General features: G+C 27.5%; 4 protein-coding genes and 1 long non-coding RNA gene across 11 annotated transcripts; 4 read left to right on the top strand and 1 right to left on the bottom strand.

Moving 5' to 3' along the window:
• Positions 1 to 5,186: 5,186 nt before the first annotated feature.
• LOC114388965 lies at positions 5,187 to 5,885 on the bottom strand. The gene is made up of 2 exons (XR_003661659.1): positions 5,462 to 5,885; positions 5,187 to 5,364 (listed from the first exon to the last, which is right to left on the bottom strand). It is a non-coding gene; the product is annotated as an uncharacterized LOC114388965 (long non-coding RNA).
• Positions 5,886 to 26,729: 20,844 nt separating this feature from the next.
• Positions 26,730 to 34,874, top strand: LOC114390365 (sister chromatid cohesion 1 protein 2-like). The gene is made up of 13 exons (XM_028351085.1): positions 26,730 to 27,045; positions 28,217 to 28,469; positions 28,718 to 28,761; positions 28,847 to 28,893; positions 31,396 to 31,454; positions 31,576 to 31,811; positions 31,931 to 32,042; positions 32,651 to 32,808; positions 32,885 to 33,126; positions 33,345 to 33,381; positions 33,470 to 33,494; positions 33,627 to 33,756; positions 34,473 to 34,874. The coding sequence occupies exons 1-13, from the start codon at positions 26,931 to 26,933 to the stop codon at positions 34,590 to 34,592; spliced, it is 1,578 nt and encodes a 525-aa protein (XP_028206886.1). The 5' UTR covers positions 26,730 to 26,930; the 3' UTR covers positions 34,593 to 34,874.
• Positions 34,875 to 42,590: 7,716 nt separating this feature from the next.
• LOC114390259 (mitochondrial pyruvate carrier 1-like) lies at positions 42,591 to 46,931 on the top strand. 2 transcript variants are annotated; one of them, XM_028350972.1, is made up of 5 exons: positions 42,591 to 42,749; positions 44,723 to 44,847; positions 45,159 to 45,213; positions 45,363 to 45,498; positions 46,764 to 46,931. In XM_028350972.1, the coding sequence occupies exons 2-5, from the start codon at positions 44,755 to 44,757 to the stop codon at positions 46,801 to 46,803; spliced, it is 324 nt and encodes a 107-aa protein (XP_028206773.1). In that variant the 5' UTR covers positions 42,591 to 42,749; positions 44,723 to 44,754; the 3' UTR covers positions 46,804 to 46,931. The 2 variants fall into 2 exon arrangements, with proteins under 2 accessions (XP_028206773.1, XP_028206771.1); XM_028350970.1 differs by having other exon boundaries at positions 44,669 to 44,847.
• A 3,881-nt stretch (positions 46,932 to 50,812) lies between these two features.
• On the top strand, positions 50,813 to 53,748 carry LOC114390155 (mitochondrial pyruvate carrier 1-like). 2 transcript variants are annotated; one of them, XM_028350841.1, is made up of 5 exons: positions 50,813 to 50,962; positions 51,565 to 51,859; positions 52,411 to 52,465; positions 52,598 to 52,738; positions 53,547 to 53,748. In XM_028350841.1, exons 2-5 carry the CDS (start codon positions 51,718 to 51,720, stop codon positions 53,590 to 53,592), a joined length of 384 nt encoding a protein of 127 aa, XP_028206642.1. In that variant the 5' UTR covers positions 50,813 to 50,962; positions 51,565 to 51,717; the 3' UTR covers positions 53,593 to 53,748. The 2 variants fall into 2 exon arrangements, with proteins under 2 accessions (XP_028206642.1, XP_028206643.1); XM_028350842.1 differs by having other exon boundaries at positions 50,821 to 50,962; positions 51,735 to 51,859; positions 52,603 to 52,738.
• Positions 53,749 to 64,049: 10,301 nt separating this feature from the next.
• On the top strand, positions 64,050 to 69,423 carry LOC114389118 (probable inactive leucine-rich repeat receptor-like protein kinase At3g03770). 5 transcript variants are annotated; one of them, XM_028349717.1, is made up of 8 exons: positions 64,050 to 64,207; positions 64,848 to 66,276; positions 66,404 to 66,537; positions 66,953 to 67,196; positions 67,751 to 67,962; positions 68,056 to 68,081; positions 68,413 to 68,524; positions 68,904 to 69,423. In XM_028349717.1, the coding sequence occupies exons 2-8, from the start codon at positions 64,917 to 64,919 to the stop codon at positions 69,126 to 69,128; spliced, it is 2,313 nt and encodes a 770-aa protein (XP_028205518.1). In that variant the 5' UTR covers positions 64,050 to 64,207; positions 64,848 to 64,916; the 3' UTR covers positions 69,129 to 69,423. The 5 variants fall into 5 exon arrangements, with proteins under 5 accessions (XP_028205518.1, XP_028205517.1, XP_028205516.1 ...); XM_028349716.1 differs by having other exon boundaries at positions 64,050 to 64,419; XM_028349715.1 differs by having other exon boundaries at positions 64,050 to 64,473.
• The last annotated feature ends 2,666 nt before the right edge of the window (positions 69,424 to 72,089 follow it).

Genomic DNA, 72,089 nt, shown 5'->3' with positions numbered 1-72,089 from the left:
AAGTTCAAACAATGAGTGTCAATAAAACGTATTAGAACAAACTTTATTATAGTTGACCTCTAAAGATGGTTATCAAACTCTCGAGTTAACTCGTTAACTCTTACGAGTTTACAAGTTTATTTGTCCTCTACGAGTTAACTCTTGAGTAAACTCTTTTTTTAGTAGACTCTGGGTAAACTCTATAAACTCTAAGTAAACTTGGTAGATTCTCAAGTTTACCACCGAGTCAACAAGTTAACAAGTTAAAAAAATTAGATCAAAATGTAAGTCATTTTTTATTGTTTTCTATCTATTTAGCATTCAATATGCCTACATTTAGCGTGTTATTCTCAAATACAAAATTCTCACCTTTAATAATATCAAACATTTGTTCTCTAATAACATCAAACTCTTGATGAGAATGATGTACCACTATTATAACATCTACAAATTATTGTCTAATGGTGATGTATTATTACTAGACTTGGTTATTTAAATATTTTGAACTTTATGATTTACTGTTTTGTTTTATTATATAATTAAAATATTTAATTACTATGTTATTTATATATATTTTATTATTATTTTATCAAGTAGACTCTTATGAGTCTATGAATCGAGTCTATGAAATTTTCACGATTCTATGTAAACTGTTGAGTTTGATAACCTTGCCTCTAAAGATATTAGAACATATTGTGATAACACTAAGGCTTTGTTTGACAAAAGTAATGGGAAGTTAAAAACTATTTTATTAAATTACAAGTGTTTGGTAAAGTTATATGTTGAAATAATTTAAAAATATAAAGTTATATAAAAGCTAAAACTAGTGCTTTAAAAATGCAACTTCAAGTAGAGTATGAAAAAATGTTAAAAACTAGAAAAAAAAACTTATTTATCCAATACTCAAATAAGTTTTTCATTAATAAAAATTAAAAGTTAACTAAAATATTTTTCTAAACACACTCTTAATATTGTGTATTAAAAAAACACTTAATATTTTTTGTTGAATATTCTTAATGTGATGCATTAAATATTTAATATAAAAGAAAATTTTAAAATATAAAAAATTAATTTAAATATTAAATAAAAAACTATTCCTTGAATTTAATAATAGGTATTAAATATCTAATAAACTATTTCATATTCATACTCCATTAGTCCCGATTATAAATATAAAAAATATTTCATATTTATTATTAAAGAAATTAGTTACCTTCATTGAATTGTATCTTTTTTAATTAAAAATTATTTTTTAGACAAAACTTAATATCAAGATAAAAATGTTTTGTCCTTATTAAATGAAATTTTTTTAAAGGATAGTCTCATTGAATAAGATAAAATTAATTAAAATTTGATTATATTTAAAATCAAGATAAGATATTTTTGTTGCTTATATTCAAGACTGCAAGCAATAATATTTAATAATTAGTATGATATTTAATAAAATACTTCATTCAATTTTTTATTAATCTTTTAAGATTTTTATATAAAAACCAACAAATATAATAATTTTTTTCTATTCTTGTAAAATAATGATTAAGTTTCTATGCTACCCTTGAAAAGAATTATGTTATCCTTTTTATTTTTACTTCCAAATCAATGCATATGAATTAATTAATGAATAAGTGAAAAGTAAAGGTATTAGTGACAAACAGCTAACTCATGTTATCTTAAATTTGAGAATGACAGATAAAATGAAATAATTTTTTCCCTAAAATCTGACCATTAAAATTTAACGGGTAGTATTTGTTACTTTTATCATAACATTTAATGTGGTGTATTAAATATTTAATATTTTAACATTGAATGCTGCGCATTAAATATTTAATATTTTAACATTTAATGTAATGCATAGAATATTTAATATAAAAATTGAAAAAAAACATTATTTAAATATTAAAATATTCCTTATATTTCGTATGGGACAATAATATTTTGACATTTAATATTTTTTTAAAAATATTCAACTAGAATGAATATTTACAATATAAAATTTTATTTAATACTATTCAAAATAATAATAAAAATATAATATGGTGTATTAGATATTTTATAACTTACATAATTAACAACATTCATAATTTAAAAATTCCTCCATTTTATTTTTTTACTTTGAAAACTTCTATATCTAAGGATGAGTTTGTTTGCAAATAAAGATAATGAAAAAAAGAAAAATGAATACTAAAATAATGTTCAACTCATATTTTTACACTCTAATTTAACTCAAAATTTTAATCTCAAATCACTTATTTTTAGTCCTTTAACATATTATATTGATAATGTGTATAAAAATGTCTAATAAATTATTTCATATTCATACTCCATTTGGTCCGATTATAAATACAAAAAATATTTCATATTTATTATTAAAGAAATTAGTTATCTTTAGTAAATTGTGTCATTTTTAATTAAATTTTTTTTAGACAAAACTTAATATCAAGCATAAAAATGTTTTGTCCTTATTAAATGGAGGATATTTTAAAGGATAATTTGATTGAATAAGATAAAGTTACTTAAAATTTGATTATATTTAAGATAAAGTAAGATATTTTTGTTGCTTATATTCAAGGTCGGAATTCAAGGTCGGAATGAATAGTATTAAATAATTTGTATGACATTTAATAAAATATTGCATTCATTTTTTATTAATCTTTTAAGATTTTTACATAAAAACCAACAAGTATAATAATTTTTTTCTATTATTGTAAATTAATGATTAGGTTTCTATGCTACACTTTAAAAGAATTATGTTATCCTTTTTATTTTTACTTCCAAATCAATGCATATCTGAATTAGTTAATGAATAAGTGAAAAGTAAAGGTATTAGTGACAAACAGCTAACTCACGTTATCTTAAATTTGAAAATGCCAGGTAAAATGAAACAATTTTTTTCCCTAAAATCTGACCATTAAAATGGAACGGGGTAGTATTTAATTATTACTTTTATCATAACATTTAATGTGGTGTATTAAATATTTAATATTTTAACATTTAATTCTTCGTATTAAATATTTATTAAAGATTTAACATTTTAAAATTTAATGTACTGTATTGAATATTTAATATAAAAATTGAAAAAAACAGTATTTAAATATTAAACTGTTCCTTATATTTAATATGGGACATTAAATATTTAATATTTTAAAATTAATATGAAGTATTGAATATTTAATATTTTAAAATTTAATGTGTTTTATTAAATATTCAACTAGAATGAATATTTAAAATATAAAATGTTATTTAATACTTTTCAAAATAATAAAAAATATATAATATGGTGTATTAGATATTTTATAACTTATATAATTAAAAATATTCATAATTTAAAAATTCCTCCATTTTATTTTTTTTACTTTGAAAACTTCTATATATAAGAATGAGTTTGTTTGCAAAGAAAGATAATGAAAAAAATAAAAATGAATACTAAAATAATGTACAGCTCATATTTTTACACTCTAATTTAATTAAAAATTTTAATCTCAAATCACTTATTTTTAGCCCTTTTCAAATTACATTGATAACCAGTATAAAATTATCTAATAAACTAATTCATATTCATATTACATCTCGTCCCGATTATAAATATAAAAAAAATATTTCATATTTATTATTAAAGAAATTAGTTTCCTTCATTAAATTGTATTATTTTTAATTAAAAAATATTTTTTTAGACAAAATTTAATATTAAGCATAAAAATGTTTGGTCCTTATCAAAATGAAGGATATTTTAAAGGATAGTCTCAATGAATAAGATAAAGTTAGTTAAAATTTAATTATATTTAAAATAAAGATAAGATATTTTTGTTGATTATAATTAAGGCCGGAAGAAATAATATTTAATAATTTGTATGACATTTAATAAAATACTTCATTCATTTTTTATTAATCTTTTAAGATTTTTACATAAAAACCAACAAATATAATAAATTTTTTCTATTCTTATAAAATAACGATTAGGTTTCTATGCTACCCTTTAAAAGAATTATGTTATCCTTTTTATTTTTATTTCCAAATGAATGCATTAGCTAACTCATGTTACCCCCCCCCCCCCCCCCCCCCTAAAATCTGACTATTAAAATGGAACGAGGTATTATTTATTACTTTTATGATAATATTTAATGTGGTGTATTAAATATTTAATATTTTAACATTGAATGCTGCGTACTAAATATTTAATAAAGATTTAATATTTTAACATTTAATGTACTGCATTGAATATTTAATATAAAAATTGAAAAAAAAAACAGTATTTAAATATTAAACTATTCCTTATATTTAATATGGGACATTAAATATTTAACAAAATATTTAATATTTTTAAATTTAATATGAAGTATTTAATATTTAATATTTTAACATTTAATGTGTTTTATTAAATATTCAACTAGAATGAATATTTAAAATATAAAATGTTATTTAATACTTTTCAAAATAATAAAAAATATATAATATGGTGTATTAGATATTTTTTAAATTATATAATTAACAACATTCATAATTTAAAAATTCCTCCATTTTATTTTTTTACTTTGAAAACTTCTATATCCAAGGATAAATTTGTTTGCAAAGAAAGATAATGAAAAAGAAGAAAAATGAATACTAGTACAACATATATTTTTACACTCTAATTTAATTCAAAATTTGAATCTCAAATCACTTATTTTTAATACTTTAACACATTACATTGATAATCGGTATAAAAATGTCTACTTATTTACAAAGTTACCATCACATTTTTATGTTGGTTCTGGTGGAATAGATGCAAATGGAGAAATCCTGTAAAAGAAATTATAAAAATTCGTTTTTGTAGTATTGTATACAAAATTTGCCTAAAATTATTGGTTGGCAACAAAAATTATTTTCACAATACCACTTACAAGTATTGTGTGCCGTTTTGATAGTAGGAATAAAAAGATAATTTGTTTAGTTCACAAAAATAAAAATTTTAAACATAATTTTGTACGAAAGTGAATTTTTTTTATAAAAATAAGTACAATTAGATTTATTTTGTGAAGCGTGTTGTGAATCTTATACAGAAATTTCTCAAACTTTTAATATATTGGTCATCAATATTTTTTGTGCATACATTTTCCATTTGGATATAATAAAATTATTAGTGTCATTATTAATTTAATTTAGAAGCATGATTATTTGCTCAGGTATGACAGGAACATCAGACAAATCAAGAAAAATAATTGGACAAAAGATTTACGGAAAATAAAGATGAGATATTACATATTTATTAAGAATTATTTATTACAAACATGGATACATATTATTTCTCCAACTAATATTTTTTTCTGAGCATTTTTGCAACAAACTCTTACTTGTTCTTGCACTCTTGCACACAAGAATCCATTGCATGAACGGTAAGAACACGAGCATCTGACATGTAAAGTCAATAATAAAAAAACATGTGAAAACATAATTAACTTAATTATAAAAATAAAACTTAATAAAAGTTTTGCAAAAGGATAAATACCAATGTTGTCATCAATGGACTTGGTTAAGCGGCAACCAGTAATGCAATCATAGACAACATCAATGGACATTTCATGATGACATTTTCGAATACAAGGGAGACAACATTCGTCAAATTTTTTTTTACTATAGAAATATGCTATGCATTTGAAACCACATTTAACTTCACACCCAGTCAAGTCAGGGCTGTTGTTATCAGCTTGTGTAGAGCCCACTATAATCATCATCAGAATCACTACTCCAATGAATTTCATCTCACTTTTAGCCATAACTCTTCTCTAAGCCTTTGCAACCTATCTCAAAGTTTTGTATAAATGATAAATTCTTGTTGCAATGTTTCAAGAAAAATAATCATCAATTTATAGATACAAAATAATGCATGTAAACCAGCTCCGACTTCTCAACAAAATTGTGCATTAAAATCCAAGAGTTTGTTATACAACTAGTTGACTTGTTTTCTTTTAGCAATAAAATATATACACATATTATAAATGTGAAATCATTATTCAAAATATGTATCAAGTCATAATATATTGTAACATAATTAACTGGAAAAAATTAATAAAAAATTAAAAATATTTTAAAAATATATAAAAAAGTAAACTACATAATTCAATAAGTCAAAGATATAAATTGTAATTCTTTTGAACATTAATAATGTAGGAAATATTCAAACTAAATTAATGAATAAGTCAAAAGGAGCGGTGAAGATTGAAGAAGTAATGTGAAAAAATAAGGCAAAATTAACTTCTCATTTATTCCTGATAAAATAATCTTATAAAAAATTGAAACTAAATAATAAATTTATTATTATGATTTTAAATTTTAGGTACAGATCATAAGTATCTTCTATGAGACACATGTTGACTCCATATTTCTAGTTTTAACTATGACAAAACATTAGTAATAAAAATAATAAGAATGATAAGTTTATTGTGATGACTAACCGTCTACTCAAGTGTTTCAGTGGTGACCTTATTAAGAAGCATACATGTTCATGAAGTGATAGAAATACCAAAAAAATGGGGGGTTGAATTAGGGTTTTAAAACTTTTTATACTCCCTTTTAAAATAAAATGTACTCTAATGATAGTTAAGGATGAACTAGTTTAGAATGAAGAATTGTTCTCAGCTTAGAATGAAAATTCAAGTTGCTTAGAATGAAAATGCAAACAATTCAAGAAAATAGTTTTTTTTTTCCGTTTAAACTTCAAAGATAGTTGTTTACTTAAAACCTTTTAATAAAAACAAGTTTAGTTAAAGTGTTAATTTGAAATTTTAATTGATTTAATGTTTAGAAAAAAAACAATTATCATATCTATGAAAAGTAAAGTAAAGAGAGAAAGAAAAAAGTGCACAAAGGTTTTTATATTACTTCACACCAACCTTGGGCTAATCCCTATCCTCATCCTTCAAGGTGAGATTTTTGTAACATAACCAGGTTACAACTAGATCAACAACCATTAGATTTCAACAATCTATCAGTTCCCAATTGGACTTCAGATCTAGCCTCAACTAGACCAGCAACACCATTGAATTTCAGCTTTGCTAGCCACTCCTAGGCTTACAAAAAAAAAAGAGGATTTGTGATTTACTTCACAAAATATAGATCTTTACCTTGAAAAAGGGACTCCAACTAGGAATTAAATGTCACACTTATATATAAAGAATATTATAGATTTCTATGTACAATACAAAAGTCGGTTATTCTCACAAAGAGGGTCGATTATTCTCATAGAGAAGGTTGAAGCATAAATGCATATTTCTCACCCAGATATTTTGCTTGAGGTGTTTCTATTTTGGAATGCTTAAACTTGTTCTTCATGCCTTTCTAAAAGGCCTTATAAAGCTCCCAAGAAGATTGTTGTAGTGGGATCCACACAACTGACAAGCTTCTGGAACAAGTAGTTACACTTTACCATTGTCATGAAATGACAACATGCAAAACCATTTTGAGGTATTTCTAAGGTTCCCATTTTGAGGAACCTTTTTATGACTAACTGAAGTACCATGAGAATATTCATTTTGGTGTTTGATGAGAATGAATCTATACTTGATAGATTTTGTTGATGAAGTTCAAACTGATATCTTATTCTGAGGTAGTCAGCTTCACCATTCTTAACACTCATTCATAACTTCGAGCATTTTGAAGTTGATTACTTCAGAAAGACTTAGTGAAAGTTCACTTGTTGGTGTGTTAGTGTTCTATCTAAGGTTAGACTAAGTGATATAGTTCATTATTCTCTGTTGATGCTTCTTATGGACAGTTTTAGCTTTCAACATACTTGCATCTTCTTATGCAGTTAGTTCTCAATTTCTGATGTGCCCTCAGTGTGTGGCAACATACGGAAAGGAAAAAACTATCAACTTTAGCTTTCTGATGTTGTCCAAGTGATGCTTTCTTAGATATTCTCAACCATTTTGATGTTAAGATATTCATAGTAAAGGTCTTCATTATTCTGATATAGGTTTTTCCATAGTTTCATTATGATATTGGATGTATGGCACCCTCTACCTTAACATGTATATAAATGGGAAAAATGTACAAAATTCGGAATCTAATTAAATTAATTTTATTCAATAAAATCGTAAGTAAATCTATGTGGGTAAAAGGTCCACATTTGTTTCATTGTTACCAAATAAAATTTCTCAAAAACATTTTTAGCTTAAAACAAGGTCGTTCAAGGTTACAAAAGAACTCAAGTTAAATACAAAAATTGAATAAAGTAAAATAATATGTTTGAAACATCATGCAATCAAAATAGAAACATGTGCCTCAATGCACATCTTATCAAAGCATTGTGTCCCAACGTCCTCCAACACGAGGTTCCTTAAAACAACTCACTTAGTCATCTGCTCCCACGAACACAAGGTTCGAGATCATCACAGGATTCAAATACAAACAACATAGGAAAGTGAATTATTACATTTCTAAATAAAATATAGATAAACAAAATACATTATGGAAATATTTATCACATAACTCAACTAAGTGAAATCATAAGATGATCATTCAAGGCCACTTTCTTTTACAAGAATGCTCCAATCATATGGGGATCAACATAGGCTTAAATGAGCACTCAGATCGAGTGTATTATGCCCATGGCCTAGACTTCGAAGAATCCATTAGGACTCACCTTTCTGGTTCAAGTCTAACCCCTAAAACAACTTTTGCATGCAGACATTGCTCATGAATTATACAATACCCATGACCTCACACTTATTTTCAAACACGTTCAACACATTGCAATACAATTTAACACCTCAAGTTCCTAACTTGGAACCCTACACTTTCCTTTTAACACCTCGCGCATAAACACTTTTCTCAAGGTAAACACTAGTAGGATTATTGTATAATTCACAATTTACAACACTAGTAATATCATATCAAGGATTGACCAAACACTTATTAATAACCATATCTCATGTCCACAATTTAACATTTCATGTCATAATCCACTGTCACATGTTCACGTGTATCTCACAAATTAACGCATGCTTAACTTATCACTTATACTCAATCTCAATCACAATTTCATAATCCTAAAACGACATGTCATTATGCCTCAAGAATCATACACACATCACACAATAATAATATTTGCATGGCACAGAACATATATATATATATATACATACATATATATATATATGTGTGTGTGTGTGTGTGTGTATGTATATTATACATTTTTGTGTGGTTGCTATTAACTGAATGAATAAGTGAATGATTATATGCCTTAAATGTTGGAAGATTATTGTTATATAACCCTTGCATTTCCTCCCAAGTTACTACGACCTTTGTAGAGTAAAATTACAAGTACAGGGAATGTACTAATCCTATTAAGTACATACTTATCTTGTTTCAAAGCTAAGACAATTATCTACAACTCTTATATTGATCACAAAAACCAGTTTGACCATTAACTATGTTTAAACCTAAGGTAAACATTGGATCATTGCTTAATCCTGACAGCTCAAACTTTGCTCAATAATTTGACTTTTTAGGGGGCTATACAATTCCTAATTTGGTGAAAACAATGACATTTGTTAGCTAGCATCCAGGGATACAACTTTCATGAAGAATACAAAACCTAACTCAATCATTTTTTAGTCAACTTTAGGCTACATACATAATCCTTTCATGAGGCAAAAGAGGCACAATTAAGACCTCAAAATACACCCAAATTCAAAATGAATGTGATCACATCCTGGGGGAACAAAACCCTTCAATCAATTTCAAAAAACATGTAATAATTAAGAATTCCCAAATTTCTAAACACTCAATTAATCCATCCAAATCATATTAGGACATCAATTGACCCATCAAACATGAGTAATTTGTAGTTATCATTTTATAAGAAAAATTAAAACGCATAAAACACCCCAAAATTAACCTCAATTTGATCCTCTAAGGATCCCTACACATGTTTACTCTAACCCCAATTGCAATAAACTAATCCGTTACCTTTAAGCGGATTCATGTGTATAGTCCGACAGTGATAGAGGCATGTCTAGTGGTTTCTTAAGATTCCTCAAGCATTTCCTCTGGTTGCTTTGCTAGGGTTTTCAAGCGTTAGAAAGAATGAGAAGGAATTGAAACCTCAATTTCACTATTTTCATGATAGGGGCATTTCTCTCTATAAAGAAATTATTTCACAAAATCCAAACGGTGAAAATATGAGAAATTGAGTTTCGAAGGTGGTATTTAAATTTCAGGATGATCCTATGGTTAACGAGTCTGAGATCATAGTTTTACTAGGACAAACTTGGGTGTATGGGATAAAGAGAAGGTTTTGAAAGAGGGAGAAGAGAGAATTGATTTGGGAGAAAGAAAGAGCGTAGAGATATATCATAATTGTAAAAATTAATCTAGTATATCTCTATTTATAGCTTAGGTACTCTGAGCTTATTATTTACTCTATTTTCTTTATTTTATTATTTTATAAAAAGGAATTATATTTTACTCTTTCAAGAAATAAATAACAAATTAAAAAATCTCTTTATTTTCTAAAATATCATTTTACTATATTTATTTTCTAATACTATGAAATCATTATTTTAATTAACAATTTTTTTCTCTCATTTATTTAATTTCTAAAAACTCTATTAATTTTAAATAAAACACTTTTTATTTTTTATTTTTAAATAAAACAAGGCGTTATAGGATGTTCTTCATGTAGCCTTTGATTAGTCTTCTATGTAAGGCATTGTTCTTCATTGTCTTGCCAAGAATCAAGTACTTGGAGGGAAGCAAACTTCATCATTCTGATGAGCTTCATGGATTCTCTTGGGTTCTCAACTTTGACAATTGTTATGAAACTTTTGAGCACTTTAGAAAGAATGAACATGTTTGCTTATTAAAGTAATAAACATTGAAATATTTAAGCAAAATGTTAATCATCACTTAAATCCATCATTCTTTCAATTTGCATTATTAATGGTTTGACATAATTAAAATCAGGGATGTGAATTCAATAATTCGTTCATTCTAAAGTGCTCAAAATGATGCTTATAAAGGTTGTCTCAACTTTTTTCAAAAAGTTGAGGATTCAAAAGATTCCTTTAAGCCTATATGCATGATGAAGAATGTTTCCCTCTTAGTACTTGGAATTGGCAAAGTACTTAACAACAATGCCTTATATAAAAGACTCGTAAAAGGCTACAAAGAAAACATCTAGCATCAAATGAAGTTCTATCAAAGTCTACATCATAATGATGGAGACCCTACATTTTGCAACGAGACATATTGGAAAGTATCTCAAACGTGTACAATGAGTTGTTTAGTGAATTGTGCAACAAGACATATTGGTCATAGTGTGATGATCCACCAATGTGCCTTGGCCCAAAAAAGCTAAGAAACAAAAATAGTCATCCAAGATTCTCTTGTATAGACATTGAAATGAATACGAGGGACCTGGTCAGCCAGAAAGATGTTTCATGTGTCAAAATCCAGGTCATTTAGAAACCATATGTCGTAATGATAGTCTAAACCCAAGCTCAAGACAATAATGTTAAATTCAACAGCAAAAAATATTGTTTGTAATTTTCATCGTAATACTTTTGAGTTATTTTAATTAAAGTTAATCTTAACATAATGTTGTGTTGTTTATTAATTTTTAGTGTATTATTTGTTATTTAGTTTATTTTTCCTTTTTAAAAAAAAATTAACAACAAATACATAAATTTAATTTAATTAATCATCTTTAATGAAAATTAGTTAACATGTTAATAAAAAATAGTCAACAAACTATTTCAATAAATAAACTGTTTAAAAAATTAAAATGAAAAAAAGAAAACCAAAATTATGAAAAAAATAAGGGGGGTGCATGTTGACAACCGATTTCACTGCATGTATGCTAAAAACAAAAAGAATGAAGAAGAGAATTAGATAAGGGTGCCTCGATTTTTCAACGTCAATAGTGTTTTGGGTTAGTTGGGTAAATAATTTGAAGGATGAGTTAATTAGGCATTTATTTTTTGTTTTTGTTATATTGAGGTAAGAAAAAGTCAACATCATTACAATAAGCTAATTTTAGCATCATTAATTTTTTTCACATATAAAATTGTAGATTGTCTTTTTTTTCAATTGATGATATTTGACTTATCCTTGAATAGTGTAGTTCATATTTACTCACAATAAATTTATAAAGACTTAAAACTAAAGATAAAGTTAATGTAGGTAAAACAAATGAAAATTGCTAAATATGAACACATATGGTATGAATTATGTATGTTTACTAACTTATTCAACATTGTCTTTTTTTGGGTAATTATTAGAGTAAGCATAAACAAGATCCACATAACAATTTATCTATATTATAAACATTAATGGTGAGTGACACCTAATGTGATAGAGGATTATCCAAAAAGGAAGACTTTGGTTTTGATGGACTCAACATGGATGAACCAATCACTTGAATAAGAAGTAAGAGATTTCAAGAAGAGTTTGACAAGAGACTAAATTCTTTTATAGAGAAAGAGAAGAAGAAGTGAAACTCATAAATTTTATCCAACTTTTAGAATAAGATTTATTTTCACTTCTAATTGTATTTTGGACCTATCATTGGACTTGTAATGGGTTGCTACCTTTTATTATTATTTTTAAGTCTTTTAATTATTAGACTAGTTATTAGGCCTTGTGCCTAATTTAGGGTTATTAGTAGAAGTTATAAAAAGACTTCTCAAATACTTTATTTGCAATTTTTGATGAAATTTCATATTAGACACCGTTAAGAGAACATATTCTTGTGTGAAACCTTAAGTTCTTATCAAAGAATTCTTTTCTTTATGACAAATCATCCTCAACATATGCTATGAATTATGTATGTTTACTAACTTATTCAACATTGTTTTTTTTTGTAATTACTAGAGTAAGCATAAACAAGATCCACACAATAAATTATCTATATTATAAACATTAATTGAGAATGACACCCAATGTTGCCTAAAAAATACAAGATGTTGTCACCAAATTTATATGCAACTAATAATCAAAATAACACATATAGTCACTTAGTATAGAAATAAAGTCTCATTTTTTATCGTAAGACTTAAGAACTAACATTCTTGACATCATTTTCCACCAACAAACAAACTATAGTTACTTTTCCCTATTGTTTATACATGTTAGTCACATGGAGAAAAAAAGGGAAAAATATATATTTGTAAATGCTTCTGAGAACTCAATCTATTTGGCAAGTACCTTACACGTCAAAATATAATAATGAATTGGTAAAAACATAAATAAGATATTAATTTAAGTAAAAAAATTACCTAAATTTATATATTTAAGCACATAACATAAACACAAAACCTAAAGGTACCAATCATCTCATGCCAAAGACTTCATTAATTTAATATACACAAATCATCTCCACAATAACAATGTTGAATATTTCTTTATCCATTTCTACTACCAAATTATCCTTATCATTCATCTCCGCAATAACATTGTTGAATATCTCTTTATCCATTTCTACTACCAAATTATCCTTTAACATTCATACACATTTAGATGTGTATGTTAAGGTATTTACAAACTAGAGGTTAATTGCCAAGAAAACAGGCCTACAATACCTCCTTTTTTCAACTCTTAATTGGCTTGTCTCCTTTGTTTGGTCAATGTTATTTCACTACTAAAAAATTTGTTTTTTACGACGCGTATTCTAAGACGATTATAAGTAACCGCCTTAAAATGTCAAGCAATGATAGTTTTGTAATTAAGAAGAATAATTATTTTTATGACACACATTCTAAGACAGTTTTTGGAATCGCCTTAGAATGTACTAGAAGGAACATAAACAACAATGAACTTATACATAAAAATGTCATTATTTTTCTTCCCTTAATTACATAATTGTCACTCTGCGTGTACTTCAATTTGAAATCCCTAGAGCCCCTTCAGCCTCTTGCATTTCCTTTGACTCTTGCCTTGGCCACTAGCATCATCCACTTTCGCGACGAGCTCCACGTTGTCCTTGGTTGTCGCTACTCCAACGATGACAATTCTTCTTCTTTTATTTCAGGATCTCTGCCCACTGCTCCAATAATGATTTTTTTCTAAACTCTTAGAGACGCTGCTTTTAGAAAATTCCTCGTCCTTCTTCTAGAACCTTTAAGAATCGATGACGAACTCAAGTTGCGGAGGCGCAGAGTTGGAGCTATGCCGAGATGATTTGGCCGCATTTTTTCTCAAGTTCGTCGCCATCTTGCTCATCAAAAAACACCTCTGCACCGACGGCAACCTCTTTGTCGCCACCAAGGTCTTCGCCCTAGGCGTCATTCTTGCCACCGAGGCGCTCCAGCACCCGTGCTTGCCTTCATTCTCGTGGTCCACGTTTCCCTTCACGGGATTCTTCGCCATGCTAGAATCTGTTTCAGCCACGCTATTTAGAGAAGGAAAATGAGAGAGTGAGGGTTTTTGTTTTCTTTCGTGAAAAGAGGCAGTTTCTAATTCCTTCTAGACGCTTCCATTGATTGGCGATTTGTGAGACATGGCGGAGCATCACGAACATGAGGAAGTGAAGGGTCAGTCCTTGTCGGAGAAGATTTATGGGAAGATCCACGACCATGATTCCTCGTCTTCGTTGGTTTCCGACAATGACAAAACCAATGCCACTGATTCCCTCAAGTCAAATGTTTTTAGGCTTTTCGGCATACAAAAGCCCATTCATCATGTTCTTGGCGGTGGAAAACGTATGTGATTGCCTTCTTTTTTATCATCATTTTTATGTATTCATAATTTCTATAAATTATTTTGCATTTGTAATCTATGCTGAGTTCGTTTGCTTTTTTCTCTATGCTTACTTTTAATCCTGAATCTAGAAACTTGTTATTGTTATACATTGTTATTGGAATGCTTCATTTTTAGGATGTAGAGAAGTATAAGTTGGGAAAGCCAAGCCACTTCCACTTTTTGAATCAAAGTAAAGTCTATGAATTAGATGGCATAAGCAGTGCTGAAGAGTAAATGAAGACGAGGAGAGCAATGGATATTATTGGCATAAGTCACGAGGATCAGGTATAATGATGCTACCCATTAGTGTATCTTTTGCTTTATTGTATGTTGTTTTGGTTAATTTTTGTTGATTTGCTATCCTTTACTCATAGTTATACTTTCTTTTATTATCCAGAAGCCATATTTTCCACCTTAGTTGCAATTTTACATTTGGGAAACATTGAATTTTCTCCTGGAAAAGAGCATGACTCGTTAGTAATAAAAGATGAGAAATCAATATTTCATTTGTAGATGGCTGCTAATCTTTTCAGGAAGGTGATTTATGTTTGGAACATTATTTAACTTACATGGTTTATATTTTTACTTGATGAAATCAATTTCCTTTTTCTCATTTTCATTTGCTTTCAAATTAATTTTTTTTTAAATGTTCATGATATTTCTATAAAAGATTTTGATGACTAAGTAGGGTGCATGAATAGTGTATAAAACTAAAACATGTCAAGAAAGTCTAGGGATAATAAAATTTGTGTACAATACAATGGTGCAAAAATGACTAGGAAATGCTAAGGTGTGTACCAAATAGAGTTTTCAACTACTATTGGGTATTGACTTTGCATAGGTAGTATTAAGACTTCATAATTGATATGTCCAAGAAAGAGACTAAGCTTTAGAATAATTATCATTGGTTTCTTTAGTCTGTGAGAGATTGGATTTTTGTGTGAACAGGTAGCGCATCTAGCACATATTTTTGTATCTTTGAGAAAATGATAAAAATACCAAAATGAGATGGATGGTTGGTTACTTGTAATGACGACATGATTTTTATGTATTATTTTTTTAATGGATTAGCTTCTTTAAAATTTTGAGGTCATTCTAACGTATGGCTGGTGTATGCAAAGTGCAAACTATTGCGCCATTACCAAAAAAAAACTATTGTGTCATAGTGTTGTTGTCATATTCGGTAAAAGGTATATGAAATTTCAAATAATAAAAAATTGATATAAGGTATATATCAAATAAATTTTAACAATTTTTTTATCAGTACAAATAAATTTTAATTAGTTAATTGATATGAAGCTTTGAAAAATTACATGATATATGCCAAAAACCCATTTTCATTGTAGGTCATTTATCATAGAAACATCTTAGACAAAAATCGTGATTATGTAGTCGTAGAACATTGTAATCTATTATCCTCTTCAAAATGCCCCTTTGTGTCGGCTCTTTTTCCTTTGCTAGTAGAGGAATCTACCAGGTCATCGTACAAGTTTTCTTTTGTGGCTTCTAGATTTAAGGTTTGAATATATATATCACATTATACTTTTTCTAACAAGGCAAGTAGACTTGGAAGAGAACACCATGATGATTTAGCACAATTTATGCTAGGAATGGGCTATGCTAATGAAGGTATGATTAATATTATTATTTCTTATGAAATTTAGTGACTATGAAGAGTCATAAGTTTGTGTGGAGCTATCTTTCTATGTTAAATAATAGAAGGGAAGAAGAACAAGAGAGACACAATTACACAAAAAAAAATTATTCTACATCGGTTCTGGAAAGACCGTCATAGAATGATATTCATTCTAAGACGGTCACGTGTGAAAGACCGTCTTAGAATGAGTATCATTCTACATCAGTTCTTGGAAAACCGTCGTAGAATATAATACATTCTACATCGGTTTTAGGATAATCATCGTAGAATGCATACCATTATAAGGCGGTTCTTCACACGTGACCATCTTAGAATGATTTTCTTAGAATGAAAACCATTTTACGATGGTCTTTTCAGAACCGATGTAGAATAACCTACCCCTTTTACGACGTCATCGTAAACGTAGAATGACCCAATTAACCGATGTAGAATGCAGTTTTTCTAGTAGTGTTTGTACCTTTATTTTTTAATTTATCAAGAAACTCAAAAAATTATATTAAATAAATCAGAGTACAAAAAATATATAAAAAGACTATAAACATAAAACAACATCCCAAATTATGAGGTTGATTGATTATGCCAAAAAAAGTACATATTGCATCTATGAGTTTCATCATTTCATTATTAGTATGTATCAATAGTCTGGCTCAAATGCAACCTTAACATCCTAAGGCTTGCTATCTAACAAAAGACATGAATACTCATTAGGATCAATCGAATAGAAAGTGAGATCTAAAATAAATAAATAAAAATGAGAAACCTTTTATGTTTTAAGAACAAAAGACCTTTTAGCTAACATGGCGGGAGTTTTTTGCTTTAAAAAATTAATATCATATTTTTTTATTGATAGGCCTAAAACTTGAACTTTAGTTGTTTTACTCTTTAACAGACCCTGATACTCATCACCCTCTAATGAGGTGTAGTTGAAGGTTCATCGTCCTCACGAGTTGCATCTCTACCTTCACGACCACTAACACGACCTCTTTCACGTAAAGCTCTTAATAGACGACGATAACTATGGGTGGTCACTCTTCCTTGTGGATTGGAGGGAGTGTATCCTACAATCCTCTCTACCTCAGGAAGGTGTGCGTGAAAATCAATCGGTTGAGTCACAATAATAGGTTCGTCTGGAACATAATGTATAATCAAAAGGCCATTATAATGAAATGCCAACAAATTTATTGCTAAAGTCCATCTCTGCTCAGATCTTGGAATGGTCACACGTAATTCAATGAAGAAAAAATCATTTGGTTGAGGATCTGCCATTTGCTCCTACAATAACAAATACCATAATAATCATAGTCACACACATACATGATGACAGAAAAGCAATGATAAGCTAACTAAGATAAAACTAAATCATATATGTAGGTCAGATTGTTTAAATTTATTTATTGAAATAACTGTTTATTTTAATAAAATAAACAATTTTTTTTAGTGTGTTTGTGTAAACTGCTTATACTTAAAAAAACAATTTTCTGTTTATTTTAAAAAATAAATCTTATTTATTTCTTAAAAAAAGTTTATATAAAAAACATTTATTATTAAATTAAAGAAATAATATATATATATATATATATATATTCACAACACAATTTTACGATTCCAACATCAATAACACCCATATTGTCACCCATCAATGTCTATGAGGATGATGCATGTCATGTTACAATGCAAGCACTGATGATATGAGACGCTTCTCCAGACTTCGAAGGTGAGGGGCCATACATACTATCCCATAATTATGGTAAATATCAACAACCAAAACCCACAATGACTTGCTTAGACCATTCAGGGGAGATATCCAGCAAGGTATGATCCTCAACTACACTAGTTAACATACTTACACGTGTCTTCTTTCAACCAATCACATTGTCACATTAATAGTCTTATTCATGAATGTATGTCAATGACATGTTTATTATATGTTTAAATATATTTTTTCCTAATAAGTTAGTATTTTTTAATATAATTTAGGTTTTCATAAAAAAATTTATTATTAGTCGTTATAAGTTCATGCTTTTTTTTAATTGTAATCTCTTGTTCATGTTTTTATTAATTGTAATCTCTTCAACTTTGCCCCTTTCAAATCTTTCAAGGATTAAAAATAAATAAAAAAATTGAAATCTTAAAAGAATTAAAATTAATAAAAGTATAAATTTATAGGGACTAAAATAAAGTTACAGTGCGTATCTTTATTCTTTAAGTTCTATACCGTTCTTTTATTCTAAAAAAAATATTATAGGTTGTACACTATGTTTATAATAATATTAGAAAATGTTTAACTTTTCTAATTATGACTTATATGCATGAATTTATCCAAAAATATGAATTTTATATAAGAATAATTAAGATATATTATTTTAATTAAAATTCTCTTCTAGAGTATCATTATAAATTTTAATAATAAATTTGAAATTTATTTCATTGGTGATAAAAAAGGTAAAGGGTACAAATGACCATTGGTTTAACTTCAATTATATAGGAAACAAAGTGGAAAAAAAAATAAGAGTAGAGAATGACTTCTAGAAATTATAAATGACCATTCTATGGAAATCTTTGAAAGTCTATTTTTCAAAACAAGTTTGACCTTTTTGCTTAAAAAATTACAAAAGTGATGATAAAAATAATAAGAAAGCTAGGTTAATTATAAGCTTCTCTATGAAAACATACATTTGTTTTTTAATAAAAAGTTTACTAAATGAGGTTAAAAATGGGTCTTTTCCTAGCTATAGTGATTTGACCAAGGATTTCAGAATAATAAAGTATATTTTCCAAATCTAAATATAAATTTTTTTTTATAATTTTTCTTTTCAAGTTAGTCTTTAGTATAATCGTCAATGTCAATCAATATAGTATCTTCGCCTTTTAGGATTTTTAACAATAGTAAATGTTATTTAAAAATTCCATGTAATATACTATCTTAAATCTAGAAATGTCTATTTTCAGTTCATGAAGAAACAGAAAATAGATTATTTTCATAAATGCATAGGAAGCTACAATGCTTATTCACATTTTAAGAAGGTCAAACTTGTTTAGCCTCATCTCAATCATTTCTTCATCTTTTTAAGTGATTCTTAATTTAGTTTCATTAGTGATCTTTTCTCAAAAAGATAATCACAACTCAAGATATCAACAAAACAAGAGTTATATTCACCCAAAAAAAGTTCAAACAACAATCATAACCAACATTCAAAAGTTCATATTTTGATCACAATACATTAAGATATTCACATTTTTATGCCAAACCAAAAATATATTTTCAAGATCGCACATTAATAGAACCAAAACAATCAATAAATAACAAAATGAAGTTAGCTTTCCTTACCACCAAAATAGCCAAAGTCACAAACAAGCTGAAAACTTGAAATCTTTAGTGATCTTCCTTCAAAAGCTTGGATCTTTGAACCATCCACCACCTAAAACAAAGTTAATAATTCCATGAAAAGAGACCAATATCAGTTTAAGAAAAGTGAGATAGAGGGTTTAAAGAGAAGAAAAGTAGGAGAGAGAGAGAGAGAAATTAAAATAATGTGAGTACGAGGGAGAATCACACATCCATTTATAGTTGGGAGGGGGGGAGAAAAATTAAAATAATAATAATGGGGTTGTAGGGTAAAATGCTAAAGACAAATTGTAAGTGATTTTGGGACAAAATAAGCAAAAGAGTGTAAAAGTTTCTTATAGAACCTATCTAATGTGTATTTAAATTAATCACTTGTCAACTAATTGGTATCATTTGCAGTAATTTTACAAATTGGATTCGAAATGAGTTGTTGATAGGAAATAAGTTTTGGAGGTTTGAAAATAAATATGACATATATTTTGGTCTCTATATTAATAAAATCGTGTTTGGTGCACTGACAGATAGTATGCAAACAATGTTGTTTATGTTAAAGTTATAAAAATCAGTGAATTTCATGAAATACCGATTGAATAAAATTCTAAATTTTTACAAAGAGTCATAGGATAGAGATAAATTTGCCCCAACCCATCCCACACTCACCCCTAATCAATGTTTGTTGTCTAGGACTTTGCGTTAGCAAAACTATCCCTTCCATGGCAAGAGGCATTTAATATGTTGTATTAAATATTTAGTAAATATTAATATTATTTTAACATTTAATATGTTATATTAAATATTTAATATTGTGCATTAAATATTTAATACTTGACTAAAATTAATTTTTGTCTTCCTATTTTCTTAAATATGTGATTATTTTTTAAGTAAGACATTTCATTCTTGATTCTTAAGACTAATTTCAATAGTTGATTTATGCACTCTGCATACAACCGTTTGTTCATTATGTATATGATAAATATTTTTTAAAAAATTATTTAATTTTTAAAAGGTTTAATTTATTGAAAAATAAATAAAAAGTACACAATAAATAAGTCTAAAATTGACCAACGGAACTAAAATAAAAAATTATTAAAAGTATGAGATGAAATGTTTCAATTAAAAAAATAGGAAAACTAAAAATACAAAAATTTTAAAAATGAAGGATAAAATGTGAGACTAAAATCATAAATTTAAGAAAATAGAGAAGCAAAAATTATATTCTAACCTTTAATATAGTATACTAAATATTTAATAAAATATCATAATACCGTTAAATACTCGTTAACAAGATTCTTAATTCAAAAATGTCTTCATTTTATTTTTAATATGAAAATTTTATGTATTAATAATATTTTTTTTCTCTAAAAAATAATGTTTTTTATTTAATAAATGATAATTTACAGGCTTAATTATTTTTTTCATCACTATTTTTTTTCAATTTTCCCTCACTATTAATTTAGGGTTCAATAACGACCTTTAATTTGACTAAACTTAACATCATTATTTTTTATGATTAGCCATGATTTTAATATGTCTCTAAGAATCCATAAATTGTCACTAATTAGTGGTGGTTGTTATTAATTAAAATTAAAATAGTGATAATTAAAGTTTTGGATAGATAGTTGTGTTAGATACTTAAAGAAAAAATTTTGTTGTTTATATTAGTCATACCCAACTCAAATAAAATTATCTCTCAAATAAAATTATCTCTAGTGAAAGATATATGTAATGTAGACAATAAAAAATAACACACATTGACAATAGATAAAAATCATTCCAATTGTAAAATTATATAAAAGCTAAAAACTAGTATTTTAAGAATGTTGCTTCAAATAGTGCATAAAAATTCTAAAAACTAAAAAAAATTATGTATCAAATAATCCAACAAGTTTTTCATTAATAAAAAAATAAAAGTTAAATAAAATATTTTGCTAAACACACTCTTAATATTGTGTTTTAAAAAAACACTTAATATTTTTTACTGAATATCCTTAATGATGCATTAAATATTTAATATAAAAGAAATTTAAAAATATAAAAATTATTATTTAAATATTATATACAAAATATATTCCTTGAATTTAATTATAGGAATTAAATATTTAATAAACTATTTCATATTCATGCTCCATTTGGTCCCAATTATAAATATAAAAAATATTTCATATTTATTATTAAAGAAATCAGTTACCTTCAATAAATTGTATAATTTTTAATTCAAAAAATATTTTTAGAAAAAACTTAATATCAAACATAAAAATATTTTGTCCTTATTAAATGAAGAATATTTTAAAAGATAGTCTTATTAAATAATATAAAATTAATTAAAATTTGGTTATATTTAAAATAAAGATAAAATATTTTTGTTGCTTATATTCAAGGTCGGAAGGAATAATATTTAATAAAATACTTCATTCATTTTTTATTTATCTTTTAAGATTTTTGTATAAAAACCAAGAAATATAATAATATTTTCTATTCTTGTAAAATAATTTATAAACCAAATCAGTGCATATTGGAATTAATTAATGAATAAGTGAAAAGTAAAGGTATTAGTGACAAAAAGCTAATTAATGTTATCTTAAATTTGAAAATGACGAAACAATTTTTTTCCTAAAATCTGACCATTAAAATGGAACGGGGTTGTTTTTATTACTTTTATTGTAACATTTAATGGGTGTATTAAATATTTAATATTTTCACATTGAATGCTATGTATTAAATATTTAATAAAGACTTAATATTTTAACATTTAATGTGCTGCATTGAATATTTAATATAAAAATTGAAAATAATTTAACTTATTATTTAAATATTAAATTATTCCTTATATTTAATATGGGATATTAAATATTTAAAAAATATTTAATATTTTAAAATTTAATATGAAGTATTTAATATTTAATATTTTAAAATTTAATGTGTTTTATCAAATATTCAAGTAGAATAAATATTTAAAATATAAAATTTTATTTAATAATTTTCAAAATAATAAAAAATATATAATATGGTGTATTAGATATTGTATAACTTATATGATTAACAACATTGATAATGAAAAAGAAGAAAAATGAGTACTAAAATAATGTAAAACTCATATTTTATACTCTAATTTAATTAAAAAATTTAATCTCAAATCACTTTAATTTCTTGTCATTTTTTTCCATCCCACCGAACCTACCTAAAAGTCATATTTTTTTTTTCTCTCTTTTAAAAGGGTGTTAGGTGAATCAATTAGAAGGGATAAAACTTGTTTTAACCGTCCTTTTTTCTCATGAAACTTGAATAATAAAACATGCATAAGGAAAGTCAATATTCTTACCACTCAAATCAATACAAATTAGTTATTATTATTATTATTATTATTATTATTATTATTATAAATAAATATTTTAAAAATCACAATTAGAAAAACAAAGAATAAGAAATCAAAGCATATCTTTGAATACAATGAATTTATGTTTTTTGGTAGTATATCTTTTCTCTTTTCTTTTTGGTAGTCAATGCAAGGAAATTAAAAACGGGCATTTCTTTTATTCATTGTTCGCAATTACATTAAATACACTGACTAGTAAATTCAATAATTCATTTAAAATATCAGGAATCCAAATATTTAAAATTAAAATACCAAAAGAGTTGTGTCACTTTAATGATCCTATGACTCAAATAAAATTATCTCTCTCTCTCTCTCTCTCTCTCTCTCTATATATATATATATATATATGAGAGATTTAGAAGGAAAAAAAACCACAACTTAGTGATGGATTAAAATCATTGCTAATTATAAACACAAATACATTAGGTCAATTTTGATAGAAATGGCAAAATTGACTCAATTTAAAAAAAAATTAAAAATAGGACCTAATCGAATCCTTAATTAATTGTGGGATAAAATTAAACAAAATACTATTAAATAAATAGTATGAACAAAAAAGTAATTAAGCCTAATTTGTTTAAGATGTTTTTATATTTATATTGCTAATATTTATTTTAAAGTTTATATTATAAATTATTATTAATTTAATTATTACTATATTTTTCAAACTTTACATAAGTGATATATTAATTTATATTTTTGAGACTTAAGATTGATATATCATCTCTCAATATAAATTAGAATAATAGCTATTATGAATAAAAGCATTTTTAGGGGGCTAATCTTCAACGATAATATTTTTAGATTTTTTTCTTTCAATGATTTTTAAGGATTTTTCTTAACTTCTTATTTCTTTCAAACTATTATTTATATATTTATTTATAAATTGAATTAAATCATTTTTTATTAAAATAATTTTTCAATAGTTAAAATAATCTTGTTTCATAATATAAATTGTTTATCATAAATTTAAAACATAATTTAGCTTATTAAAACTATTATCATATTAGAAAATTTAATTATTATAAAATTTAGTTATATAAAATGAACATTTATTTTGTGTATGATACAAACTAAAATTAATACTCCCTCCATTCATATATATGAGACCCAATTAAAATATTATAGATTGAATTTTATAAAAAGAAATAAACACCTTTTTAAACTTAGATGTTTTAAATAGAAACGAATAAATACTAGTTGTATTAAAAAAAATCAGTTTGACCTTATCTTGTCCCATATGTTACTTGTTATCCGGTCCCAAATTAACTTTAGGTTCAAGTTAATGACAAAACTTTAATGTGAGTAAAAATAAGAATAATTCGTCTAAACTCTAGGCCCACACTATGGGTGTTGCTTGTCTAGCCTTTGCATTCAAAAAAACTATTCCTTTCATCTCGATAGAAATTTAATATGGTTCATTAAATATTTAATATTTTAAAATTTTAATATTGTATAATATATATTTAATATTTTCTTAACATTTAATTTGGGGTATTAAATATTTAATAGAATATTTATAGTATTTTATAACATTTAATACGGTGTATTAAATATTTAATATTTTTTATATGAGAAATGCTAATAATATTTTATTTATCACATTTTCTTATTATTAGTTAAAATTTATCGAGAATGACACAAATATATGAAACCTTCATCATATTTGATCTCCATTTTATACTTTTCAATAACTTTTAATCAATCAAATAGAGTATGCTTGAAATAGTATTGTTAGAAAGTGTATTTCTAATATTCTTCTTTTTACATTTAGGCTTTATTTGATACCACTGGTTATAAAATTAAGTGAAAGTTAAAAAATTATCTTATTGGTCGAATCATAAATATTTAATAAAATTATATGTTGAAATAGTTAATAAATAAAAAATCACATAAAAGCTATTAAAAGTTATTAGAAACTACTAAAAAAAACTTGTTATTAAATACTTAAACAAAATTTTAAGCTAATAAAAAATTATAAACTAACTAAAATGTCTTGTTAAACTCACTCTTAATATTGTGCATTAAAAAATACTTAATATTTATAACATTTTTTGCAGAATATTCTTAATGTGGGGCATTAAATATTTAATATAAAGAAAATTTTAAAATATAAAAAATTATTATTTAAATGTTAAATGCAAAAACTATTCCTTAAATTTAATATGAGGTATTAAATATTGAATAAACTATTTCATATTTCATACTCCCTCTTGTCTTGATTATAAATAAAAAATATATATTTGATACTTATCAAGAAAGTTAATTAATTTCATTAATTTATATCATTTTCAATTAAAAATATTTTTTTCTTCTAAACTATCCTTAATTCAAACTTAATATTAAACATATATTTTTTTCTTGTTAAATAAAGGATATTTTGAAATTTGGGCTCATTAAATAAGATAAAATTAATTAAAATTTAATTATATTTAAAATCAAAATCAAAATTTTTTACTTATATTTGAGACCAAAGGGTGGGAGTAACATTTAATAATTAATATGATTTTTATAAAAAAATAGTTAATATGATATTTAATAAAATACTTCTCATTTATTTTTATTTGTCTTTTGAAATTTCTACATAAAAATTCAAGAAAAAACATAAATTAATGATTAGGTTTCTATGTTACCCTTTAAAAAAAATTATATGTTACCTTTTTTTTCAAACGGGGTAGTATTTAATACTTTTATCATAACATTTACTGTGGTATATTAAATATTTAATATTTAAGCATTGAATGTTGTGTATTAAATATTTACTAAAATATTTAATATTTTTAACATTTAATGTGGTGCCTTAAATATTTAATATAAAAAATTATTTAAATAGTATTAAAAATATGCCTTCAATTTAATATGGGATATTAAATATTTAATATTTTTACATTTAGTATTTAATATGTTTAACATTTAATGTGTTTTATTAAATATTCAATAAGAAAGAATATTTAAAAATATAAAATGTTATTTAGTATTTTTCAAAATAATGGAAAATCTTTAATATGGTATATATATATATATATATATATATATATATATATATATATATATATATATATATATAACATTCATAATTTAAAAATTCTTTCATTTTACTTTTAAATGGATGTTAGGTGAATTAATTAAAAGTGATAAAACTTGTTTTTACCATCCGTTCTTTCTACTCATATAGAACTTGAATAAAAAAACATGTATAAGGAAAGTCAATCTTCTTACCACTTAAATCAACACAAATTAATTGTTATTATAAATGAATATTTTAAAAAACATAATTAAAAAAGAAAGAAATTAAAACATATTTTTTAATACAATGAATTTATGTTTATGGCAATATATCTTTTCTTTTTGGTAGTCAATGCAAGTAACTTAAAATTAAAAACTGACATTTATTTTATTCATGGTTCACAATTACATTAAATACACTGACTAGAAAATTAAATAATTCATTTAAAACATCATGAATCCTAATATTTAAAATTAAATCTATTTGTTTTGTTCAAAAATCAATTAATGCACCCTCCTAAAACGGTAAGTTATTTGATACTTTACATTTTAGTGCACAAAAATTAAAAAAAAAAACATTTTTCTTCTTCATATATATATATATAATTTTGTAGTGGGGTGATGTTACTGTTTTTCCGTTTACAAGTTTGTTTTGAGTGTGAAGAGCTTACTGGGCACTCTAGTCGACCGTTTTTAAGCAAAGGTACACTCTTCACACCTCTTGCTCATAGCAGAAGCAACAAAACATTTTAACTCTTTACAATGTTTATTTTCTTTTCATTCTAACACTCTCATAACACACACACACACGCACTCACTTTGTTGCAGTGTTGAGAAATAAAACAAAGAGAAAAATGTCTAAGGCCAAGCTCACTCGTTTCACAAGTGACCCTGTGAGGATTGCTGCTTTCTGCTTCAAGAACCTGAAGAAAACTCAGGTTCTTGATGCTGACATTTCTTCTGCTGTTGGTAAGTCTTCTCTCTCTCTTTTTTTCATTCCTTACACGGGTCTTCTCTCTGCTGACATTTTTTGTTTTGCTTGGAAAAAACCATAATTTTGGTTGGTTTGTTTCAGTCTTCACTGTTAGACTAGAAAGTTCATGTTTTTGCGTTGTTGTGTTTCTAATGCAGAAGAATGGTGATGGGGGGGAGTGTGTTTTTATGTTTTTTCTGTTTCTTGTAAGTGGTTTGGGAAATTGGTCGGAAAAGGAGCAGTTTTGGTTGGGGTTAGTTGCAAAATTGCTGATTTACCTCTGCTGGCCAGTGAAAATTAGTGGTGGAAGGAATTTGTTGATGGAATTGTGAATATTTTATTGGTTGCAAGATACCCTTTGGCTTTTGATTTAACAAAATGGTGTTAACCCTCTTGGTTGTTATGTGGTTGAGTGTTTTTTTTCTTCTACTCTTTGTTTTGTATATTTAATTTTTATGATTGTTTACAATTTACATGTCTAAGTGGTGATGATGAATGTGGTTGCAGTCACAACGTTGGTTGAAAACAAAATCGGTTTTGGTGAAAATCTATAATTAGTAGTCATAGCTTGTTTACTCATAAGTGATTAGTATTTAGTACTGAGCAGCTCTAATGTAAGACATGATTTCTCTTATTATTAATACTGTACATCATATGGACATACACGTGTTGACTGATTAGTAATACAAAATTTTCCTCTTAACTTCTCTTAATTTTGTAGTCTTTGACAATGGATATTTTTGTTATATTGATTTTGTGTGGAATTGTTGGTCCAATCCTGATTCAAAGGAGACTATAATTGCCAAGGGGAAAGGTCCCGGGGCCAAGAGACCCTAGTGCTCTGTGTTCTTGGAACTAACCATGCAGCAACTATAATATTTAGCATTTAAAATTTTTCTTCACTGGGTCAAATATGAAAAATGTTAAGCTAATTAGTTTTATTTGCTCTTATCAACTGGTCAATTATATTTAATTATATTAGAGGTTGGTAAGAGTAAGAGCACTTTTATATAGATTATGTTTGATGGTGCTTGCCTGCAAAGTCTTGTCAGTTCCCAAAATTATTAAGAATGTTTTAAGTTCTTTATATAATATGCCTTGTGGAATTCAGGTTAACGTTATGCCGTTGTTTTGCCATTATTTTCATTTCATTTTTACCTTCTGCAGACAAGATTTTGCAAGAAATGGATGGTGTATCCTATAGAGTGCTGGGCTATCTTCTTCTTGGCACTATCAGAATATTCTCCCGAAAGGTTGAATATGTGCTTGAGGACTGCAACGAGGTTCTCCTCAAAATCAGCAAATTTGTCATCCACAAAGAAGGCTTAATACCTGTGGAAACCTTGCGTATGCCTATTACCATACCAGAAAGGTTTGAGTTGGATGCTTTTGAGTTGGATGGACTTGAAGATGCTGGCAGGTAAGCTCTTATCAAGTTGGTTAGCATGTATTAGGTCACCACAGTTTTGCACCTTGCAATTGCTAGGATGTATATACAACAGTACTGCTTGTACTATTTTTAATATTCTATATAATATATATATATATATACTTCTGCTGATAAAAAAAAAAGGTAAGCTCTTATTAGGTTAGAATTCAGAAGATTAAATGATTATGGATTTTTCTTCTGGTTTTTGACAATTTTATCTTGTATCTTCCGTGTTTCAGAGGCCATACTGCTCCTCCAGAAGAAATTACGCTTGGAGACAAAGGTACTAGAATTTTTTCACTATTTTACTTTTATAGTAAATGTAATCTTATTGAATTGTTTGAGTAATACACTGTTAAATGAAACAGAAATTGTGTGTAGCACTGAGGGATTTGGGTTGTTTTCTCACGAGAAGGTATGCTTTCCATAATAATTTTAAGCCTTACCTGAATAATGTTTCTTCCATTTTATCTATGCAAGTATTTTTTGTTTTTGTTTATCTTCAGCTCTTCACTAATATATGCCAAATCAACTTCTGTCTAATAAATGCTCTTTCTCTTCACTAATATCTGTTTGTATTAGTTGGATTCTAGAAATAAACATTGAATTCTGAATAAATTGTAGAAATAATTTAGTTTTTAGTATGAAAATCAACAAATACAGGGTTTCTTCCTAAGCAGGATTTCCCTCCAAAACACCAAAAAACAACAATCTGAAACCTTAATTGCCTTCTGCAATTGTCACACAATGCAGATATCACTATAACTGAGAAACACCATTACAGAATTCTAACTTTCTAATTTAGAACTTGGCCTATCAATGCCTTTTGGTACAAAAGCAGCCTTGCCCTCCGGACTGAAAAAATGTTTGAATTTGGTCCCTACAACTCAACCCTTTCATCTTCATCTTCATCTCCCAAAATAAGCTTCCTTAACTTCCTTTCAAGATACCCATGATGTGGCCCTCATGTTTTTTGCCACATTGAAAACAATTAACTTCGCCCAACATACTCTTAAGTAAATGGCTAGTGCCGCAGCTTTTGAACAATGATTTTTTTGTGAATTACTAGTTGTAGAACTTGTTCCACTGTATTTCTATCTGGTTTCATCCTTACAAAAGAAACAAAATGCTGTTCTAGAGCTTGATTAGGACTCATATTCCATGGGTTATACCCAGAAATAGCCAAGACCCCGTGTTCTCATGTTCAACACCGCACCAAGCAGAAAGACGAGGATTTCAATTTTTTCCTCTAAACCCAATCATAACTAAGTTAATTGTTCAAAAGGGGTAATAATCAACTTTTTTGGTCAGATTTGAGTACAAACATAATTGTTTGGGTAAAATATTCCCCAAAAGTTACCTTCGTTTTGACCTCTATTAATTCACTCCGTATAAGAGTATTTTTATCCCCTATTTCTTTCTTTCTTCTTCCTTTAGACTTCCAAATTCACATTCTCCTAACTATTTTTTATCTAATTTGTTCTGTTCTTTCTCTATTATTTCACCATCGTCTTTCATCTTTTTATTTCATTGCTATATTCTTATTTCTTCTATTTTGATGGTGATTGTGAGTTTAAATTGTGATGTATTATTTTATTTAAAATAAAATTTAATATTTCTTTAGAATATCCTGCTATAGCATTTTCAGAGTTAGCCACTGTGTGCTGCTGTCCCAGACTGATAACTATTCAAACATCAACAAAATGGGGTTTCCTCCTAATAAAGAGCTTTTACCTTAAAAATTTCAAAATGATGATGTAACTCCTTAATTGTCTTCTTCAGGTGTATCACACAACCTATATATCACTCTAACTATCATGCAATTGCATATAACAAACGATAAAAAATTAGTTTCCTAATAACATAATACAAAACTCTAATTAATTTAAAAATTGACCTATTAGTATCTTTCATTGATTGCCACTTGTATGCTGGTTAATAAGTACTTTCACTTATGGAGGTCCTCTGTAGAGATTTTAGTTGATTGTGTAGCAAGCAATGCGTAACTTACATGCCAGATACTATTTTGCTTGGACTCCGCCTGAAAGCTTAAACTTTCAGGTGAATTAGTCCTTTGCATTCATATGTGACAGTTATCTTGTTTTTTTTTTTGTTATATTCAATGTCTTTCTGTTTTTGTTTTTCATTTTCATATTTCTTGTTATAGATTTTCTCCTGATAATATTAAAGTGGAAATCAATGCAGATAAGATTTAATGATATCTTTTTGAAACAACTATAGAGTAAAAATGGGAAATAGATTTGTACCAAATATACTGGAGCTTATCCTTACCAACTGAGTTAATTGATGGAATATGATGGTAACTAATAAGTTTGTACAATAACTGTAGACTATATAGTCATATATGTTTGGAATAATATGCAGGATAGGGGTTGCAAAGTGGGTTCATCCACCAAAATATTTTTTGTATTGAGGGAAATTATAGTATATTATACTATATATAAGGAATAACTCTTATATACGTATAATGTTTATAGACATAATTAATTAAAAATGTAATTGAATTAAATTAATAATATAAAAAGGCAATAACATGCTTATTGAAATTATATAATGATCATCTTGCATTTTTAATTAATTATGCTGGTCAACAATTTAGTTATTCAAGAATTGCTAAATACTTTGGACGTGCCTTTGGTGGGTTGAGTCTCCCAATCTATTCTGCCAGTTTTGGCAGGTTTACCTGTCAAGTTCAACCTTGATGATAGACCAGGTGACTTGGTTAAATTGAATTTTGTCTTAATTGGTAGCCATCATATGTTATAGGCTTATTGATTGAGGACATTTTCATATTCTAGATAGTTCCGAATTTACTTAAAATAGAAAGAGCAAACCCTTGTGTTATTTTCTTGATTCTGCACATCCTAAACATCTTGTTTTTTTTTTTACTTTGCAGTTTGAGGAATTTGATGTCGGTGAAAATACCAGCTCTTTTGATCAAGATATAGTGGGAAAGTATGTCCATCAAAATTTTGAAAATTTTATTTTCATTATTCCATCATAACATGCTGCTGATTATCTTTTGGAATTATTGTATATCTTCTTCATTGAACTTATTTGTGTAATATACTTGCAGTGCTTTACTATCTAAACTGTTGAATATGATGGACGATGAAGTTTCTCCACAAAATAGTCCTACTGATTTACTACCGGAAAGCTGGGATAAATTTCAAAGCAGCATATCAGGCTTTCAAGAAAATGTTTCAGATGAAGATGATGAAAGGCTTAGTGTTATTCCACCTAAGTCAAAAAATGTTGATGCAACTCCTCAGTCAAAGTTTCAAGGATATTCAGCTGGAAGACCACAACGAGGTTCATAAAACCATTATTCTGCAGAAGCCTTGAAATGCAACTGCTGAATATTTTCATTATTTGTTTTTGTTATATGGATCATTATACTTCTTTTTTTCTTAAAAATATATTTTTAGCAGATTCTGCTACAAAAGAGTCATTGCATGTTTCCACACCAGCTGCGAGGGATCATCCTCCCTTTTTAAGGAAAAGAAGAATTATTCTTGATAGAATGATTCTCCTGCCTAGCAAGTATGTGAATATTCTTACAAGCCCTTCTTTTTAATCATTCTATCTTGCTATCTATTCAAATGTCTGAAGTTCTTCTGTCACGCCATTGTATGAAATACAAATCTTTGGTGCTTAACCTTGTTTTCTTGAGCACAACTGGTGGTAAAAGATTGTGCCATGTATCAAGAATTTGAAGCTACTATCTTACTGATAAACTGTAATTCTCTCAAAAAATTTAGTATAATATATCCATTCACATTGTAATTAAAAAATGTGTCATAAGTGTATAAAGTTTTATTTTACCTAATTGAAACTTTGCTGATTGTTAGAGAATGTTATGGAGCAGAAAAATCTGTGTTAGATATTTTAGGAAATATTTTGTAAACGATTGTTATCCTAGAATTAGGCCCATTTAGTTGCATTTCTTACTTTTATAGAAAATCCCACAAATCATTGGTTTCAACTCTATTTTCTTTCCTTTTCCTATTAATATCTGTATGTAGCTCATGTGCTCTAGTAAATGAAATAACAGCTGTTCCACTCATGATAGAATATTAGTTCAGTTCTTATTTGGACATTCAAATCTTGATATTGCCCTCAACAGAGTGTTACATTTTGAACCATTTCAGGGTAGTTAGAAAGAACATAGAGAGTGCAAAGGACTTGCTTCGTTTCCCTTTCCCGAGGGAATCACGTCGTACTTTACTTAATGCACGCTGTGTGAAGAAACACAGAGAATCTCCCACTTCCAGTCTTCCTGATAGATTCTATGAGCCTTTGCTTCCATGTAAGTTTGATTTTTATCACTTTTCTTTTTCTTTTTGTTTATAAAATCTTCTCTCTTTACTAACTTTTTTCTCCAGGTTCTTCCTCTGAGCTTCAACTCCAATTCTCTAAAAGGAAAATGAAATTACCTAATTCCCTAAAGATTGTGGAAACTCCAGGGAATCCAGATGTGCCAGAATCTCCCACTGCTGGCCCTCTGCTAAGCCCTTCCCAATCTTCATTTTCCCTTGAAATTGAGGAAACTCCAAGAATGTTAGATGTACCTCAATCTCAGGATTCTAGCATTCAAATGAATGAAGTGCCTAATTTGATTGATGAGGTAAAGAATAACTAAATGATGAAAATACTCTTTGATATTCTAACAGTTACACTGTGATTAGTTTGCATTACATTCATAATTATCTCCTCACAACTCACATAAAGAAAAAACATATTGTTGTATTATCTAGGAACTTTGAATTAGTATGAAACTTTAGATTGTAAGATAGAGGAAACTAATCCTAGTACTAACCCTTTGTTTCATTGTGTTTGTCTCAGGAAATAAATTCATGTGCAACAAATGAATCAGAATCATGTAAGAACTCTTGCAAATCGTCATTTAAGTTTTATTAAATTCTATGTTTTGCTTAATAGTGAATGATTTCTTTATTTTTTCTTTACAGTAGCTGGGTGGTCTGGTCGAACCGGGTGAGATGATCTTCTTTTTAATAGTGCATGATTTCTTTATTTTTTCTTTACAGTAGTTGGCTTTTGGAATTTCAACAGTTCAATTATTGTTTACAAGATTGGCTTATGATGGTCTTCTTTGATGATGTACAGGAAAGTTGCAAGTTGCTTGCATCAGAGTTTTCTACATGCAAGAAAAGAAAGAGAGGACACCATAAACTTTTCACAAGTCTTTGGAGGCCAAGCACGGAAAGAATCTGCCCTGTTGTTTTATGAAGTACTGGTATGTTCAATTTGTGTTTTAAGATTCTATTCATGCTTATGAAAAGTTTGGTGACTATTTTTCTTATGGCAAACTTCTATCTTCATTTTCTGTGCAGAAATCTGAATTATGTTTTCTTGGCTTTTCTACTCTTCTTTTTCTGTAGATGACATACTTTTGTTATAGGATTAAAAATTGTTCTTACTAATTGTACTTCTTTGAGGGTGATGGGTGCCCTTTCATTTAATGGATCAACTTTGTTGTCTGATTGGAATATTAGTATGTAAATCTACAATGAAAGGCAATGGGGAACTTATGTCAGTCCTCTTGCTCTTTCTTAACAACAATATTTTGTAGCAGCAAAACAAGTTGATCCTTTCAATTTACTTTATAGTTATTTAACTTAATAATTCCCACCCCCCACCCACCCCCACCACCACATGAAACAAACTGCAACAATTTATTTTGAGTGAATTACACTTACATCTCTTGAGGATTCATCAAATTCCCTCTAATTCTCCTCATTTTACTCCCACACTAAACACTCTTACTTGTTTGAAAAACATTACACCCTATACATACAGGCACACCATTTTATCCATGACATGGACCCCATAATGAACCAATTTTTTATAGTTATTTGTGTCGTTACTTTCTTATGCAATAGAAAATCAACTCATTACTCTGATCGGAGGTGGGAAGATGTTAACCTTGTTTTTTGTCTGATGTTTTTTCAGGTTTTGAAAACTTCAGGATACGTGGATGTGAAGCAACAAGAAGCTTATGGTGATATTGCAATCTGTAGACTCCCGAAATTAGATCAGATTTTTTTATGTGATGGTGGTCTATTAGAATGACATAGGTAGATATCAAAGGCAATGTATATAGAAATAGAAAATTGGTAGGATTCTGGTAGATTTTATTAGCAGTAGATTTTTTTTCATTGTAATTATTTAATTTAATTGTACAGCATTACTTTATTTTAGCAATACTTTGCCAAATTTGTGGATTTGTGCCACAAGTTACAGTGATGGCAAAGCTAGAAACTTTAATATGTAAGTGATGCCAGAGCCAGAATTGCTCCCATTTTGGCAAATGATAGTGCTTATATACAAATTCAAAAATGGTTTTGAAGTCTAGAGAATGCCTTGTCTAAACTTGTTTCCTTAGTCTTTTGTGTGTGTGAAACATGTGCTCCAATTTACGTTCTATTCGTACGTTTTTTTATATTTTCTTTGGTGTGTCTTGTTTCTTGGAGTCGAAAAAGTGAAGAACTTGCCTCAAAAAAAGAAGAAAAAAAATGAAGAACATTTTCACAATCAAGTAGAAAATTCATGCTTAAGCTACCAATAAGGTTCAACAAGTTGGTAGATAATTGAGTTTGTTAAGTATGTTTGGGGGTTTAATTTCTTGATTGCAAGCTTCAAAGTTGAAGGTCTAATTTGGCTTAAAAAATAGTAAAAGTAAAAAAAGTGAGCGTAATAACTGTTAATATAAAATAGGTTAAATTTGCTAACTACTTTAATTTAAATTAAGATTTTCTATCATGCAGATTAACTAGAACTATCTTACATCTTCTAAGAATTAAAACAAAGTGCTCGGCCGTAGGATTAATTTAATAACTTTTTAACTGAGGTTCCTGACAACTGAATGATGTTAGAAGAAAAAGAAAATTGATGGGAGGATAGAAGATACAGTTTTTTTTTTTTTTACAGGAGGATAGATAGAGTTGAGTTCATGTATCTGCTATCATTATATTAGAGCCTTGTTGATCACGTTTCGATATTCTTTTTAAAAAAATAGTCATTTATGTTTCTTAAAAAAATCTTTCATAAAATATTGATTGTGATTTATGGTACAATTTTAATAGAGATAGGTTATGTTAACTAACAAGTTTTTAATACTGGGTATCTATGAAATTAAATAAAATTTACAGATTAAAATAAATTAAAGTGAATAATTGATATTTATTTGTGTATAATGACAACAACAAGATTACAATAAGATTTGTGTATACTATCCAAACTAATAGAAGTCAAAGTTGTCAGCTAAGCACCTAAATTCAGAAAAAAAAAAAAAAAAAGAGAGAGAGAGAGAGAGAAGCTAAGCACCTAAATTTGCTGATTTGAGATAAGATGCTTTACATTTAACTTTATTGTAAGAATAATTATATGCAAATCTTGTTATTAATCTCTTTCTAGTAATCTTCTTATTAGATAAATAAAATATTATAAAGTCCCTCACCTTATAAAATACTTTTAATTAATTAAAAATAAATATTAAATGATTTTTATATTTTAATTTAATAAATAATCTTTTTTCTATACAATTTTTTGTTTTTGTTTTTATTTCCTTAATTAACCCCTTGAAAGTATTCAACATGTGTCAAAATAATAGTAATATTTCTTTTTCATTAAAGATAGTACACGTAATACCAACTCAACAGGTGCAGCAAGAGATAACGCCAAAAGATAACTTATGTAATTTTAACACAAAAGTATTATGATTGACTAATAGCTTATTGAAATAAAATATTTTGAGTTTGATTCAGAGGATATTCTGCTTAACTTAGTTGGCTTTTCTCTTCTGTTTTTCTGGTACCATAGCTGCTTACGTAAGAATAAGAATAGGCGATGTCATTTTTATTATTATTATTATCAATATACATAAATTTATTAATTTTATTTAAAAAATATTACTAAAACAATATTCCTGATATTTATTTTTCACTCTTCTTTTCATCCTTAAGTCTCCTTAAAAATGTGAGTGGCATGAAGTGAAGCAAATTTTCTTGTATCACTAGGATGTTTGTCGGAAAGGATTCACCAAATGAAATATAGCATTTCAAATTAAATTAATTATTAATTAGATTGATTTATATCAGTTTAATTAGTTAATTCATTTTGTATTGATCTATAGATTGGTGAAGTTGTGTAAAACTTGATTGCTTTTATATGTAAATGAATGATTTATTTAACGAAAAAATTTAAATTTTATTTTTTTATGTAAAATTTTCATAAACCAATCACAATCAGTCACATATTATACATTACAAATTAAATTAATCTTAGACCCAACTAGGGACATTGAAAAATATATATAGTTTCTAACCCAAAACAAAAAAAAAAATATTTTTTTAAAAATTTGAGTTAAATCAATTTTAACTGGTTCAATTTTCTAATTTACCTTTAGTCTAACCAATTTGATTATTCGATAAATTATTTTTTTTATTTTATATTGGTACGTTTGAGACTTTGGCACTTAAAATTTTCTCTCGTTTTTGTCAATTTTTCTTCTTCAGTGAATTTGAACTTCTTATAATACTATCTAGTGTTACCAAATGCCTTACTTTATGTATATTAATATTTCTCTTTATGATATTTTTAGTGAAAAAAATTAGTAAAATGTATAAAGTGATAAGTATAGAAAAATGAATATCAAGTTATTATATCCTCAATCAAGGGAGATTTTCATTTTGACAGCTTTTCTCTTTGATGAGCATATAGAAATAAAGAATTTAGATTATGATATTGACATTGACATTACACCAAACTTCAATAGTTATGAACTAGGTTTGGTATGCAAGCTTCAAAAATCCATTTATGGGTTATAATAAGGAAGTAGGCAATGGAACAACAAACTCAATAAAACATTTAAATTTGAGACTACTCAAAATCAAAAGTTAATTACTCATTTTTCATTAACAAATACATTCTTAGTTTTACAACAATCCTAGTGAATGTTGATTATTTGGTTCTAGGAGTAAAAGTCTAGTTGAAATCAATTTCATAAGTAAAATCTAGATAAGGAATTTAGCATAAATATCTTGGGGAAACAAGAACTTTTTTCTTTGATTTGAAATAATAAGGATAGCCAAGGGAACTACTTTATATAAACAAAAATATACATTGGATTTGTTAAGAGATATAGGTCTTTTGATGTCTAAACAAACCAATATTGATGTGACAAAAATACTAAGGAGTTAAATTAAGGTTTTGAAAACTTTTATGTTCTTAAAAAGATTTCTAGTGATTATTTAAAAGGAATTTCTTCGGTTTAAAATATTATTCTAAACTCGAAATAGAAATTCAAGTTGTTCACAATGAAAACATAATAGTATTGGGAAAAAATCTTTTAAAGAAAACACTTTTGTTTCAAAGATGAGTATTTAATAAGAACCTTTTGATCAGACCCAATTTGTTTATGTTGTTTAAGATGTAAAATAACTGATTTGGTGTTTTTAATTAAAATCATATTTCATATCTATGTAAAAGAAAAATGAAAGAGATAGGAAAGAAGTGTGCACATATATATTTTATACTAGTTCACCCTAACCTTGGACTACGCCAAATTCTCACCTTTTAAGATGAGATTTTCACTAATACAGTTGGACCAAAAACCATTGGATTTCACAACCTTACCTATCCCACTAGACTTCAAACCGAGTCTATGCTAGACTAACTACACCACACTAAAATTTCACTCTTATCAGATACTTCTACATTTTACAGAAAATGGATTTGTGATTCTTTTACACAAAGAACAAATCTTCTCTTCACATGAGGGATTCTACTCAAGAATATAGTTTCACACTTTTAAATAAGATTATTACAAGTTATTAAGTGCAATATAGAAGTGAGTCACTCTGACACTGGGACTAATCCACTTATGATTTAGTTGGAGCATTTGCCCCCACTAAATTTATTTATTTTCTTTATATAGGTGTAATAAAAAAATACCCCTATAAAAATAGGTATTGCTCTTATAAGATAATTTTTAAAAAATATATATAAAAATATAAGAAATAAAAAAAGAGAATAAATTGATATTAATTTTACTATTTTATCTTTTTAATTTTTGGATTTAATTATCATTTTGGTCATCTAATTTATTTTTTAGGCTCAATTTGGTCTCTTTAGGTTTAAAAGGTTCAATTATGTTCTTTATTTTTTTTAAATGAGTTCAATTTGATCTCATTTTTCTTTATCATCCCAAAATATTTTCAAAAAATGAGAACAAATTGAATTCACTGAAAAATAAAACCTAATTGTAAATTGTAAAAATAAAGGAACTAAAGTGGATCTAATATATATATATATATATATATATATATATACAAATTAAGAGATCAAATTGAACCTAAAAATAGAAGGTCAAAATAATAACCTAATTTTTAATGCTCCAACTCCTATAATATACATTCAATAGAGCACAATGATTCATTTACTAACTTACACTACATGTTTTTCATTTGAGTGATTTCATTCCAATTCCCAAATAGAGCAAGAAATGGATTAAGAGAGTTTATAATTTAATATGTTTCTCTACAATTAATTTTGTGAAGAATAAAATGCACAATCACATAAGAAAAGATGAATGGTTGAATGATTATTAAGTTCCATACATAGATATTTTTTTTTATAACATTAACAATGAAACAATCACAGAGCATTTTCAAAGAAAATGCATAAAGGACAATTATAATTTGTAAAAGTTCAAATATTTTGGATTATTCTATTTCCATGACATTATGTATTTTGTAAAATCTTACGATATTTTTATTTTTTTAGAAATATCATAAACTATTTTTTGCCCACACTAAGAATTTTTCTTGGATCTATCACTACTCTCACGAGAGGGTTGAAGCTAGAACATAGATTTCTCACATAGAGATTTTGTTCAAGATGTTGCAAAAATGGAATGTCTCAACTTGTTTCTTCATAGCCTTCGAAAGTGCCTTAAAAAGATCCTAAGCAAATTGTTGGAGTGAGCTCCACACAATTGACACTCTTCTAGAGCAAGGAGGTTCACTTTCCAACTGTCATGATGTGACACCTGTCAAAAACCATTTTGAGGTTTCATCCTGAGAAGCATTCTAAAGAATCATCAGAATAGTCATTATTATGTTTTGTTGAAACTAAGTTTGTGCTTTATTCAATTCTCCTAGTGAAAATCAAATTGATGTTTCATTCTAATGTAGTATGACTTCATCTCTTCTTAACATTTCTTCACAACTTCATGCATTCTGAGTTTAGACAACTTCAGAGGTTGTTGATGTGTTAGTATTATTGTCCATGGTTAAATTGAGTTGCTTTCTTCAACCCTTAAGTCCGATGCTTCTCATCAGATCTTTTCATGGACAACTTCATCTTTCAACAGTTGTGTACCTTCTAATGTAGTCAGTTCTTCCTCTCTAAAGGGCCCACAATAAATGTGGCAAAGTAAAGAACTATTCATACTTTAGTCTTGTTATTTTGTTTAAGTAGTGCATTTTGAGTCTTCTTAAGCTATTTTGATGTTTCGAGACTCAAACTTTTGGTCTTCATCATTTTGATGATGACTCTATTTTGAACCATGATGCCTTACATGTAACCGTTGATGAATATTCTATGTAAGGCCTTGTTTAGTATTTTGCTAAGAACTAAGTACTTAGAGGGAAGTAGATTTCATCATTCTTATGGACTTCAAGAATTCTTCTAAGTTCTCAACGTTGACAGTAATTCTCATAACCTTTTTTAGCATCATTATGAGTTCTTCAAAATGAAAGAACATCTCTATTTCTCAAAATAAAAAACATTAAAACACCTAGATCTAATATTAGTTATCACTTAATTTCATGATCCTTTCAATTTGTATTGTTAATGATTTTCTGTAATTAAAACTAGGAATATGAATTTTAACAAGTATCTATATTAACAATAACCTAAAACTTCAAAATGATTTAAGACCTTCCAATGGTTGATACTATTACGTATAAAAGACTAGTGGGAAGACATTTACTTAACACATAAAAGACTAGACATTATTTTTGTTGTAAGTCAATTAAATCAATTTCTTTATTGTAAGTACAAATTCATTTTTAAAGAACTTTGTGAGTGCTTATATACATCAAGGGTTCACATGCTAAAACTTTTATTTTCTTACTTTTAATGACCTGAATCTTACAAGATTCAATGGCTCAAATCAGGGAGTATGTTTAGATACCTAAAGGTTAATATTGGGCTTTGTTTCTTTGGGTTTTTTTATTGTTTGTTTTCTCTTGGCTATATGCGAAATATATATTATTTATATCAAAAGATAAATAAATTTAGAAAAAACTACATCTACTTCTTATAACAATAAAAATCAGTCACTCATGTAATTAATAAAATTAAATAATTTTAATTAATTTTTTTAATTAATATTAAATTAGTTATTTTTGTTTATATTTATGTTTGGAGTAATAGTAATATTTAAAAGTTTAATGGTCATGTCAGTATAAAATAGTTTTATACCGTGATCATGCAATCATAGATGATTGTTGATATAACTTTTAAAGATGATTATCATTAAAGTCAATCTTATGTATATAATAAATTGTTATTAAATGATCATTTAAAACTTTTTACGTATAAACTTTTTTCCTATTTAAAATAATCTCGTATGAATATTAAATTGAAACATATGTAACTGCCCCGGAACAAACCTAGCTGCCATAAATGTATAGAACTTGTCTAGCTATTTCTGCCAAGTTGATCGGAGAAAACGGGCAGAACCGGAAAACTATATTATATCAGAATTTGTTCCCTCCAGGACTGGCACTCAACACCATTGGAGATAGATACATTATCCTTTTGGGAGGATAAAACCACGAGGTCCTTCGTCATGGGATTAATTTAATAATTTTTACTACTAAGTTTGGTCAGTTTGAATCACTAGCGGCTATTTGAGAGGGATGCTAGAAAAAAAATTGAAGAATAGGACTAATTAAAATAAATTAACAAGAGGATAGGACTTTAATAGATACTGTTCAATATATTCTTACAGCATATCATTATCTGCTATCATTATATTAGTGCCATATGATCACGTTGGGATTTTCTTTTTCAAAAAATAATTGCTTTTGTTTCTTAAAAAAGAATGAATATTTCATAAAACTTTGATGATGTTATATGTTCAACAGAGACAAGTTACGTTAATCTAGCAAGTTATTAATACGTTGCATGAATACTTGTAAATTTAAATAAATTTATAAATAAAATAAATTATCTAAAATAATAGATATTAATAGCCTAGAGTTAAATGTGTGAAACCTGACTACAAACAATTCAGATCCTACTTATATATTCATTTTACAGCGATTTAAGATAAGTATGAGTTGTCCGATAAGCATGTATTTTTTTTTTCATTTAAAATAAGATGACTAGTATAATTTTTAAGATAAAGCTATATAGTATAAATTCGTGTAAGAAAAATGCATGTTAAAGTAGCTATTATATTGGAGTAGTAGTAATATTTATTGTTAACAATTAAATTAATTGAATTGCCGTGCGTGATTTCTGTAAATTCTTAATTGAATTGTTTAATGGTCATACATTGCCGTGCGTGAATCCGTGATTTCTGTAAATTCTTAATTGAATTGTTTGTTTTTTTAACTTACTAATCGACCAATTATATTAAATAAATAAGGTTCATTAGAAGTACATTTAATTATTTAAGAATAATTATTAAATATGAAATGTGAATAATTTAAGAATATTAAATAATCCTATTATATACTTTAATTACTTAAAAATAATTATAAAAATAAAGTTTATATTTTAAATATAATAAACATTTCCCTATTTTTTTTATTTACTGCCAAAAAATATCTTTTTATTTTCTTAACTAAACTCCTTAAAAATACTTGACAATTGTCAAAACTATCGTAATATTCTTTTTGTGCAAAATCTCAGGCACGTAATGCCAAGTCAACAAGTGGAGAAAGTGATAATGTCAATTATCAAAGGATAATTTTGTAATTTTAACACAAAGGTATCTATCATGGTTTTTGATAACTTATTAATTGGACTTAAATACTTGGATTCAGAGGATATTCTGCTTAATTCCTTTGGCTTCTTTCTTGTGTTTTTCCCGGTACCATAGGCCATAGCTGCTTCTCTAAGATAAAGAACAGGGTAATGACTTTGCAATTGAAGTGAACCAAATTGGCCAAAAAGATAGCCTGAATTGATCTCCTAAATCCTAATTTTCAGGTACTGTTTTCTTGTTAATTATCTATACCCTTTTCTTATTATAAGTAACCACTGAATACATGCTGGTTATCTAGTAAGATCGATCTCTCCTCTCTGTTGTTCAATATTTAGCTATGAGAAGATCTACTTGTGCAATAATAGACAAACAAACAATATCATTAAGAAAATAGAGTAACTGGGATGTCTGGAATTAATCTTTGTGAGCATATAACTTTTCTTTTTTTCATTTTCTATATGCAATGCATCAAAACAAAGGTTTTATTTCATTTTATGTGTGGATGGATTCATATGTAATATGTTTTGAAAGGAGGGAGAATTATCAAATCAAATCTTAAGTAATCTATACTATTTTTTTAAGTGGTTAACGAACTTATAAAATAACTTTGAATTTGAGAAACTAAAATAAGAAGACCCCTATATTTTAGAAATTAAAAACGTATTTAAGATTTTTTTTTATGGTCTCACTTGAAGTGATTGTAGTTAGTTTAATTTTAGTTTTCAAACTTGAATTTGAAAACAAAACATGCTTGGATAAAATAAAATAAAAAGGTTGAAATGGTTTTAAAATGACATTCAAAACTAGTATAACTCACTTTTGAATATAGTAAAAAAAAAAAGAGTTTTCTAGATCTAATTTTAATTTTTTAGAAGTTGTGCTATCTTTTCTGATATTTTGCTCATCTTTCCACCTCTTGCCCAATCTTCTTCTCTTCTCAATTAGTCTTTGCTAAAGGTGACAAAATGGTATTGGACAATCGACTTGACTCGAATCCATCCAATCAAATGCAAGACATGAGCTTTAAATTTTGATTATGAATAAAATCTAGGTCATTTTAGTGCCCTCAACTCACAATTGCTAGCATATACAATACAATATTTCACTAGGCTTATAGGCGTCATTTGAGAAGTCTAAATTGAATATGGACTTTTTGGTTCAACCCATATAGTAGCTTGTAACTTGCATGAAGCATTCGACTATCCAAACTCACACCTCACTTAGTGAAATGTAAGACTTGTGTTTTAAATTTTAAGCACAAATTTAATTTGATCCTTCTTAGCCCGATCCAATTATAGTATAAGCCTATATAAATTGAGCTTTCTTCGGACTTAAGGTTCATTATAGAAGTCTAAATTAAATTTGGATTTTTTTAACTTGACCTATTGTAGCTTGTAACTCACATCTAACTCACAATCCACCCATTCAGTATTTTAGATTTAATGCAAAGGTTTTAGTAAATAGTAACCTTACCCTTAAACTACCCTATAAAATGATATTCCCTCTATTCTTATTTATAAGATTCAATTTTTTAAACTTATTTATTTTTTTATATAAGACTTAATCCATATTGTATTTATTTTTAGACTAAAAATATCCATAATTAAATAAGAGAAAGATTATATCAACATGTATTTAGAAGAAAGAAAAATATTAATGACAATAATATTTTTTTAAAAGTATATAAATTTAAGATAAATTTATTGTTAACAATTAAATTAATTATTTTTCTTAATCTTAATAAATTAAATAATTTGATGTTATAAATAAAAACGTACATAATACAATATAACCAAAAGAGATCGAGAGTTTACTTTAAACACACCTTTGGTATTGTTATTTAATGATAAATTGTGATGTATAATAAATTTATTAATTTTTATAATAATTATTTCAAAATCATACCTAACATGAATTTTTATTCCTAAAAAACATGATATTTTATTAGTTATTAGTGTATAAGAACCTGTTATATTAGTACATATGAAAATGAAAGAAAAAATATATAGAAGTGCGAAAAGAAAACTAATATTATATATAGGAGGCAATTAGCTAGTGTTAACTTACCTATATACGATGCAGTAACCTATATGTTTATCTGAAGTAAAAAGTTAATTATATGTTTGATATTTACACTTTACAGTGTCAAACTGAAAAATTAAAATGTCATACATTGGATGTCTGGACTCTGCTGCAGGCTGCAAAATACAGAAAATAGTTCACATCAAGATGAACATCCTACGCTCTTTTTGGAACAGTCCCACTGGCCTTAAAACAACTCATTTTTGGGGTCCTGCCTTCAACTGGAGCCTTCCTTTTGCGGTAGATTAATGTTACTTAATTAGCACTATATTAGATTAATCAAGTTAATAATTTGTTATTGCAAGTTGCAAATTGTTTTCCACTTGTTGTAAACAAATATTAGAGTTTATTTATTCTAGTCACTCTAATTATCTATCTATCATATGCTATATTTTATTTTCTGCATATATTCAAGACAATATATGTCCTTAATTTTACTGTTACTCTCTATCAAGAGCAAACTAAGTTAGCCTGTAGCTAAATATTAATAAATAAATAGATAAATAAATGTGAAATGAGAATAATTCATCTAATTTTCATTTTGTCATCAGGCAGCAATGGACACAAAGAAACCACCGGAAACAATATCTGTCAATATGACAGGAGGTTAATTACTATTAAATATTAACTTGTTTGAAAATTAAGCACTAATACGTATTTTTGAATCCATTGTTTTTATTTCCTATTTATATTATATTAGGCTCTTAGTTAATTTAATTCTGGAAATCAATTAATAAATCGTACTAGTACTGCAGTTATGTGTGTTTATTCGGCATCATTCATGAGGTTTGCTTGGGTGGTGCGACCGCGTAACCTTCATCTTCTTGCATGCCATGTGACTAATGAGACTATGCAATTATATCAACTCTCAAGGTGGTTCAGAGCTCAAAGGTAATTATAACTAAAATTAATATTCTCATGACAATTCAAATTCAAGATTACTTTAAACCAAATCATCTAAATCCTCCACCACTAATTAGATTTGATAGCTCACATACAAGTATAGAATTAATGGATTTTATTTTTATTTCTATATAAAAAAAATGGATTTTATTTTTATGTGAAAGAGCCATTAAAAATAAGTCACTAATTAATGGGGGGAGAATTTGGTTTTGTAGTAATTTGTTTTATTCATAAATATTAATTATTAGTTTTTTTAGCACAAGCGATGTGATATTTTCTTCCTTTTCTTCTTTTTTTTTTAAGAAAACTTTCTCTTCTTTCTTAACTACTCAATTAATTTTATATTTCCACCGATATGAATAATTTATATGGGATTAAAACACACTACACGTTTTATACGATTTCAATATTCTTTTAAGCGCATAAAGATTAATGTTTTCATAGAATAAATAGTAAATTTAGTGTCTAAATATATAAATAAATGATAATTTAGTTTTTATAAGAACAAAAAATTTAGTTTAACCTTCAAGGTGTAAAAAATGTGATGATTCCATCCTCCAATTAAGTTTTTTAGAACTATTTTGTTATTAAATTTTATTATTTAATGATTAATTTATATTAAGTTATAAAATTTAGTAATTAATTTGTTATTAAATTATAGTATAAAATATGCTTGTCGCGTTTTTTATTTTAGGGACTAAATTAGAATGTTCAATCTTTGAAGAAAGAAAATGTATTTACACATTTAGATACAAAATGTTCGTTTATATGTATTTGCTTGTTTCCCTTTTAATTGGTAATAATTAAAAAAGGCACTTGCACCATTTTCTTTTGGTATTTATGTTTGAGTTCAGATGGTTTACAACTTACATATTCATAATTATATTAGTTTAATCATCATGCACTAATTATATAAAATAATTTTATATTTTTATTTAATAAAAAATTATTATTGATATAATTTTTAAAATAATTATCACAAAAATTAGCAATCTTATCATATATGATAAATTGTGATTGGATGACGATATTAATAATAAGTATATAATATTTTTCTCTTATATAAATAATATCATAAGTTAAATATATATATATATATTTATTGTGATTCATATAATTTAACATTTATAAAAATTAGTAAAAATGCTATTTTTGAAAAATTTAACGGTGAGTGTCAATTAATCTTATCCATTTATACAGAGAGACTAACACCACACCCACGTACTAATATGATTTGTTTGTTTGATATACAGGACCCTTGAACAGAACAAAAAGGAAATAGATGCAGAGTGAAACGGAAAAAATAAAGGGTTAAAATAGATTGTTTGTGTTTATAAATATCAAAAAAATTGGTATTAGTTCTTGTAAAATTTTTATATATTTTTATCTTTGTAAAATTGAAATGTGTTATTTTTTGGCCTGATAATAGACTTGGACGAATAGCCTAAGTGATATTTTTTAAAACTTGAATTATAGTTTAAAATATGTTTTTGTCCCTATAAATATCAAAATGTTTGGAATTTATTCCTACAAAATTTGAGTCTTTTTTTCATCTTCAAAAAATTAAAATATGTTATTTTTTTGTGTTACCTTTTCATTGATTCCATTAATGATTGTGGAAGTAAGTGATTTCTCGATAATAAAAACCATCACAAAATACAAAAAAATAATCCACAAATTTGTAAATCCCAAACTTTTTTCATCTTCTTCATCCACGAGACTAATCCAAGAGAGAGGTGAATTTAGAAGTCAAGTTGTTAAGTTTTTCAATGACATTTGATTCTAATAGAACATTAGAATTGATATTCATAATAATGAGATTGAGAATGAAGGTATAAGGTTTTTGGAAGGAAGAAAAATTTAAAAAAGAAGAAGAAAATGACATGATCAATACGATGGTACTAAGCATTCTAGTTGAACAGAACATTTAAAAGAAAAAAAATTATTTAAATTTAAAAAAGATGAAGAAAGTTAAAAAAAAAGAAAGTTAAGAAACAGAAATTTACAAATTTATGAGTTTTTTTTTTTCATTTTATGATGGTTTTTAACCCAGGAATCATTCACTCCTATAACTATCAATGAAACTAATAAAAGAGTGACATGTAGATTCGAATACATGAACTTAAGCTCGGGCAAAAAAAGTAACATATTTTAATTTTTTGAGGACGAAAAAAAGACTCAGAAATTTGTAAGGACGGATTCTAAATATTTTGATATTTATAGGTGCGGAAAATATATTTTAGTCTATAATTAAAGTTTTTTAAAATTTTCACATAGGCTAGGATTTGTCCAAGCCTGACTCCAGAAAAAAAAAATATATTTCAATTTTACAAGAACAAAAATATACCAAAAATTTTTCAAAAATAAATTCCAATTTTTTTAATATTTATAAGGACAAAAAATTTAGTAAAAAAAATATATCTTATAGCTCTATAAACAAGTCCTTTATGACTTGTCATTTACAATTGAATGTTTTAATATGCTTTGCAATGTAGTCACATTAGAACTTTTTATAATAATACTGTATTAAAATAATTGTATATTTTATATATTTAATTTTTATTTATAAGACTTAATTATTTAATTTAATGAGATTAAAAAAATAATTAATTTAATTAACTATAATAAATTTATCTTAAATTTGTATGTGAAAAACGTATATTGATTGCTTAATTCAAGATTATAAAAAAAATTAAATTTGCATTTCCATAATTATGCTAACATGTATAATTCAATATTACATTTTCCAAAAAACAACGTGCATTCTAGAAAACGTAATCCATAAATATGTTAACATAATTCTAGAAATGCTTTTCCCTAGGGTAAAAAATTATGTCTTACGGATTCATCCAGAAATGTTTGTGAAGCACCAAAATGCTGAAGGTCCCAGGGTCACAAAGCCAGGGACGGTTCCATTCACGACAAAAAGGAGCAAGTGAAAGGAAGGGCAATTTGGACATATTCAAAATATGGGGTGCAAGAAGCAATTGTAATAGTTATAAATTATAATGTGTTCCTTACATACCCAAGAGGCAACAATTATGGTCACGTGCCACGTGCCACGTGCCTTGTGTCTTGTGCCTTGTGCAGTCTCCTTAAATATTGTGTACTTCAATGGACCAAGATTCGATAATTTGATGAATCTAAATCAATCTGATGCCTCAAATACAAATTGGTTCAGACCATTACTTTGGTTTGAATTAAGCAATTACAAATATGATAAGTTTGGTTCGTATCAAAGGTTGATTTTAACGACTTAAATTAAACTAATTTAAATCGATAGAAAATGATCCATTTAAATTAAAATAGGTCTTAAACCCAATTTAAACTGACTCATGTGCACCCAAATTATTTATAATTTTTAGTGTGATGATTATGTCTATAGATCCAAAAAAAAAAATTAGTGGGAGTAAGGAATAATTTATAATATTTTCTCATAAAAACACAAAATATATAATATTATTATAAAATAAATTCAAAATATTTAATCTTTTACAAATTATAATTGTATTTTATGTATTTTTATACTTTAAAAATATTCTATAAATTTTTTTTATTGCCAATACTATAAAAAATAAAAGAATAAAAAAGTAAGATTAATATCAATTTATTCTTTTTTTTTACATTCATTGGGGTAATATTTATTTTTTTTTAGGCAAAAAAAATTATTACACATATAAATAAATAAAAAATCTTGTGGAGGCAATTCCCCCAAACCCCTATAACTTAGATCCATAGGTGGTAATCCCTATTTGATCCCTTAATTGTCAACACATAGGAATTAAATTTGCCTATTTTTTTATAGGAATCCAATTGTCCGTTTTGAAAATACAGACCTAAAACAAAATTTAACTGAAAATACAAGAACCGAAAACATTTTTTTACCATAAAACAACTATAAATACATTAAAAATATATCTTATTTTCGTAAATATTTATATAATATTTTCTAACATATATTTGTAAATTAAAATAACAAAAAATACATTAAAAATTATAAAATATAAAAAATATAGGTCATAAGCTTAACCGTACGGTAAAAAAACCTTACCCGTACAGGACACAGATTATTAGACTAATAAAAATGAATAATGCAAAATATTTCAGCTACATATATTTATTAATCAGTTAATAAAGTATAAATTGTTAATTATGATTAGTATATAAATTATAAAATATTCTCATTCAATGTGATTGCCTGTTAAATTTGTGCACTGTTTTCTTATATATATTTTTCACGCTGAAAAAATATATATTATAAAAAAATTAATTATATTATTTTTTTTATCGTTTTTTTTATTTTATGTGAATATTTAAATCCTCTTTTCCTTTGAATAAAAAAGAATATCCTCTTTTCCGACTTTGGAGAGAGACACCATCCCCCTCCCATAAATTTTTCTGTAACAAAAAGAAATTCAAATCCTCCCTCTCATGATTAACTTTCTTTATTAATTGTGGCTATACTGCCATTACTATGTTACCAAAATGCCCGCAAGTGTTCAACGAATTATAAAACATTAAATAGTTTCCTTTTCTATTTACTAAATATAGAAAGTATTAAATAATTTTAAAAGATAAAGTACTAAATAATATAAGAATATTAAATAATCTTATTAAACACTTTAAATAACTTAAAAAATATTAGGCGAATATTATACTTTTAGAGTGTGTTTGAATGGAGGAATTTAAAATTCTAAGAATTTCAAATACTTCAATTGAAATTCTTTTATTTTCAAAATTTTATGTTTGAATAAAAAAAGTTAAAATTATGACGGTGAAAAAAATGAATGAAAAAAAAAGAAAAAACATGATTTGTGTGCTGGTTATACGTGTCCCTCTACGTTCTTAAGCCCGGACGATGTTCCACAATCTCAGACGGTGTTTCCTCAAAAAGACGATAAGAAGAGAATTTCAATTTCTCATCTTTTAGAAGGAAATTGAAATTCCAAATTTTTAGTTGTTTAAAATTCTGTTTTAAAATTTCAAAATTTTAAATTCTTCAAAAAAAAACATCCAAACAATGAATTCTAGATTACAGAAATTCAAATTCTCTAATAAATTACTTTCTTCAGTTAAAATTCTCTATCCAAATTAGGATTTTCCCTGTTCAAAATTTTTGTTTTTATTTCCTCAACTAACCCTTAAAAATACATAACAATTGCGAAAATGATACGAATATTTTTTTCCTGCAAAAGCATAGGACACGTAATGCCAAATCAGCTAGTGGAGAAAGAGATAATACCAATTACTACCACCAAAGGATAATTTTGTAACTTTCACTCGAAGGTACGTATCTCTTCTGGACTCAAATACATCGGTTATTCAGAGGATTTTCTGCCTCACTTCATGGGTTCTTTCTTGTGCTTTTCCTAGTGGCCAGAACCATAGCTGCTTCTCTAAGATAAAGAACATCTGATGCTATTGAATTGATCTCCCAAATCCTAATTTGCAGGTACTGCTTTCTTGTTAATTCTTTATACCCTTTTCTTATTGCAAATTAATTAATAATAACAGATTACGACTGCTTATCTAGTAAGATCGATCTATGCTCTCTGTTCTTCAATATGCAGCTATGAGAAGATCTAATTGTGCAATTATAAACAATTAACAAACGATATCATACACAAAAAATAGAGTAACCAAGATCAACTCAGATCAAGATGTATGGATTGAATCTTTGGGAACATATATGCAATTTCCCTTTCATTTTATATATGCAATGCATCAAAACAAAATGTTTCATTTAGGGAGGGATTCTTATGTTTTGGAAGGAGGGAGGATTGTCAAATGATATCTGATGTAATCTATACTAATGTTATTTGTACATAAAAAAAAAAAATTATAACAAGAGAAATGCTATCTGTGAAACACATTTTACCCTTCTTCTACTACTAAACTAAAATTTCCTTCCAACTTATTTTATCATTTAAAACAACCATTATAGTGAAACCATAACTTATTATGCTTCCATTATTAAAAAAAATATATTTTTAACACACATTTTCCAGTGGACAAATTTAGATTTTACCCGTCCTCGTCCTGCCTTTTATGCAGGCGGAAGAGGATCAGGGTCAAGTTTATAGATGGTGGAGACAAAATAATAAGTTCATTCTTATCTATGTTCACTTCACAACTTTAAACTTTAATTATAACAAATAGTAAATTGAAGCTATCATGTAAATCATTGTGCTGTATGACATACATTAGATGTCTGGACTCTGCAGGCCACAAAATACAGAAAATAGTTCACATCAAGATGAACATCCTACGCTCTTTTTGGAACAGTCCCACTGGCCTCAAAACAACTCATTTTTGGGGTCCTGCCTTCAACTGGAGCCTTCCTTTTGCGGTAGATTAATGTTACTTAATTAGCACTATATTAGATTAATCAAGTTAATAATTTGCTATTGCAGCTGCAAATTGTTTTCCTCTTGTTGAAAATAAATTGGAGTGTGCTTGTTCTTGGTCGCTCTTATTTGTCTATTATACACTATCATTTTTTTTAATTAAACTTTATTTTAAACAATATATGGCCTTAATTTTATTGTCACTCTCCATCAAGAGCAAACTAAATTAAGCTGTAGCTAAATATTAATAAATAAATATGAAATTAGTTTAGATCGTGACATTAATTGAAGCATCTCTTTTGTGGGTCACCATCAGATTGATGTGAAATATCTCTGCACACTACACAACGCACGACGCAGGCAGTGAGGGAAAATGGAAAGATAAAAAAAAAAAAATAGAGTCCGTTTTTCAATAAATAAAGAATAATAAAACGTGAAAGTGTAGTTTTGTTAGAAGTTTTATAATTACCATGTACTAGTAATATCTCTGTCATAAAATCTGACTTAGTTTTATACTAATTTGAATATCTCTGGGACTATTATTATTTATCAGGCAGCAATGGACACAAAGAAACCACCGGAAACAATATCTGTCAATATGACCGGAGGTGAATTGCTATTAACTTGTTTGAGAAGCCTAAATTTGCAATTGAATTCATTGTTTTTTATTTCTAATTTATAATTTATATAATTAAGGATCTTAGTTAATTTAATTTTGTAAATTAATAAATCTTATATAGTGCAGTGATGTGTGTTTATTCGGCACTGTGCATGAGGTTTGCTTGGATGGTACGTCCAAGAAACCCACATCTTCTTGTATGCCATGTCTCCAATGAGACAGTGCAATTGTATCAACTCTCAAGATGGTTCAGAGCTCAAAGGTAATTAATTAAAACATCCTCATTACCATTTAAATTTAAAACTATCTTAACAAAATCATCTAAATCCTTCATCACTAATTAATTTAAACAGCTCATGACACACGCATATAGAATTAATGGATTTTATTTTTATGTGAAAGAGCCCTTAAGAATAGGTCAATAGCAGGAAATTTGACTATTTGCATAATTTAAAAGAGATTAAAATATGCTACACGTTTTGTACGATTTCGACTTTCTTTAAATACATATATCAGATTAACATTTCATATCTATCGATAGAAAGTACATACTTAACTAGATTCCTTTTATGTTTCTCCTTTAATGGGTATAATAAAATTAAAAAAAGCTTCCATTCCGGAAAAAAAACGCACTTGCACGATTTTCTTTTGGTATTTGCATATGTTCGAGTTCTGTACGTTTTACAATTATTGCATCATAGTTGTATTCAATTATATAATCTTATTTTTAAAATTTTGATATTGCAATACATATAATTTAACATTTATAATATTATTTTAGAAAAATCGGTACCTAATGTCATTATAATCTTATCCATTTATATAGAGAGACTTAAAACACATACACCTATACCTCTAGAGTGTGTTTGATTTAGAGGAGTAAAATAGACAGAGAAAAAATAAGAATTTTTTTAAAATTAAAATAAAATATAAAAGGTATGGGTATCATACAAATCTCTCTCTTTCAAAACAAAAAGCAAGCAGATGCCATTTTATTTTAGGTATTTTTTTATTCATAATTTTATTTTTAGTTATAGGCGATATAATGTTTGTAACTATGGGATATACAGGGGCCTTGAGCAGAACAAAAAGGATGCAGATGCAGATGCAGAGTAAAACTTATTTATTTGAACATTGAAGCTCAAAGAAAATGTCTTCTAGCTTTAAAAACAAGTCTTTTAATTATGACTTGTCATTTACTATTGATTGTTTTAATTTGCTTTGCTATTTCAGCACATTATAGCTTTTTATAATAATGCTGTATTGAAACAATTTTTTTATTTCATATATATATATATATATATATATATATATATATATATATTAATTTACCAGTTAAATTAATTATTGCGTAAAACCTTTCTAATGATAATTATATTATAAATTTTGCTAAAATAGAATTTTGGTGTCTTATATAAGTTTAAAAATTGTCACTTTAATCCCTTATTTGATCTATTATAATGTCTCTATTAAACTAAATTGATCCTTCCATCAACTTTTAGCACCAATAATATTTTGACTAATGCAATATCTGTCATCAAGTTAATCAAATTAATACCATAAATTAACAGAAAAATCAATTTGACATAAGAAAATAAACTTTAAAGAGCACGAAAGAAAAAAAATTTAAAAATAAAAGATCAAACTGAAATTTAAAATGTGTATAAGGAATCAAAATTTTGTTTTAGCTTATATAAAGGATAATTTTCTCTTTTTTTTGTGTGTCAATTTTGCCTTCTTAAAAAAATGCTTTGAATCTGTTCCTTACCAGCCCAAGAAAACATGGTCTCATGTTTTCTTGCTAGGAATTGTGGTGCTTCAATGAAATCCTCACACTTTACAACAATTGTCATATATATAAACTCTGACACGCAAGTCAGTTTAAGTCCAAGTCTAAATGTGAGAAGAGAAAAAGATTGGATACAATATTGTTAGTGTTCTCAAAGTATATATTGGAGCTTCTAGTTTGTACTCGATAATAACGATGATAAAAGTTAATATTTAAAATATTTAGAGTAAATAAATAAGGACAAAATATGTTTTTAATTTTTTTTTTATCAATTTTGTTATTTTTCTGCTAAACAAAATTTGGACGGATTTTATTATATTTTTCTTTATTTACATTTTTAATTTACCTTGTTAAAGTAATATTGTCAAATGATGACGTGATAATTATTTTGATAATTAATCATATTCTTTATTATTTTGATGTGACAGTTATGTGTTAAATTTTTATATAATCTGTTTTTATTTTTTATGAATTTTATGACAACTTTTGTTTTTATTTTTTTTAATCCTTCTCACATAACTTATCATCTTTAAAAATAAATGTGATAATTATGTGACTTATCATGTGGATTACTAATATGATATAATCATTATATAATAAAATATTATTGATTCAAGATATTTTTTTACTCTTTAAAGGTGTTATAAATTTTTTGATGATGTAAAAGATTGAAGAGTCTAACTTATTGGGAAAAAAGGCCATATGACTAGGTCGTGAAAGCAGATGTTATTAGGTCATTAGGGGTGTTCATGTGTTATTATTCTAATAACTATAACCATACTTAATTAATAACTAAATTACAAATAATTATTATAACTATAATTATAATTAATTTTGTATAACCAGTTATAATTTTGTATAACTTATTATTTTTAAAAACTAGTTGCATAATCGGTTATGAACACGTAACTAGCGATATAATCACTTATGTCTGTAATTAGTTGTATAACCGGTTATAGACAAATAACTAATTATATAAATAATTATTTAACTAGCTTTTATGTCAAAATAAATTAATATTTTTTATCTTCTATTAATTGTTAAATTAAAAAATTATGTTTCTTAATTTTTTTTAAGTAAGAACCTCATCCTCCTTTAAATTATAATTTTACTTTATATATAAAGTTAAACCTAACACGAATTAATGTAATTTAGTCAATAACACTTTTTTATTTTTAACCATTTAATTATCTAAACAATTAAGTTTAATATAGAATTGATTCCAAATTATAGAATTAAAATGTTTTTTAAATTAGTTTCTTAAATTTATATTTTAGAAACTGATTTATGAAAACATTAAAATTTTAATATATTCAAACTTTAATTTTTGAAAAATTTAACTTTTTATTCTTTTGAAAAACTTGTTTCGACCTCAAAAAATAAGAATAATCAAAATCAATCAAATTTATCTTTTTTTAGCCATTTATATTTTACTTATCCTTTATTTACCACTTTATCTATCATTTTCCTTCCCAACAATTTTCTTAGAAGTAGTGTAATATAGAAACTTCAAAGATTACTAGAAAACTCTTTTGAGTGGCTAGGATTCCAGGAACTCAATTAAGGAATTATTTTCCTTTAACCAATTGCCGAAAGGGGAATCATTGGTAATCAGCCCACACAATGGCTGATCACTTAATTCCACAATAAAAAAAATTATAAACTAATTTGACCAAAATAACTTATAAGTAATAAGATCAAACAAGCTTTCCATTTAGGAAAAAAAACTATAAGTCATTGAAATGACACGCTAATATATAGTCATTGCTATATTTATACCCAAAAATAGCTATTTTAATTTATCATTCAAACAAAACCAATTCCTCTTAACACAATTTCAAAATGTCATTTTCAAACAAAATATCAATTTTTTAACCTCAATTCTTTTAAAATGAAGTCTGAAAATTAATTCTACTAAAACCCAAAATAAATACAGCATAAATAGAAATCTTCACCTGTTAAAACTCCGTGGCAATGGCATTGAGGTTAACTGAATATCTAGTTTTTAGGGATGAAAAAATAATTTGTTGTGTGTATATATGTTACGAACACTGGGGGTGTGTCATTAGCAAGGGAGCAACAGGTAACAAGTAACAGTGAGGGTGTGCCATTAGCAAGACCCAAGAGGAAGAAGACCATACCCACCTATTTGGATGATTACATTCGTATGTAGGTAGCCCTACAAGTTACGATTGCACCAAATGCATGATAAGTTGTATCTTCTAGAATATTCTCGAATCTGTTACTAGCTGTAGGAATCATATTATGTTAGGCCGTTAAGAGCTGTTGGGCCGTTAGGAGCCATAGTAGTCAGCCATATAAATACATTGTACTATTCCGTTGAAAGGCAATGAATAATACACAATTCTCGTCTCTCTCTTTTTTCTGTTTGGGAGGATACTTGGGCCTCGAAAACCAAGCATAACATTGGTGCTTTCATTGAACAACAATGGCGGATGCGACTCGTTCCAGGGTTTTGGCATATTGTCTCGAGGACGCAATCGCGAAACTATCGGCGTCTCAGCTCTCAATGAACACGAAAATTGACGACCTCCTCCAGCGTATGACGCAGCTGGAGGCTAATCAGCAACCACCGCAAATGCCATCGTCTTCCTCGACAGGACAGACACTGCCAGCGTACAATCCAGTACATCATATGAAGCTCGACGTTCCAAGATTCGATGGCTCAGATCCAACGGGTTGGACCTTCAAGATAACACAATTTTTCGAGTATCACTCGACACCAGATCAAGAACGACTAACGACAGCATCGTTCTACATGGAAGGGCCAGCTCTCGCCTAGTTCCAATGGATGCACCGCAATGCACAGCTTTCGTCATGGTCAGCGTTCCTCCATGCGTTGCACTCCCGTTTTGCTGCGTCAACGTATGAAGACCCTACGGGGCTGTTGTGTAAGCTCCAACAACGTTCATCGGTAAGCGCCTACTTATCGGAGTTTGAGTCTCTCGCGAATCGCATTGTAGGATTGCCGGCAACATTTGTTTTGAGTTGCTTCATTTCGGGATTGAGCCCCGCGATCCGTCGAGAAGTGCAAGTTTTGCAACCAGTCTCCTTAGTTCAGCCAGTGGCGTATGCGCGTTTACAGGAGGAGAAACTCCTCGATGCGCGACGGCCGCAGGCACTGCGAACCCCAACAACCACCATTACACCTACAAACTCACGACCATCTACAGGTAGTGCTCCCTCCTCGTTGGTAACCAATCCTTCACGAAATCATCCAAGTAGGTGGGTATGGCATTCTTCCTCCTGGGTCTTGCTAATGGCACACCCTTGTTGTTACTTGTTACCTGCTGCTCCCTTGCTAATGACACACCCCAATGTTCGTAACAATATACCTTTTACATCATATATTACTAAAGCAAATATTTTTCATTTGGCATATACACTTTTGTCTAACTCGTTAATTAATATCAACATTGTCCATTTATTTTAAAAAGTAAAATGCTTTATACTAATATATAATAATATGTTACTAATGGAATTAATTAATAAATCATTTCATATACTAATATAATTATAAATTAGTATAATGTATCAAATTTGGGATGGGCATAGGACGAGTTAGCACATACCAATCCAAAATTTTGATTGGTTCATTTATTTGAACTCAATTTTAATTCGACCAAGACTGGTAATATTTTGATCATTAGGCTCTTAATATATGTGACAGGATTGAATCAACATGATTTATTAGGGTAATATATCAATATTAATATTATGTGTAGTTAAATCATAGAATAAAGTGAGAAAATTTATGTTTGATTTGTTATGTGTATAAAATTTCTTTTGACCAGTGATAATCACGTATTATGAATAAGATTAATATTTAATCTAATGAGTTAAAAGATATTTGTGGTCACTAATTCAGGTGCAAACAAAAATGATAGATTAAAAGAAATATAAAATTTAAACTAAGATACATTTTACAATATATATTTCAAAATAAATATTATTATAAATATAATATCATGTTATACAAATATTATTAAATAATTTTTTATTATTAATAAGAATAAACTTAGGAACAAATAGTTAATAAACAACAAATAGTTAATAAATAGATTTTGTTTTCTTTGCGAATCTTACGCGTGGCACACCAATCTTGAAATGCACTACCCATACTTTCAATTTTTTGTACAAAAAAAAAAACAGAAATGGTGAGTGTGGTCCAACATGCCTCTTAGGATAAGAGTAACTGAATAGCGTACAACGTGCTACATCGTCACTGTCTATATATTCCATCAATACTCTTAAAGTCAGAGAAGGGATGTGCACATGTAATTGTTTTTTTTTTTTTGTTTTGTTCTTTTGGTCGAAGCAAAAATGTGAGAGCAAAATTACAAGACAGAAAAACTAAAAAGGGATCCCATTCCCACGTAGAAGGTGCATGCGTTACACAAAACAAACAAAACAAAAAGAAGTGTGATGGTTAGAAGCAATTTCAAACTTTGATTTTGATGGAATCCTAAGGAGGAACACTACAGCCTGTCCACTATATATAATGGTCCCCCTCTATGGTTGTTTTAAGTTTTATTTTAACTTTTTATCGGGTAAGTGCTACTCTGTTTCCCGTTTAATTTAATTACCCCTTATATATTTTTAAACATTATCTCAAAAAAAAAATCACGTAATCAACTTGCATATCATTAATTGATGGCACAAAGACATGATAGTACGTACTTTATCTAGGATATGATCATGAAATTGTTGACTTATTCGTTTTCTTTTATCTAGGATGAGATACGACGTGATATATGTTAAGACACGAGAAATGACATGATTTTAAAGTTAAGACAGCTTAAATTGGAAAGAAAATCTATTCATCCAATGTAAGAAAGAGACAACAAGCACACATATTAATATAAACTCGTAGCCTATGGATTGTTTAGTTTTTGAAGTCTTTCCAAGTTTGACACATGAAATGATTAATGACCTTGTTTACATGTAGACTCATTGTAAGTTAACATTGCGCAAAAACGATATTGTTTGGGATATTGCATTTCAATCCAGGGCATTACGGAATATGCTTTGGTATTAATCAAGATATATACACAAGTTACGCATTGACCACCACCGAAAACTATGCAGGCCAATTTGTTTTTGCATGTGACCATGATCACCAATTTAGTGATCAAACATTATGGAACTAATTAATTTCCTTTTATATATTTATTAATGCCCTCTTTTATATGAACTTGACATTCATTTCTTGAGGAGTATAGTAAAGGGGAGTACAAGGACTTAAGAATGCCACTCTCTTTCAGTTATGATCAATATTATTCTCAGCTGCTGGAACGATAAATAATAGTAATTTATAGGATATATTCCACAACCCCGCTAGCTATATATGATATTTGTGTGGATTAAATGGAACATGGTGTTTCTTCCAGACATGATTAGGAGAAAGAACATTAGGTGGACTTCAATCCAAAATAACACAACTATAAAAGAAAAGTAGACTAATTCTTTTCACTCAAAGAAAATAAATAGGGAATAGAATACTTAGGGCTTAACTTAAATTCCGTGCGAGTTTCTTTGTGAAACATTTTCCACCGTACTATAGCGATTATTTTTCCTTATTACTTGTTTAGAATTTTATATAGGAATTAGAAAAAAATATTGTTTGTGTAAACAAAGAGTTTTTTTTTTTAATTGAAATATGAAGTGCTATTTTACCATCAGATGTGGGGGACCTCTCTCCAAACTCCAAAAATGAACATGTGAATGCAATGGCGTCCCAGATTTACCATCAGAATCACTACAGATGATTTTTTTAGTGTTTGTAAGTATAATTAAATTTAGTAATAATTATTGAACGAGTAGATCAGAGTTTATGTAAATCGTTTTAACTTAATTAATGAGTTCGAATATTTCATCCTTTAAATATGTAACTGCCTAAAATACTAAACTTTAATGCTCATAATAATTCAACTGATTTAAACAAAATACCTCTCATACATGCCGTCTTAAAAAGATAGTCTTTTAGGTTTTTTAAGTGTTGATTTTATTTCTTATAAATTTTATTTTCTTAAAAAATTATTCTTTTCATCACTTAATTAATCATAATATGATATACATTTAGATAGGACTGATTCAAGAGTAAAATAACTAAAAACTAAAGCAAATTATAGGCCTATAAAAAAAATATTTAGCTTTAATTTTTATAAAACAAAAAAGGCTTCATATAATAATAAAAAAGGCTTGATATATAACTTCTATTAAAAGTAATAATTTTTTTCTAAAATTTCATTTAATTTACTGTTGAGCTGGGCCTGCATTTAGATATATCCTATATCGCCTTAATAATAACTATTCTATAACAATACATGATACAACATAATTACCTTCTATAATTATACTATTAGCTCGAATAAGGTTATCTTTCATGAAGAATACATATTATTTATACCATAGCACGTGATATAACATCTTTAAATATGAGATGTCATTAGCTATATAAACTATTTTAAGTATTTATAAATACTAAATAAAAAATTAACAGGTTATTTTTTTAGAATTCAAAAACATATTTTAAAAAGGTTTAAATATGTTTTAGATTTTTAATAAATGATCAATTTTTATTGAGTCCTTAATAAAAAAAATTTGTTACATTAGATTCATGTATTATCAAAACTTTTATTTGAGTCATCAATTAACTAATGATATGATAACTTGTAAATAAATCTTTCATATATATATATATATATATATATATATATATATATATATATATATATATATATATATATATATATATATATATATCAATGTTTCATTTTCAAGGATTAAAATGAGTATTAACTATTATTTAAAGACTTAAAAATGTTTTAGGTCCCTAATAAATAATCGAGTTTTGTTTTGGGTCCCTAATAAGAGCAAAAATACATTTGCTTAAAATTTAAAAATATTACAAACTCAAAATTGAAAATAACAAATCAACATTTTTCATCTTTTTCTGAAGAAGTGAAAACAAGGTGACACCTTAGAACATTTTCATCTTTTTTTTTCTTTCTGAAAATGGGTATTAACTCTATTGTTTAAAGACTTAAATATGTTTTAGGTTCTTAATAAATAATCGAGTTTTGTTTTAGGTCCTTAATAAAAGCAAAAATATCTTTGCTTAAAATTTAGAAAATATTAAAGACTCTAAACTAAAAACAACAAATCAACATTTTCATCTTCTCAACACATGTTTTATAAATTTTGAAAATGAAAATTATTTTTTAGAAAATGAACACTTAAACCAAGTGACATCTTAGGAATCCAATGCAACGGAAAATTTTATTAAAGACCCAAAACAAAACTTGATCATAATTGGGGAACTAAAACATATTTAAGCCTTTAAATAATAGAGTCAATACATATTTTAGTCCTTGAAAGTGTGAGACGCCTACAAATTAGTCACCGAAGAAAAAAAAGAATTTATTCCCATATGTTCAAAAAGTGTGACTGCTTGGTCCTATCATTAACGTTCTTTTGTTATCCTTAGATACTTAGCCTGATGCCTTTGGTGATAACATAGGAGTTGATGGTTGTCACATGTCACCCACATAATTGTCATGTGTCTATCATGTGTTTAAAAGTTGGTTTTTTAATTTAGTTTATGAACTTAATAATTTGTTATTATTTTAGTTTCTAAATTTAATTATATACTATCATTTTGATCTCTGAAAACACTTATAAATTTTCAATAAGTATCATGTTGTATGTAAATTATTAACATAGACATTACTATATTTCCTTACTTTTATTCTTTATCCATCATATTTGTTTCTTTTCTCTCACCATTTTTGACATTTAAATTAGATTTAAATATGTTTAAGATCCACAATAAATAATCAAATTTTGTTTTGGGTCCCTAATAATTTTTTTTACTGTTTTGAGTCTATGATATATTAAAACGTTTGTTTTGAGTCTTGGTCGTTAGTTAAGTGATGACGTGATACCATGACAATCGTTGATAATTTTGGAAAGATTAGTTTGTCAGATGACACATAATCACTTAACTGTTGGTAGGAACTTAAAATAAAAGTTTCAATATATCAAGGACTCAAAACAATAAAAAAATTATGAGGAACTCATAACAAAATTTAGTCATTTATGAACTTTAAAAATATTTAAGACTTTCAATTATACTACAAATATGAAACTAATTTATGAGTTATTACATAGAAGTAGTTAGCAGCCAAGTTTAAGATATTGCTAACAAAATTCTATAAGGTTCTAAATCATATCTTCTACCCAAATCTAGTTATTATCTTATATGTTATTAATATGTGTAGAATGTTAAGTTAAATAACTAATTAATTAATCTATTTTATGGAATAACCCATTAACCATGAAAAGACATTTAAAAAAACTTGAGAACCAGGAAAGGAAGAAAAATGAAAGTGTCATAACCATTTCCTTACATACTCTTTAGATGGGACAAGTGTAGTACCCTGAATTTTTTTTTCCGGTCATTTCAATTTTCACATTATTGTTCAAGGGTTGATATTAGAGGACATGACCCTCTAGTAGCACACAAAATATGTTTCATTTTTCATTCTTTTGATCACATTTGGGGTGTAAGAATGAAAAATTTTAAAAATGAAGAATGTGCAAGTGAGAGAGGTGATATACAAGACGGATCCAACCACCATTTGTGTATATATGAAAAAATGTATATTATTAAAGAAAAATATGTTTTTGAGTTGATATTTGCTTAAAAGTTTACTAGTAGTAGACCATTTCTCTAATTTTATCAATAAAATTAATAATAAGTATTTTTTAGAACTTATTATTCATAAGAACTTAAATATTTAAATAATTATGTAAAATAAAAAATAATCCCTCCTTTAATATATTCTTGGATCCATTCCTAGTGGTATATGATCCCTCCATTGGAACATGATCGATGTTCAAAGTAAAAAGATCAAGCATATCAAAAAATGTAAATAATGAAAGTTGTTTTCATGAACTACTACTACAATGTATATATGGACATCAAAGAATTTTAAAATGTAATGGTTATTTGAGAGTGTTGAAGAAGCTATTTGAAAATTTTAATTGAATAAAAAATAACTTCTTACACAAGCTAGACAATGTTCATTAAGAAAAAATTAAATAATTTTTAAAGATATTTTTGTTATTTTTCTATTAGAATTAATGTTTAATATGAATAAATGACAAACTTTACATGCAAGTGATGAATGTGAAAGCCAAGGTAAATTACAAATTTTGGCAGAGGAAGGTGAAAAATATAAGAAATATGGAATGAAAGCAAAGATATATGGTAATAACTATGTTAATAATTTACATGTAGTATGAGATTTAATTAAAAATTTAAAAGTATTTTCAAGAACTAAAATTATATTATATAATTAAGTTCATGAACCAAAATATTAATAAATGATTAAGTTCATAAACTAAAATAACAATAAATTATTCAATTCAAAAATTAAATTAAAAAATCAACTTATGAAATATTTGTCAATAATTAACTCTCACATCATTATCATATTACCTAATTAAGCACTTTAAGAACAAAATAATAGAACTAACAATGTATTCAATATCTCACACTTTTTTATATTTTTGAAAACTAAATTAAATTTTTTATTTTTTAAAGATTATTTTGTCATCATCTCATAATTTTAGGATCAAGGATAAGTATTTACCCTACAAATTATATAAAAAAAAAAAAAACTGAACCATATCCTAACAAAGGACGATAATATATTAGGGCTGATGATAAGAAACACGCATACCCTTTTGTCAACAACACAAATTCCAGGCTGTTCTTGTTCCCATCTTCCCTTGTTCTTACTCTTCTTCATTCCCACAACACAAACAAAACCTTTCTGTGAGTTTTCCAAAGTCTCCTCAACCATGCCACTGGTCCCCATCATTCTCTCCATTGATGGCAAGTAGTTAGTGACAGTGAGTGAAGCCTCTTCTCAGCATGCATTAATTGCTCTATGCAGTTACTGTGCCTTGTTATGTTACTTACTACTGTTTAGTGTCCATCATACTATGCCATTTTCAACTACCTCTCTTCCATTTACCACTCCTCGTTCAACGCGTGTCCTTCATTGAAGATGCAATTTACACTTTAATGCCCCTCCTTATTGATTTTTTATTCACTTCCCAAAGTATTGTCCCTCACTCTATCCTATGCTACTGCTTCTTATCTTTGCCTCCTTGTGGTGTGTGTCATTCTTAATTTGTTTTCCTTCTTTTATGATCTTTGCTTCATGAGTTACACTGAATGGTCCGTGTTCTCTTTTCTTCTATAAGGCCTTTTTTTAATAAAAAAAAATGGCTAGCTTGAATAATAATGTTGAAATAAGAACAAGCTTTCTCTCATTTTTTCATGAATGAAAAACCATAGCAGCTATTGTATAGGTCTATGGAGTAGAGGATGCATTTTTTTTTTTAAATTTGTAGTTCAATAAAATTTTCTTTTGGAGAGTGGTGTTTTCAGGGTAATTTGATAAATTTGCTTTCTTGTTTCTAAAATTTCTATTGCTCTTTAAAAATATTTGCAGTTTTTTGAGTGTTATGACATGTTTCTTTTCAGGTGTCCTTTCTCCCTTTGAAATTGGTAGCTAAGTTTGATGTTCACATTCACAAAGTTTGGTGCCTAATAATGCTCAGAGTTGGTTCGATGAGATACTTTTACCTCTATCTTGTGGTTCTTACTTGGTTTTTGTCCATCCCCAGTACTCATGAACTACAACTTGCTCAGACCCAAGTTCTGTTACAGTTAAGAAAGTATCTGGAGTACCCTACCTCTCTGCAAATGTGGGAAAATTACAATGTAGACCTTTGTAGCCTTCCTCCATCTGCACATGTGAGCCTCAAGTGTGAGGGTAATTCAGTAACTGAGCTTAAAATTATGGGAGATAGAGCTGTGAAGGTTGACAAGTTCAATGGACATGCAGTTCCCAATCAGACACTGTCACTGAGCTTCTCTATTGATTCTTTTGTCACCACATTGACAAGGCTAACAAACTTAAGGGTCCTTAGATTGGTGTCCTTGGGGATTTGGGGGCCACTTCCTGATAAAATTCATAGGCTTTCTTTGCTTGAAGTTTTGGATATGAGCTTAAACTTCTTATATGGTTCAGTGCCACCAAAAATGTCTGCAATGGTCAAGCTTCATACTCTGACACTAGATGGCAATTATTTCAACAGCACAATGCCTGATTGGTTTGATTCTTTGTCTAATCTAAGTGTCTTGAGTTTGAAGAGTAACCACTTAAAGGGTTCATTCCCTTCTACACTATGCAAAATTAGGAGTCTTGTTGATATTTCCTTGTCCCACAATGAGTTGTCTGGTGGATTGCCTGATCTCGCTGCTCTCTCTGGCCTACATGTACTTGATTTAAGGGAAAATCATTTAGATTCTGAACTGCCACTCATGCCTAAAGCAGTGGTCACAATTCTGCTTAGCAAAAATTCTTTTTCGGGTGAGATACCAAATCACTTTAGTGAATTGAGTCATCTTCAGCATCTAGATCTTTCATCAAATCATCTCAGTAAGATGCCCCCATCTTCCTTGTTCTCTTTGCCAAACATTAGCTATTTGAATTTAGCCAGTAATGAGCTAAGTGGATCCCTTCCACAGAAACTAAACTGTGGCAGCAAACTTGGGTTTGTGGATATCTCTAGTAACAAGTTAAATGGTGGACTTCCTTCTTGCTTGGCCAATACATCGGGTAAAAGAGTTGTTAAATATGGTGGAAACTGTTTAGCTGTTGATTCTCAACCTCAGCGGCGAGGGACTTATTGTAAAGTATCAAGCTCGGGAAGGAAAAACTTCTGGAAATGGAAAATAGCTGCAGCAGTTGCCATGATTATTGTAATTGTTCTTGTACTTTCTGCTTTTGGAGTTTTCTTTTATAGAAAATATCGTTCAAGGAAGATCTATAGGCATCAGATGTTGTCTAAGGCTGTTCAAGATAACTCAATAACAGGAGTTTCTTCTGAAGTCCTTGCCAGTGCTAGTAAGTACTCAACAGGCTATGCAATAATATTCTGCTGTCTTGAATCAACAATTGGCTTTAGATTGCTGAACTGAAATAATAATTGGACACCTAAAATAGTAATGTCTTATTTTATATGTTTTTTCAGGATTCATTTCTCAAGCAGCGAAGCTAGGGACACAAGCTACTCCAATACGTAGACAATTTTCAATTGAAGAGTTGAAAGAAGTCACAAGAAACTTTGATTTGTCAACTTATATTGGTGAAGGCTCCTTAGGAAAGGTATCCTTCAATCACAAAATAGTCTCTGAAAGATATTGGATAGTTTCTAGTGTTTTAAATATTCTTTATAATTCACCATAGATGGTTTTCTTTTTTGTTTATTTCGTTGTTTGAATGCTTTTATGTTACTGGATGTGGATAGCATGCATAACTAGTAAATCTACTCATAAGAAGGGGTCTTTCCTAAGAAATATTCAGAACACCTTCATACTACTTTAGTTTTCTGATAGATTGCAATTTCTGAAGTCCCTCTCAAGAGTGTAATTACTATTTTGGGTCTATAAACCTATGTGAATTGTGAAAGGGTCAAGTGATTTTCTATCCATATTGGTATCAAGTAATAGTATACACAAGGCAATTTTGTCGCTCATTTTGGGTCTATAAGTGGCCTCTTATGTCTTCTGCTTAATTTCAGCTGTACAAAGGTAAACTAGAGAATGGAACCTATGTGGTGATAAGACGTGTGGCTCTGTCAAAGAAATGCTCAATACAAAATCTTAAAGCTGGGTTGGATTTACTCTCAAAGCTTCACCATCCAAATTTGGTTAGCCTTTTTGGTCATTGTATTGATGGTGATGGACAAGATGATTCCAGTGGCCTCAAACTTCATCTTGTATATGAGTATGTGCCGAATGGGAAATATGGTACCCATTTGTCAGGTTCGTATGAGATTGTATTATTATTTTGTATATTAATGAAAGCATCAATTTCACCAAATTCCGTTCTTGTCTCTCTGATACCATAATTGTTTTCCATGATTTCCTCTTTCGAGAATTGGAAATTGTATAGAGAAGACCCTGCTTAGAATGAGACTTTGTATAAATTATTTTAGGTAGAATTTATAGAATCAGTTGCTACCGAAAAAGTAGTGTTATCTCCTAGTGCAATGTGGAGGAATTTTTCTGTTGATTTACCATTTACATTATTGCCAAAGCCAAATTGATTGCATTCAAGTATGCTTTTGAGAAATAATCATGCATCATTAGGATGTAATGAAATCAGATGATTTAACTCTTCTTTTATGCTGTTAGGCTTGACTTGGATATTACCATGTAGAAATGTCTGCCTTGGGGACGTTTAATGGATAACTTTTCTTATTATTACCATTATCATTTTATAACATGTTATATCATGTTTCATAACCTCTAATTTATTACCAATTTGTGACATAGAATGCTTCAACCAACTAATCTTTCTTTATTCAAACATGCAGAATTTTCATCAGACAAGGCACTGAAGTGGTCTGATAGATTAGCAATTTTAATCGGAGTTGCCAAAGCTGTGCACTTTTTACATACCGGAGTTATACCGGGTTGTTTTAGAAACCAATTAAAGACAAACAATATTTTACTTGATGAGCATCACATTCCCAAACTAAGTGACTATGGTATGTCCATCATTGCTGAGGAGATCGAATACCTTGAGGTATGTGTAGTTTGCTATTCAGTCCAGCTACTAAAACATGGTCTATTATGCTTGATCCTAGAATGACTCCATTGCTTTGAATGTGTTGTGCAGGCAAAGGGAGAAAATCTAAAATCATGGTATGTATACTGGTGGTAGCTTATTTTCCTTAAGTGTAACAACTTGCAAGTGGATTCTTTAGTATCTTGTTGCGGTCTTAGACTCTCATGTTATAAGATTCAATAGGACTACCATTAATAGTACTTAATCATACTCTCTCTCTCTCTCTCTCACACACACACACACACACACTACCTCTATGCTAACAAGTTTTGTTCAGTCACCACTTTTTTTCTTCCACATTTACTCTCCTTTTTTGAGTTTATAAAAATGAAATGCCTAATATGCTATACATGGTTATTTTTGTATGGATGAATACCAACATTTGTTATTCTTTTCTTTCACTTGCAGCCAAAGAGCAAAATTAGAAGATGATGTCTATAATTTCGGGTTGATACTGTTTGAATCTCTTGTTGGACCCATAGCAAGCGAGAAAGGAGAGAAATATTTTCTTGATGAAAAGGTAAAACTTTTGAAAACTCCTGCCTTGTTTTTTCTTTGGAGGAGTAACAACTCAAATGTGAGATTAACTAACTCTCAAACCATTATAAATGTTTACTTATAGCTGGTTAAACCACTTTTAAGTGCATCAACAAGTACCTGCTAAAGTGACAGTAGTAGCTGATTAACCATTTGACAAACATATTTAACCGATAATATATACTTGCATATAACCAATGAATTTTTAATATAGATTAGCAGCAAATTCATGATTTAAATTTGGAGTATTCATAGGGGATCCCTGATTGTCTATCCTCAATATTTATTGTTTCAATGAAATATTTATTTTATTTTATTCATTATTGAGTTTTGTTAATGAGACCTGGTCTTGTGAACTACAGACATCCTTTGACAGTCAAGATGGCAGAATTAAAATAGTGGATCCTGTAGTGTTGACCACTTGCTGTCCAGAGTCATTATCAATTGCAATATCCATCACAACCAAATGCATATCCCGTGAATCCTCACCTCCTCCTTCTTTTGAGGATGTCTTATGGAACTTACAGTATGCAGCTCAAGTCCAAGCCACAGCAGATGCAGAACAAAAACCAGATTCTACATCCTAAGTACAAGTTTGTAGAAGGCACAATACTAAATCTTTAAGTTGTTCATTCCTTCTCCAACGATGCAGCAGATAGATAAAGCAGGAATTGTTCAATAGGATCTTCTATAAACTAAAATCACAATCTCTTATGTCAATCTTCATGGCAAATGTATATTTGTTAACATACATTTTTTCCTCATCTATTTTCTTTTTCTAGAATTTTTTATAGGTAGAACAGGGTAGGATTCATGTACCTTGAAAAAGTGGCAATTATGTTAACAATTCTGGTCAATGAAGTAAATCATTAACATGACTAACTTCTGCTACAAAGAACCTACTCTTAAGCTATCGCGTGAGGTTGTCAATTTTGCTTTCAGTTTTGGAGCTTCTAAATTACTGGTTGAATGCCTACGACTAAATGGACACGAAGAACATATTAATTAATTAATATTTTAGTATTGCATTGCATTGCATTAAATAAATATTTATTTTACACAACTAAAATTTATAATAAATAAATTCTTCTAAATAATTATATTTTATTTAAAATCTATAACAAATAAATATTTTTAAACGTACAATTATACTTTAGATTTATATTAAAAATTGACTTAAATATATTTTTATCCTTAATAAATTTTTATTTTGCGTTTAATTTCTAATAAAATAATGCTTTTATTTTTTATTTTTGATATTTTATTTTAGTTAGTCTTTGGTAAATTAAAATATTTGGTGTTTGTTTTTTAATAAATTAGTAAATTTTGTTTTAGTCTGAATTAATAACAAGTGAGAAATATTTATCATGAAATAAATATAAAATTTGCTAATTTATTAGAGGCTAAAAATAAAATTGTTATTTTATTATAAACTCATCGCAAAACAAAAATTTATTAGAGAATAAATTTAAAATCAGATATTCATTAGAAATAAAAAAATATATTTAAACCTTAAAAAATTATATTGTGATATATTATTATTTTTAATTATTGATATTTTCTTGTAAAAAATATTGAATTTCAAGTTAAGACTAAACATATTAAAAATAATATATTAAAAGAGATAACAAGTTAAATCACTCAATTTATATTAATAGTATAAGAAAATATGTCAAATGTATGTGGTGAGTGTATTTGAATTTTGAAGATGGTTATATTAAAAACATAACCAAATGGATTATAATTCTCTAAAGTGTGTTGATCACTTAAAAAAAATGGAAGAAATTATTAGATGATCCTAGATCACCCATTAATCTATAATCTCAATCAATCTCTATATAGTAAGTAATCAAGATTTGTTCTTCATAAATAAAATCTTAAATATATGTCACATAAAAATTAGTCAATAGCATGAATGAACTGGTGGTGGTCCAACTCTCTCAACACCACTTGACTAGTATAAAGTAGTATTTCCTTTGTACTTATATATAATACTATTTCCATTTTATTGTTTATTTTTTTAGAAGACTTCTAATTATTTGGTGCATTAATTATTTTTTTATATGATATTCTTAATTAATTATAATATATTGTCTCCAAATACTAATTACTCGAACGCGAGAAGCAATGAAGTGAAAAGAATAATAAAGGATAATTTATAGGGGTAGATATAGGAATCAAGTTCCCAGGTCGATCCATTGAACTTGCAAACCAGATGGATAACAGATCCTTTTTAAAAATCCACATGGCCATAGGCAATTTGGTGTTGTTCGTACTTGTTGTAAGCCATTTTCGTGAGTCATGTTGTTGTCGTTCCTTGTTTACAGTTAATATTTGCCCTTTGCTTCTGACTGATAATCTTTGTTCCTGTTATTGTTGATGTTGTACCTTTTTTTTTACACAAATGTTGTGCCTTGTTTACAGCTATTTTTTTAATTATTATTTAGGTCCGTGAACCAAGTTTTTATGTGAAGGTTTTGCGGACCAGATCTAAAAAGAAAGATCTTTTGTCTCGTGAACTAAATTTATAAGGTAGAATTTTAAACGGATTAGATCAATCTATATGCTCACCTCTGATAACTTAGGAAGAGTAATATAAATAATTGATAAATTTAACCTAATTAATTAAATTAATTATTTTTTAAAAGAATATGAATTAGTTGAATAAAAAAGAAACAAAGGAAATAATAGTTTGCAAAAGTGGATCTATAACATCAGAGAATGGTTGTTAAGCCTTTTTTTTATCACCAAGATGAATAATTTTTCAAAACTATTTATCAAGTATGAGTATTTTAGAAAATTATTTATCTGCAGGCACGAATAATTTTTACCAATTAGGATTTAGGAAGCGGAAACATGAGTGACTTGTGTTCTTTTCAGGTGTTTTGTGAGTTCTGGGGACATCTATTTGTTTTTTTTTTTGGTGAATTCTTGTAGACATCCATTGCTGTCAAATCTTACCAGAACTTCAGGCCAATGTATAATATTATCAAAAGATAAACCAAATATCCAACGTGGAAGAAAAGGAAAAATATCTTACGTTGATTACTTACTTCAGTCTGCCATGAATCAAGGTCTGGAAATGGACATCTCAACCCACGCCATTATCCTCTTAATTTGGTGAAAATTAAACTAACTTATTAAGTGAACTTACCAGAAAAGAAAACTATAATGAACTTATAATATATACATGCACTCAAAGGGTTTCTAGGGGGTAAGCTCCATAGTCCATGTGGATACCATCTTTATATATAGAGATAGAGAAACAGTTATATATTTAAGGTATAATTTTTTTTATATCATTACCCAATCATAATGTATTGTAATTAATTAATTTCCATAACTCATCATGTGTTGTAATTAATTAATTTCTTAATTTGCATGATAATTATTTAAAAATTTACATTAATGATAATTGTAATTAGACGACATTGTAAACATGTATTTTATATTTTTCGTCTATGATCATTAAATTCTGGTATATATTCAACTAAACTTATATATAATTTTATATGTATTATTTGTGTTATTTTCTAATCAAAATTAGA

The sequence above is a fragment of the Glycine soja genome, chromosome 16 (genome assembly GCF_004193775.1).
Source record: "Glycine soja cultivar W05 chromosome 16, ASM419377v2, whole genome shotgun sequence".
NCBI classification, from domain to species: domain Eukaryota; kingdom Viridiplantae; phylum Streptophyta; class Magnoliopsida; order Fabales; family Fabaceae; genus Glycine; species Glycine soja.
Note: the sequence above shows the minus strand (reverse complement) of the source record. Positions and strands in the feature narration are given on the sequence as shown.

Coding starts and splice junctions, on each gene's coding strand:
- LOC114390365 (XM_028351085.1), top strand. CDS start 26,931: ATGTCTAAGGCCAAGCTCACTCGTTTCACAAGTGACCCTGTGAGGATT. Junction 28,894..31,395: donor GGTTGTTTTCTCACGAGAAG/GTATGCTTTCCA, acceptor TTTACTTTGCAG/TTTGAGGAATTTGATGTCGG. Junction 31,455..31,575: donor GATCAAGATATAGTGGGAAA/GTATGTCCATCA, acceptor ATATACTTGCAG/TGCTTTACTATCTAAACTGT.
- LOC114390259 (XM_028350970.1), top strand. CDS start 44,689: ATGTCATACATTGGATGTCTGGACTCTGCTGCAGGCTGCAAAATACAG. Junction 45,214..45,362: donor ATCTGTCAATATGACAGGAG/GTTAATTACTAT, acceptor CTAGTACTGCAG/TTATGTGTGTTTATTCGGCA. Junction 45,499..46,763: donor AGGTGGTTCAGAGCTCAAAG/GTAATTATAACT, acceptor TTTGATATACAG/GACCCTTGAACAGAACAAAA.
- LOC114390155 (XM_028350841.1), top strand. CDS start 51,718: ATGTCTGGACTCTGCAGGCCACAAAATACAGAAAATAGTTCACATCAA. Junction 51,860..52,410: donor ACTGGAGCCTTCCTTTTGCG/GTAGATTAATGT, acceptor ATTATTTATCAG/GCAGCAATGGACACAAAGAA. Junction 52,466..52,597: donor ATCTGTCAATATGACCGGAG/GTGAATTGCTAT, acceptor AATCTTATATAG/TGCAGTGATGTGTGTTTATT.
- LOC114389118 (XM_028349714.1), top strand. Junction 66,277..66,403: donor TGAAGTCCTTGCCAGTGCTA/GTAAGTACTCAA, acceptor ATGTTTTTTCAG/GATTCATTTCTCAAGCAGCG. Junction 67,963..68,055: donor AGGAGATCGAATACCTTGAG/GTATGTGTAGTT, acceptor TGTGTTGTGCAG/GCAAAGGGAGAAAATCTAAA.